This window comes from Eleutherodactylus coqui, chromosome 1 (genome assembly GCF_035609145.1).
Source record: "Eleutherodactylus coqui strain aEleCoq1 chromosome 1, aEleCoq1.hap1, whole genome shotgun sequence".
Classification (NCBI taxonomy): domain Eukaryota; kingdom Metazoa; phylum Chordata; class Amphibia; order Anura; family Eleutherodactylidae; genus Eleutherodactylus; species Eleutherodactylus coqui.
The window spans coordinates 452,522,871-452,594,959 of record NC_089837.1 but is presented as its reverse complement, the minus strand read 5'-3'; the positions used below and the strand labels follow the sequence as shown (position 1 = coordinate 452,594,959).

At 41.9% G+C, this 72,089-nt stretch overlaps 2 protein-coding genes across 2 annotated transcripts in view; one reads left to right on the top strand and one right to left on the bottom strand.

Moving 5' to 3' along the window:
• RNASEH2B (ribonuclease H2 subunit B) overlaps positions 1 to 13,308 on the top strand; it is an 18,753-nt gene extending 5,445 nt beyond the window's left edge. Inside the window, exons 3-11 of the mRNA XM_066583754.1 lie at positions 1,324 to 1,431; positions 3,011 to 3,087; positions 3,614 to 3,731; positions 5,849 to 5,913; positions 6,734 to 6,839; positions 9,148 to 9,229; positions 9,768 to 9,810; positions 10,971 to 11,048; positions 12,914 to 13,308. Coding sequence (XP_066439851.1) covers positions 1,324 to 1,431; positions 3,011 to 3,087; positions 3,614 to 3,731; positions 5,849 to 5,913; positions 6,734 to 6,839; positions 9,148 to 9,229; positions 9,768 to 9,810; positions 10,971 to 11,048; positions 12,914 to 13,021 — 785 coding nt within the window. The 3' untranslated portion in view covers positions 13,022 to 13,308. The remainder of the gene's footprint in view (positions 1 to 1,323; positions 1,432 to 3,010; positions 3,088 to 3,613; positions 3,732 to 5,848; positions 5,914 to 6,733; positions 6,840 to 9,147; positions 9,230 to 9,767; positions 9,811 to 10,970; positions 11,049 to 12,913) is intronic.
• A 6,036-nt stretch (positions 13,309 to 19,344) lies between these two features.
• On the bottom strand, positions 19,345 to 68,342 carry C1H13orf42 (chromosome 1 C13orf42 homolog). The gene is made up of 17 exons (XM_066588984.1): positions 67,881 to 68,342; positions 54,537 to 54,684; positions 53,542 to 53,558; positions 44,711 to 44,784; positions 44,264 to 44,358; positions 40,291 to 40,451; positions 37,211 to 37,310; positions 35,924 to 36,120; positions 34,861 to 34,957; positions 33,677 to 33,780; positions 31,661 to 31,877; positions 29,072 to 29,392; positions 23,237 to 23,385; positions 22,727 to 22,873; positions 22,477 to 22,631; positions 20,346 to 20,512; positions 19,345 to 19,466 (listed from the first exon to the last, which is right to left on the bottom strand). Exons 1-17 carry the CDS (start codon positions 68,340 to 68,342, stop codon positions 19,345 to 19,347), a joined length of 2,733 nt encoding a protein of 910 aa, XP_066445081.1.
• Between the last annotated feature and the right edge of the window lie 3,747 nt (positions 68,343 to 72,089).

The following is a 72,089-nucleotide window of genomic DNA, read 5'->3' as shown; positions in this document are numbered from 1 at the left end:
TAGCGCCAACTTATTCCGCAGCGCTTTCAGGCATGGATAAATGCAAAACAATACAACAATTACAATGTGAGGTACATTGGGTTAGACACAAATGGGTTGGGGAACACAGGCAATAGGAAATTTCATGTACAGATCATTTATTAAAAAGCAAACGGGGTGGAGCACCATAGGAAGGGGCGAGGGACTAGGTCAGGAGATTTGGTATGCTTCCCTGAAGAGGTGCGTTTTTAAGGCACGTCCGAAATTTCGTGCATCAGGAATTGTCCGGATGCCTTGGGGTAGAGCGTTCCAGAGGATGGGTGCTGCTCTGGTGAAGTCCTGTAGGCGAGCATGAGAGGTTCGTATTACAGGGGTGTTTAGTCTGAGGGTGTTAGCCGATCGGAGTGAGCGGGCTGGGTGGTGTACTGACAATAGGGAGGCGATGTATGGTGGCGCAGCGCCATGCAGAGCTTTGTGAGTGAGGTAGAGGAGTGTAAATTTAGTTCTGCAGTGGATGGGCAGCCAATGCAGCGACTGGCATAATGCAGAGGCGTCTGAATAACGACTGGATAGAAAAATGAGTCTAGCTGCTGCATTTAGTATGGATTGGAGTGGAGCGAGTCTAGTGCGGGGGAGGCCGATGAGTAGCGAGTTGATTATCGGCTGTACATCCCCCGTTCACACAATGGACATGTGCTGCTGACAGCAATACGTTTTTGTAACTGAACAAGTGTTTGTTCGTTGATTGGGTGATCGGCAGCACCTTCAGGCCGCATGATGATCAAGCAGCACGTTCTTACTCAATCATCAGACCATGTAAAAGACCCTTAAAGAGAACCTGTACAGCAACCTAACTTAGTTTATGGGACTGTAGGGACGTGACAAGGTGATGTATTTTTTATACTTCCCTGTGATCCAGTGCTGTCACCCAGTGAAGGTTGCATGACACGTGAAAATTGGGCTCTCTTCAGGTTCTCATGCGTGCGCTCTCCAGTAGATTTGTATGGGAGCGGGCGTGGGAATCTGAAAAGAATCAGATTTTTATTTGCGGCACGATCCTCACTAGCTGACAGCGCTGGATTGTGGATGATTATAAAAAATACGTCACCCGCCTCCCTGTCACGTCCCCCAATAGCATCGTTACTTAGTTTATGACGCTGTGGGGATGGGACAGGTCCCCTTTAGCCCATGTGGATGAGCTATACATTGAGGAAAGAGAACGTGGGTCATTCAGCGACCATCTTATGTCTATTATATTGTTTCAATATTCGCAGGCTTTGCTTGTACTGTCTTTGTAATCATGTAAAGAGGGGTAATTAAATATCATTTGTTATGTATTCATAGGTGAAGGAGCCATGTTTTTATTTATCAACTCTGGACAGCAGGTCTGCGAGGTGAAAGCTTTCCAGGAAGAATTTCGATCGTGGTTCATTGGTGAGACCGTCCAGGAAGGTGAGAAAAGAGAAAAATAACTTTTTCTTAGAACTTTGCATTGTGCCATTCTTCTACTATATCTCCGGGAAATGTAAGAATAAAATGACAAAAGGGTTTTACTCTTCTTCTTGATAATAGGGAGTGTCCCTATGTAATCTGACCTTGTAAGCACTGATGGTGATACTTTCAGAATATGTAGGGTCACACCCTACGACAAGGGGGATGTTAACACCCTGTTGTCAATCTAATCAGACATTTCCAGAATCAATAACTGAGGAATAGAACAATGCTTTGTCATGATGGAAGCTCCAGAAGTGTTTTTATCATGGAAAATACAAGTAGTTACTAAATCGGACCTATCGGGAGATCTGAGGGGCCTTCTTTGATACTGGAGTAAGAGAGCTGTCCTTTCAGTGCCATAAACAACCATCCATGTAGTTTACTACAGGAACTTCTCTCAGCCGCCACTATCGAAGCTGTACAGAATGGAAAAATCAACAAAGCAACAAGACCTCTGTATGTGATTGAGGTTGTGTTCACACTAGTGGAATTTCTGTTGTTTGCTTGCCTCCTCAGTGCCTCCAGAAGTGCCAGATCAAGCATATGCTAGACGTTGATGGCTACATCGAAAACCCATTGACCATAATGGGGTCCATATGCCATGTGGGCAGACATTATACCACATGAGATATTGCAGACTGCTGCGCTATTTTGTCCAGGATTTCATGCTGGATCTAAGCTGAAGGCTGCAAATGGAGCCTCCAACACAGATATGAACATGACCCAAGGATGCTTTCACACTGCATTTTGCAGTGTCTGTATAGATATACTGGCTTCTATCACCCTTAGGCTACCTGCACACGGGCCACTGAAAGTTTGCATAGGAGTGCATTACAATACGCACTCCTATGCAGACGGCCGCGGTTTGGCCGCGCGAAATCTCGCGTGGCAAACAAACCACGGCATGTCCTATTTTTGTGCGGGGCACGCACTCACCCGGCTGCCGGCTCCGGTCTGCGCATGCGCCGGCTGTGCGGCAGCCGGCACATGAAAGAGCCGGGGCCGCTAGGCGCGGGTGAGTACGCGCTCGTCCCTGCAGGCTCTCGGGTCGGGTCCCGCGGCGAGAATTCTCGCGTTCCCGGATCCCACCCGCTCGTCTGCAGGCGGCCTTAGGCTTCCATGTTTAAAAAAAAAACTGTATACTGTACACTATACATTTTTTACGGTATACCTCTGTGTGGAATAGTGCAGCCAAAAAAATGGTATGCCAGCCGTTCATATGAGTGGACTATGTTGTCAGCAGCCACCCCTCCCCTTATCTTGGGTTTAGCTCAGTGGCTGCACATTAGTCTGCACTGAACATTTAGCTCCCTAATATTGCAATCTGGCTCTCTGCATGCTACTAGGGTACATGTTGATTGAGTCTGCCCTGCAATATCAGGTGATGCATATTAGGCTCCTTTTTCTGTGAGTTTTGTTTCATATTCTGATGTGTAGAAAATAAAACTGTTTAGATTAGTGTAATTTTTCTGTGCATTGTCATATAACCTCGTTCATGATTATTCCAGTGTCAAAAATATCATATGTTCATTTCTAGATGGTAGATTACTGTATGCAACACCGGTGGACCCTCTGTATTTGTTGGTGTACTATCTGATGAAAGCTGACAAAGAGGTACAGTATAGCGCAGCTGTAGGTGAGCACTGGATTTTTTTGGATAAAGTGATGGCTTGATCTCCTTCCACTTGGTGAAGTGGCCACAAATGTGCGCAGTTCTTTTCACTCATGTCTATGGTAGTTAGCCAAGCGAGCCCACTGGACTGTTTCCATGACTCTTGGTGATAGATGCTGAAGCACCTCTTTCCTCCCTGTCTCCCTGCCACATACAGGACTTCTGGCACATCCAAAGCCTTTGGAATTGTCACCCCCAAGGCCTCCAGTCATGTTTAATCTAGTTGAACTGACGAAGGGGTTCGACCCCCAGCACCTCCATCATTCCAAACCCTTTTTACTCAGAATCATTTCACCGCTCTCACTGGGTCTTGCTCCACCCTCCTTTTTATCTTTGTTACTCACAAGGTCTTGCTGTGTCCTCCAATGACACAGATGAGAAAACCTCTTTAACTGGTGGAAGGTCCTTTATGTATTGATTATATTTCTCATTACCATTATTTCAGTTCATTTTTCTTTTTTTTTTAAGCAAGGGAAATTTCAGCCAGTGGAACAGATTGTAGTAGATGAAGAGTTTCCATCATGTAACTTGTTACTGCAGTGCACACAAGTAGCACAATCGCTCCATCATGTCACAGAAGAAAAAGGTAATAATACTCTTACTGAGAAACTAAAACTAGTTCATAAAGTCATTGGTGGTGCTGTAGAAGTATTGTTCTTCCCATGTGCATGTTTCCCAGAGGAGCATGGAGGGCCTTATAAGCCTCCTCACACCTTCTAGGTGTTCTCCCTAAGGAAAAGCTAGACCCTTCACAACCCTGGTCTATGGGCCTCTCACTAGCCAAGCCAGAAACGTACTGCAGACTGATGAGGGGCAATCACTCCGAAACAGCTGTCCATACAAGGTTGGCTCTGGCTTATAATTCCCAGTCATTGTTACAGGGCTTATCAAAAAATCTGACATTTATTTGCAGGAATGCTGCCTTCCAATAGGTGGTCCTGTAGAGGTATTGTTTCATATTTCCCCAGAGGAGCATGGATGACCCTAGTGGCTCATGCAAACGGGCAGATTTTTGCTGTGGAATTCACAGCGGGTGTCTGCCCTTAGATTCTGCAGCAATGTCCATCCATAGCATACAATGGAAAAGGGAATTTCATGCACACGAGTGGAAACCAGTTGTGGTTTCCACTCATGGATGAAAAATCACAGCATGCTCTATTTCAGAGCATTTTCGGCGCGGACAGCTTCCTTCAAAGTAAGTGGAAGCCGTCCGTTTCCCAGCCCTTACGCAATCATCATTGCAGGCTACGGGATCTGTGTCATCGCCTAGCAACGGCATGGGGAAATCCGTATTGCACATGTGCGCCGGCGGTCCATCCGCAGTGCAGAAGAAAAGACAGGTATGCAGGGTTGCCGGCAGGAGGCACGGGCGGATTTTGTGCGGGATTCCCCACGTGGAATCTGTGCATACCCATGTGCAGGTGGCCTAAGAAGAAATCATACCCTTCCTAACCTAAAGACATTAAAATATGCATGCAAATATATTGCCTCCAAAGTTAACTATCAGTAGAATATTGTTTCCTAAACCTGTCTAGGAACCCCATGCGTGTATTTACATGTGCTGGTTTTGTTGCATTATTCTAATCTACTTTTGCAAAAACTTTTTTTGGGTCTTGCAGTTTTACAGGATTCATGACTAAAACATACAATAAAGGGGACTTCTCTTTTATTTAGCATAAAGCCAGCAAACCAGACGCTTCTTGAAGTACAGACCTCTTCGCCAGTAAATACTGGAGGTATCAGTGTAGGAGACTGTGCTTCACATCTGGGTTTCATGCGAAAGCTTTCACCCATATACACATGTTGTCGCGTGGAACTAAGAAGTGAAGCCCCAGAGGGTTCCAAGGAGACAACAGGCAAAGCCATCAACTAGCCTAGATAAATCCCCTATACTGTTCCCTTCTTCATTTACTGAGGAAGAGACCCGTGCCTCAAAAAGCTTCTTGTTTGTTGTTTTTGAATTTTCTATACATGGATGCTTGCGCAGTGCATCGTCTTTTGTCATCTGTCTATCATGCCACTACCCACTACCCATGGCGTAACCATAGTTGGCAGCAGCTTTCATAACGCATTATTCTCAGCCTGTTGACTTTTTGAAGCACTACAAAATAGTGAAAATTGGGTGGCACAAATATCTGCAGGAGTGCGCCACCCATTTTCTCTCTACACCCCCTAATGAATGGGACTGCCAGAGATGACCAAGCCCTGGAACTCTGCTATTTCTGGCAGTCACATTGAAATTAATGCAGTTGTGGTGTCTATTCATTTGGGGAATATTGGAGCAGATGGAGCACCCACTGATCAGTTAACTAACTGCTACACAAGGGACTACTTTAAATCGCCCTCACCACTTCAGCAGCGATGCTTTTATGGTGCCCTGTCAGTCTTTGTTTACATCCCAGCTCCAGTGATATGTTGTACTTGGTGGTAAGTCAAGGTTTGCTAAATTTTGTAAATTTTTTCCCCCAAAGCCAATATGTTTTACCGCAGTTTTAATTAACAACAGTATATTTATGGAAGAAATGCACAATAAAAATGTAAATACACCCTTTGGTTTCCATAAAGACTAGTTTGGGAAGCACTGGGATTACACTTCTATTGTGTACAATTTCTAATTTATATGTACTTCATTACCCCACTCTCCAAATTAAAAAATAAACTTTTGTAGCTCTGTTTCATCCACATTTTCTTTGTTTTTACCAGAAATTGGCAGCAAGAAATTTTACAAGTACAGCAAAGAAAAGACACTTGCATGGTTAAAGAAAAAAGTGAGTCTTTATTTCTTAAAAAGATAGAATACTGACTTAGGGTGCCTGCACACGAGCGGATTTGCATTTGCATAGTGGGATCCGGAGCGGGCGTCTGCCTCTGGATTCTGCGGCAAATACTACCCATAGCACGCTATGGAAAAGGGATTCTTCATGCAAACAAGCGGAAACCAATTGCGTTTTCCGTTCACAGATGAAAAATCGTAGCTTGCTTCCCATTATTAATGGAAGCTGTCTGATCCGCGGCCCTCCCGCAGTTGACATTGCGGAAAGGTCGCGGATTCAAATGACGTGGGAAAAGTAGTAGTTTAAAAAAGGATTCGTTTTTAAAAATAAAAAAGCTGGACTGTGCATGTCTGACGGCTCACTGTGCGGACCATCCGCAGTACAGAGAAAAAGAAAGCAGGTATGCACGGACGCAGCTGCTGCCAGGGCCGGATTCCACATGGGGAATCCGACCTGCCTGTGTGCATGCGCAGAAGACCTGTGCGGCGCGAGCACGCCGGAACAGCCCCTTCAATGGGACAGAAGAGGCAGACTGCGCAAGCGCGTCTAATCGAGGCAGAAGAAAGCTTCGGTCAGCGCCATGGAGACGGGGACGCCAACACCGGGGGGGGGAAGTATATAACTTTTGTATGGCCAATATTTAATGCACAATGTATATTACAAAGTGCATTTATATGGCCATACAGAAGTGTTTAACTTCACTTGCTTTTGCGGGACAACCCCTTTAAGAGAAGACCGGGGAATTCAATTGTAACTCTACGCGGAGAAGTGAGCAGTTTTTGTGTATTAATGCTTTCTATAATTGTTTCCATAGGTTGATCAGACTATTAAAGTACTGAAGGACAGTGACGTATGTGTGGGGGGAACTATGCAGTCTGCCAGCTTTATTCGGCTTAAACAAGAATCTGACGTAAAAGAAGGTAAATTACAGTTACTAGAGTATCGTTATTCAGCTTCTTATTGAGGTCTGGACAAATCTGGTCTGTTTTCTTGATGCTTCTGATTGATTGAGAGCTCCAAAAGTGATGGAATACAATATTTTCCTGAGCGATGTTCATAGATTTCAGCCCCGTACTTGATAGTTTTTGGATTCTTTATCTCCAAGCATCATATAAATGTCTTGGTTTACGCATATATGTCTTAACATCTATGCCATATCCTCTGGATAGTTTTCCGAATCACAGCTGTCAGTCCCTATAGAGTTCAATGGAGAAATGTTATGAGCGAAGGCAGCATGCAGCCTCCTCTCTTGCATTCTGTGAGCTATAATGGATTAGCACAGGGGATTACTGGACAAATGAGAGCTCTAGAGGCAGGATTCGTATTGAACAAATCCTTCATGGGGTTGGCCCAAGATTGAAATTTAGCTCTTGGGCATAGGAGCATGAGAAGAGGGCTCCCCAAGAAGCCCATTTGAATGGATTGGTGGTTGAGCATGCATGCTGCCAAAGAGCAGCTGACTACAGTGCTTGATTATCTATTGAATGAATTGGCTTTGTGCATGCTTGACTGCCTTTTAAAAGCCCATTTACACGTAACTATTATCGTTCAAAAGTCATTCAAGCGAATGAATTTGAGTAATAATCGTTCGGTGTGAATGCAAAAAAAAAATCACTCTCGTTTGCGGTTTTTAAGGTGACCTTTCCTTAAAACCCTTGTTGGCTCCCTGGCTTCTTATCCTCTGTAAATGCTTCCTGCTCAGTGCTTCCCATAGGAGGTGAAACGCAGAGGAGAAGCCCTCGAGCCGTTGAGAAGCCTTTCAGTTTGAATGTCTCGCACTAGCACCGACAACCTTAGCGGTGACGTCCACGCTCGTGTAGTCATTTGAAAGACTGTCAGACCGTGTAAAAACGCCTTAAGGCCACTCTTGTGCACTCACAAAACGTCATGATTTCGCTGATCTTCTACCTTAGTTTTTGGACGCAGGTCCCTGCGTCCCATCATTGTGATGGTTGATGAAGTGCATTGAACGCAATAATATAGAGCAGGCGGCGCTGAAAAGTGCTGCAATTGAGCGCATGTCTGCGAGGCCCCAGTGAAATCAATGGGAGTTTTATATTGCATATGTGAGAGAGCCTTTAGTCGTCTTCATGCGTGTCTATCTTTTTTTTTTTTTGTGCAGCTTTTTTTAAACCTTGCATGAATTTCAAGCGTTTTTCATGGCTTTTTTTTTTTTTTTTCATTTAATGTCATTTTGTGTTTATTATACAAGTTCCTTCAGTGGTCTTCTCTTTTTTATACAGTAGTTTGCAGATAACTTTAAAAAAGGATCAGCTGCAATATATGAACTATTAGACATTTAGAAGTGATAATTAAGTGTTGTGTAAAACTGTTCTCTCTGACATGAAATTCCCCAAAGGTTCATGAATTGGATTAGGTTATATTTGCACAGCTTTCTAATACACCCTCTGTAAGAACGCTGCTAGGTCATGCTCTGGTTGAAGAGATTCCCATTTCTTCTAACCTGAGTATAATACTTGATGTGAAAAAATAAATAACCGTGTACAGAAGCCCTTCAGTTCTTTGTAAATGGAATGTATTAAATGGGAAATTTGCATAAAATTTAAATTTAAATTTTAGTATTTCTGTATTTTACTTTAATGTGACTATCCACATAGAGAAATACATAATCAAACTAGAGCGGACATGATGCTGACGCATTTCTGTCTTCTGCTTTGTTTTGTAGAAGCAGAATTGTTAAGAGTTAAAGCTAACTAAAGAAAGATTGCAACACTATACCCACAGGTTCTACATACACCAATGCATTGTGATATAAGCAGTTGGGATGAGGGAGGGGAAGGTGCATTATATTAATGGTGCAAACGCTTACTTTTTGTACTTGCACCAGACTGCACATCTGAATAAACAAGCAGATGCGGCCTCTTACGTGTCCCAGATGTTTATGAATGAAGAATTGCTCTTTCTTTAAAAGGGTTGAACCAGGATAATGGATAACTTGCTGATTGGTGGGGGTCTCGCCGCTGAGATCCCTACTGATCCTGAGAACAAGGGTCCCATGTCTCTCATCCTCCTCACTGAGGGCTTACTGCACCCCCTGCAGTGAGGAGGAGACTGAAGGGTTAGTTGTGCAAGCTCACTGCAGCTCCACTCACTTTCATTCTCCTGTGGATAGGGAATAACCAGTACAGTCCCTTTAAGTATATCACATATAGAAACTGTGCATCATTTTAGCTTGCCTATTTTAATATTTCTTTTCCATTTGAGCAGAGGACTATGTGCGCTACGCTCACGGACTGATTTCAGAATACATTCCTGAAGATCTTCGCAATCAGCTATCTGCATATTTAAAGTAAGGGTAGAATTTTGCTTCCAGCATCAGTTACAATGCAACAGTATGTATGAATCCTCTTTACCAGGATTGGGGTCTTGTATGAAATCTTCAAAAAAGTTTGCTTACATGTTGAGACACCCATATACACCTGATTTGTTGTTCTCAGCCCCCTTTCTTTTTGATAGAAAGCCTTCATTATTTCCCCAGTGCATCTCTTTTTTTAATATGGGAGCCTATGGGTGATGGATTGCAATGTATGCCTATACAATTGCACTCCTCATAGCTATACACTAGGAAATCCTCCTGATGTATGCCTCTGACGGACACTGCAAAACGCAGCCTAGGCGTGCTTCCTGCAGACTGAGCCCACACTATGCAGTGGTGCTACCTTGTATTCCTCTCTGTCATGCCAACATATAGGCCAAGTAGTAGTCACAGCACAATAATAGAATTGGTCATACCATGGGGCACACTATATTTTCATTTTGTCCTTTTATTCTTTTAATACTGCAGCTACTATTTATGACGTTAACAAGATCTTGATCTTTTTCTGCAGTCTTTCAGACGTCTCCAGTCCAACCCCAGAACCACCTACAAAGGTAATCTATGGCTTATCTGCTTCTACACAGCATTGGCTTGCTTTGCTACTGCTATTATTTCCAATTATGACAACTAAGGGTCTGTTTACACCAAACCATTTATCGTTTGAACGAGGTGAATGATGTCGGCGTTCCCTCGGATGGCCTGTGCATACAGCAGATAGGTTGTTGACTCGTTCAAACGAGAAATCGCTCAGTCATTCACATTCGCTGTATAAGTGACTGAGAAGGACTGATCGATCAGTAGTTAAACTGAACATCATTGGCTCGTTCGCTAAGTGATTTTAAATGCCTGTATAAAATGAACGAAAAGCGAACAATGTATTGCTCCTCGTTCGATGCATTTACACTGAATCATTGACCTTCATTTTCACTCATTTGAGCGATTTTTGAACAATAGCTGTTCCGTGTAAAAGGGCCTTAACCCTTTGCTAAGGGTTCTAATAGTATAACACTTAAAATCAGTTTGCACTTTATGTGGTGTGTTTTCATTTCTATAGTAGTGGATGGGGAGGAGATTTAATCTGGCCATAGGCAGGGACATGCTCCATCAGCATCTGTTGTCGGATGACGTTGCAAGCAGCACAATCCTAGTGAGGCTTCTTACATACTTACACAGAGAAACCAACAAGGTGGGAAATCTCTCCGTCATATTAAAGATTATGGACAAATTTCAGGACGTTTCTTTAACCTAAATGAAGGTACTCTTGGCAGAAAAACTTTTGTTATAGGGTTGTATTAAAAATGTTGCATTCTATGACTAAGCTATCTAAGCTTTGTTTTGGTCATAAATCAGTATAGGAGACATTAGGACTGCCGTCAGACAAGCTAATTGACGGATTTGCTAGTGAACAGCATTCTGCGGCTTTCTATATGCAATGATATGTAGAAGCTCCAGAAGCCAAACAATGCAGAGTCGTCCTGCAAAAATGCTTTTCAGCCAAAAATACGTGCATTTGAGTAAAAAAAAACATGCCCCTGAAGTTGTCCTTAGCCTTTAAGTTCTGATTATTAGAAGTGCTCCATAATTCCCCAGATATGGGCTAATTCGTGATCTGATCATATCTGCAACTTAAAATATGGATTCTTCCCCCTACTTGGACCTTTATGTGAAGAAAACTATAGTGTTATTTTACTGAGCACATTCCCCCTATTTGCAGAAGAGGAAGGTTTCCGACAAGCCGGTGGAAGCTGAAGAGGACTACACCAAATATAATTCAAATGACAAAGGCAAAAAGGTGGGCTTCATTTTACCCTAAAACTTGCACTCTATCGTCATTTGACAAAATGATAAAGGAAGGCTTTCAGAATGATAAAGACCTGTGCAGCTGCAATGATTACTTTGTAGTTATGGCTCTTTTCTCCCTGTGATTGTCTTGTGCCTCTTACTGCATATCTTATGCATGTCTAATATGTTTAGTTTTTTTTTATTGTGGATCTAATCAATATGTCCATTTTGTAAGAACATAAAATAACAGCAAAAATGTAATTTTTAAAGTTTCATTAAATTGCTCTTTTGAGATGCAGGTTGGAAAGTAAATAAGAAATCAGCCGGCAGATGTAAATAATTTTATTTAGCTAGTTCGACTGCAAGATAAATAATGGCTGACGGTTCTACTATTAACCCTTTCCAATCCAATTTGTATTCTGGTTTTCCAAGGGGGCTTACTCTTTTTCCGCTGCATGAGGTGACACATTGGATAGGCTCTGGCAGCAGAGAGGCTGGCAATATACAGTAAGAGAACCTCGACAGACGTCTTCCAACATCGGAGCTGTACAGTCTTAAATCATAATGTCTTCAGAGGTCAGACAGTGGATTGGAAAGGGTTAAAGTGAACTGTCATTTATAGAAAACTTCTGAAATGTCAAGAGCCCTCTTAAGTAGGAGACTGGGTGCTAAAATCCCCACTAATAGCTAGAAAAAAGGGAAGATTAGAAGAACATAACAATTTTCTGTTAGAATCATGTTTTCGTTAAGTGTTTGGCCGCAGGTTCTCACTGAATATCTTCATGTATTTTGTGTGTGCATCAGTGTCCTCTTTAGAGGGAACCCGTCGTCTTGAACACGCTGTCCAAACTGCAGGCATCGTGTTATAGAGCAGGAGGAGCTGAGCAGACTGATATACTGATGTGTGGGGATGGATTCTATAGAACTTGTACTTTTTTAATTGAAACCTCTACTCATTCTGCGCTTAATGGTCCAGCAGGCGGTTCAATGAGTGACAGCTATTTTTGTATGCACAGACAGCTGTCGATCACTGATAGCTCCGCCCACTGGACTCCTACGCTCAAAATTAGCAGATATTTAAATGAATAAAATACAAGTTATACTGAATCTTTCCCCATAAAACTATATATCAATCTGCTCTGCTTCTCCTGCTCTATAACATGATGCCTGCAGTGTGGACAGCGTGTTCAGGCCAACAGATTCCCTTTAAACCCTTAACGACACAGGACATGCAGTTACGTCCCATGCGTTCGGGGTTTGTAATGCTGATCGCGGCTGTTAACCCTGTAAGTATCCATGTCGGTTCTGACAGCGGTATTTAAATCCACTAATCCAGTTTTGCGGGGTTCTGAATGAGATCGCAGGCTGTCATGTGGTTGCCATAGCAGCCTGGAGCATGGCTTGCTAGAATGCCTGTCAGATCACAGTATAATGTAATACTGTGGTATTACATTATACTGCAGATATACTGCAATTCCAAGTTCTATATGGGGACTAAAAAAAAAATTTAAAAATGAGTTTAAAAAAGTTTTATTATTAGAAACAATAAATGGTATTAAAAGTTAATGAACGAAATTGAGCGATCGTGCAGTGTAGATGCAAATAATCGTTTACTATTCGTTCACTTTTCATTATCGCTGACTGCTTCCTGTAAACTGTAAAAGCTCCCTGCTTAGTGCTTCACAGAGAATGTGAAGCACTGAGTGAGAAGCCCAGCAGTGTTCTCTTCCTGCCAAACGCTCTGCACAAGCACCAACGACCTTAGTGGTGATATTGACACTTGTGCAGTCATTTAGACGACTCTTGTCACATCTTTATGGGACTTTACCCTGGAGTATTTAAACTAATTGTATTTGCTGTGTCTTCCATTTACAGGCTAATAGCAAGATGAGCGCCGCTCAGAAATCCCTGGCGAAAGTGGACAAAAGCGGAATGAAAAACATATCCTCTTTCTTTAGTCCGAAATCCAAAGTCAGGAAGTAATTTAGATGAGAACGCCGTATGGAAGTCCAACTGTTGTATTGTATTAAGATATTTTGTTACATGTAGTTTATTTGGATGAGGACAGAATGTTGTTTTATATGTTCTAGTTGTTTCATTTACAGCGAGGCTCTGTTCACACCTCTGCTATGTCTTCCGATTATAATGGAGCTATGTTAAACTTTCGACCAGATCCTGGCTGGACCCCCGTGTGTTCTGGTATTTTTGGAGGCAAGAATAGCTTGCCTACATTTTTCTCTGTTGTCAATAAAGAATGAAAACGGACAGGATTTATTGCTGTTTCCAAAAAATAGCCTGATTTTTACACCATGTTTATAATAACCTGAAATGTCAAATTCTGATGATACATTCCCTTTTAGCTCTTAGTACTGGATCTATGTATTGGATTCTACCCAGTTTATCTTGGATAAGGCTACATTCACACCGGCAAGAGTGATATCCGGTTAAAACACTCCACCTGATATCGCGCATGTCAATGTGCGTTTTACTTAAGAATGCAAGGCGTTTTTCATGCAAAAACGCCTTGCATCGTTTCTGTGAAATTCTGATCCACACGCTATAGAGGATCGCAAGTGTTTCAGGTTGATTTTAATGGGAAACCTCGCAACGCACTTGTGTACACATCACGTGACATGCGATGCGTTTCGCTGCCCCATTGAAAACAATGGGCCATGTGTTTTGAGGAATGCGAAAAAAAATAGGACACGCAGCGAGTTTTTACATCGTGGCATAGCTGTGAGGGAAAAACCAACGCTCGTGTGTATGACTCCATTTAAAAGAATGTAGTTCATATTCGCGCAAGTTTTGTGCATCTCGCAACGCACAAAACTAGGCAAGATACACGCCCATGTGAATGTAGCCTAAGGGGGAGAAATTAGGATGCTGAAGTTTTTAATAATATAAACCTACTGTCTATCTGTGGTAACTTATGTGGACAGTGCTCAAAGGAATTCAATAATAGTAAATTCTTGGGGGGTGCTATGTCAGTGGTTCTGCTGATGAAGTGAATCTTTACCACCCGAAGGCTGGATTCAGACAACTGTATATCGGCTGGGTTTTCACTCCCAGCCGATATACGTCGTCTCTCTCTGCAGGGGGGGAGGCTGGAAGAGCCAGGAGCAGTGATCTGAGCTCCCGCCCCCTCTCTGCCTCCTCTCCGCCCCTCTGCACTATTTGCAATGAGGAGAGGCAGGATGGGGTGGGGCTAATTCTTGGAACTTAGACCCCCCCCCCTTCCCCCCCCCCCGTCCCACCTCCTTTCATTGCAAATAATGCAGAGGGGGCGGGAGCTCAGTTCCTGCTCCTGGCTCTTCCATCCTCCCTCCCCCCCCCCCTGCAGATAAGGACACCGTATATCGGATCGTCGTGAAAACTGAGCCAATATACGGTCGTCTGAATCCACCCTTAAGGGTGCATTCACACAGGCGACAGCACGTCACCCTGACATTCTTGGGCACGGTTTGCATTCGGCAGCACACTGACTCCCTGGCTGTGTGCTATGTGATGTGCAGGAGACCACTTATCTGCATGTTCTATTCTGTGTGCTGCAATTTTTCCATCTCGCAGCATGGCTGTAAGAGAAAAGTTGGCCATGCAAGTACACCCATTGCAAATAATGGGTTGTATTTTTGTGCAAGTTTTGTTCTTCTTGCAATGCACAAAACTTACATGATTTTCTCACCTGTAACTGCACCCTTAGCAAGATTTACAACTAGGAGCATTCAAAGCTCTGTTCTGTTTTTAACCATGTGTGAATCATCAGGGATCTGCCATAGGGATTATTGTATTTCCCTCACTTAACCAATTATCACCTTGCTCACTGATGGGACAGAGGTGATCAGTCAGTTACAGATTACTCTTAATTGCTAAAATGCAACGAGACACTAGAGGGCACGTCTAATCCGTAGAGCTATTCCCAAATAGATGTGAGCCTTCAGAGCCACCATCACAAGATAAGAAATGTTAGACTTTGCTGCATTAGAAACTTGGGTTTGTATTCTTGAGTTTCAAGTTGGGAACTATAAATCAGTCCAGTTAAATTAATTTTAATGAACAGATGTAGTCAATATGGTATTTTTGAAGGAAAAGAAGCTTCAAATAGATGAAATCATTAAGGTCTAAGCACTGTAAATTTATGGCGCTTGGTCCTGGGCTTTAATCCCAGGCAAGTGTAAAAATACAGTGTGGGATTAAAGCCTCTGATTCTGCAATCAATCAGAAGCAGGTGAGTTTGTCAGCAGTTAGTCACAGCTGAGAACCTGAAAGAGAAGGCAGGAGCGCTATATACTAAAAAGGAAAGGTGGACGTGTTTCTTCCACTGTGGGAGCCGGCGGTCACGTGACTGGGTTATCCTGGCACAGCAGAGCTACAGGCTCCCAGCAGATGCGGATCAGCTCTGCCAGTGACTATTGTCACTAGAGAGGAAGTTTTCTCCTGTAACTGGGACATCTATGGATGCCTCAGCTACAGTGGGACTCCTATGGATGCCTCAGCTACAGTGGGAAAGTGTCAAATAAAAAAACGTGATTGTCCCCCCAGACATCATGGGGAACATAGATAGTAAAAAAAATAATTACATAAACAAGTAAAACAAAATTACAGAATAAAAATATATACATAAAAAAGAAAATAACCCAAAACCGTCGCCAATGCGCCCTGTAATCCAAAACAATACATATATATCTAAATGTCCGAAACAAAATGAGGACTCCACTCCCATACTCTGTTTAAGCGTAAATATATTAATTTAAAAAAGAACTATAAATGTTTTTAAAAAATCATTTTTTATTTAACTGTTTACCCCCCCCCCCCCCCATAAAGCAAAAAATGGGGGAAAATGTCAGTGAAAAAGCTGTTACCTGTGACGTATAGGACTATTTTTAAAAAATCTTTTTCACTGACTTTCTTCAGTTGTTTTTTTTAGTTTTATTGGGGGTAAAAAGCTAAAAAAATTTTTTAACATCTATAGTTATTTTTTTGTATATTTACACTAAATAAAGTATAGGAACGGGTTCTTCATTTTGTTTCGGACGGTTTAATACAATATGTATGCTTTTGGATTACAGGGCGCATACAGTGACTGTTTTAGTTGGCATCGGCTTTGGGTTATTTTCTTTTTTTCTATGTATATTTTTATTTTATTCTGTAATGGTTTTACTTAGGTATTAAAAAAAATAATTACATATGTCCCCCATGACGTTATATAAGACCTAAGGGGGACATTCACGTTTGTTTTTATTTTTTTTATTTGACACTTTACCACTGCAGCTGGGACATCCATAGGAGCCCCATTTACAGGGAAAAAAACATCCCCTGTAGTGACAATAGTCACTAGCAGAGCTGATCAGGGTCTGCTGGGACCCTGCATCTCTGCTGTGACAGGGGATCCCGGCAGCCGGCTTGGGTAGTGGAGGAATGAGTTTGACACCCCTGATCTAATTAGTCTATATTTAAGGCTCGTTCACACAAGGGAACTAATAATGTAAAATTTCTGTGTGCAAAAAAATTGCAGCTAACTCCAATAAAAATCACGTGAATGGATGATTTCCCTCGAACGAGTCCCAACCTTCTTTAGCATTTAAATCGCCCATACACACGATCTAGAGCGGCGTCTTGCAGAAAAAACGCGCAGCTGTTCAGAATTCCCTCGGTCGGTAGTGTAGTGGCCCAGAACATTCAATTCTGGCCCCTCCATAAGTGTATTCTATGTAGTATCTTGTATGAATGCACTGTGCAGAAATTGTCTGGTCATCTGTTATGTGTATTGCACAGCTGCAAAAGGTGAGTGGTTAATGTTTGCATGAGACTGGGAGATGTCTGCAAATGTATCTTATTGTAGCTTATGTTCTGTCACGTGGTATGCTAGAGTCTATAAGTATGAGTGATTTGGATGTAGTGGGAGAGTTCATCACAGTGAGAGTAGTAGTTGTTTTGGAGAGTGAGTGAGAGAGTCCCTGATCTTCAATGGTAGTGGAAGGAGTGAGCGCCGGCCACATGGGGGTACCTTCAACCCTCTTGTGGTGAAGTGATGGAGGAAGAATAGAGGTTTCCTGAGTGTCCTAATGCCAGGAGCCAATAACGAGTGAGGAGAAAGAGAGAGAGTGAGCGTGTAGAGTCTGATCATCTTGCAGAGGTACTGTTCTCAGTTTTTAATCTGTGGAGAGTCAATCCCTTCCCCCTTCCAGGAGCGGTCCCGAACAGATAATTAGGACTGTTGGGCTGGTGTCATCCTGAGTCTTCCCTTCCACCAGTGGTTCCGTTCAAATCTCAAGATTGCAAGGCCAGCTTCATCCTGAGTTTCTCCCAGATCTTCTTGTTTATGTGTGACCTGTATCGATGTATCGTTATACCTGTGTACCCTGTTTTCAGTTAACTACAGTAAAGTTTGCCAGGCCCTGACCATTCCCAGGGACTGAGATACTTAAAGGGGTTGTCCCGCGCCGAAACGTGTTTTTTTTTTTTGCATAGCCCCCCCCCGTTCAGCGCAGGACAAACCCAAGGGATGTGTTGAAATTAAAAATTTTTTTTTACCCGAATCCCCTCTCTGCAACTTCTTCCTTCTTTTCCTCCAAGATGGCCGCCAGGATCTTCACCCACGATGCACTGCGGGTCTTCTCCCATGGTGCACCGTGGGCTCTGTGCAGTCCATTGCCGATTCCAGCCTCCTGATTGGCTGGAATCGGCACACGTGACAGGGCGGAGCTACGCGATGATGCGTAGAAGGGGGCGGAGCTAGAACGCTGCTCGTGCCCGGACCGACCAGAAGGGAGAAGACCCTTCTGCGCAAGCGCGTCTAATCGGGCGATTAGACGCTGAAATTAGACGGCACCATGGAGACGGGGACGCCAGCGCAGGGAAGGTGAGTATATAACTTCTGTATGGCTCATATTTAATGCACGATGTATATTACAAAGTGCATTAATATGGCCATACAGAAGTGCTTACCCCCACTTGCTTTCGCGGGACAACCCCTTTAATCATTACTTAGTGTGGGGACTATTCTTTACCGCCGACGGCTCATACCGGTGGAAAAGGAACGGGGGTGTCACGAGTGACAACCTTGCTATCTGTTTAAATGTTTATTGGCCATCCCTATCCTAGGGGTGTCTGGAACAGGCCTACTGGTACTCAAGCCAAGGTCGCTGTAGCCCTCTGGGAAATAGCCTAGTAAGTGCCACCGTGACAAGTGACTGCTCCTCTTCATAGGCCTCGTGCCCAAAGTGGACCCTCCAGGTCGCCACAGTAGCTAATAATTATTTCTAATGTCCTCTTTTCCAAGCGTTGGATGCTGCTAAACTCCCTCCTCCTTTTTTCCAGCTCCCATAGGAGTCTATAGACAAGACCTATATTTTTGCGCAGCAGGGAATTTCAGTTGCTAATGTCCTATTATTTTAATTGTTTTATTTTTTTTTTGCGCGGCTAAAATTCCTTCGTCTGAATGTTTCCATAAGAAACTCTTAATTCTAATAATCGTGATTTTTTTTTTTTTGCGTGTGTAGGTTAGCTGTACAAATTCCCTTGTGTGAATGAGCCCTTACTTGCGGAAATGCTGTAGAATTTCTGCAGCATATCAATCATGTGTGAAGACGGCCTGTGGGTGAATTCACACACTGTGGAATTGTTGCAGAATGCTGGCTATGGAATGTGTGACCAAAGTCTGCAGTAATGTACAGTACAACGTAAGTGATGGATTTTCACCACAGTTAGGCCTCCTTCACACAGACGTTTTTTACCGCGATTAGCTAAGACAGCCCCTCGATCGCAGCGCTTTTCAGCGCCGCAATTTTCAAGCCGTCTCTATTCTATTTTTGATCTGTTAGCGTTCCTCATCAATGATGAGGAGTGCTTAATGCCGGCGTCGGCCACAGCTTAGCTACGGCCGAAGATGAAAGTAAAACGCAACAAAGCGCTGCGATTTAAATCGCGACGCTTACTGCAACACCTGTGTGAGGGAGGCCTTATGAGTGAATTCCACAGTGAAAATATGCACACAGATTTTTCCATGATGTGTAATTGTACCGATTTAGTGTCTATCTGGAACACAGTAATGAGAGTTACAACCAGGGACAGACAACTTTTAGCAGTAGTTTGCTGAGTTTTCTAAGTTTTTGCCGCCTACTGGTTCACAGCTGAGGTGCTGTTATTGCCAGATGTTTCCACAGTTACTGTAGTTTTGCACACTTTTAGCTTGACTCTTGATGGTGCCATGATTTCAGCAGCTCCTACTGAGATTGTAACGCTGTGTGTTTGATTTTCTAATATCCCCATCCTTTTGGCCATAGTGTTTGTAAAATTTCTTGTGCCATCTACAGCAGGTGGCAAGTGCTGGACATGGGGACAGGTTTACCCAGATCACCGCTCTTCTCTTCTGTTTCTTCTTTTACTGCTGGTTCCATTTCTGCAGAAGATTTCCTTAATTCATTTGAGTCTGAAAGAATGTGACCTAATAAATTACATTATTATTACATATCATGCGTATTCTGGTCAAATAGGTTAGCAATAGCTGATCCACGCTGCTAGGTGCACGCGAGTGCGATGCAAGGTTTCCCATTTTTTCCGATGAGAAACACTCTGCGATCCTCTGCGCAGCTATCAGCTTTACTGATGTGATGCGTGACGTTTTTCATACAAAAACACGCCTTGCATCAGTGTGGAAATTTCATCTTGAAGAGTGCGATATCGGAACTAGTTTTACGAACCAATGTCACACTTGCCTGTGTGAAATTAGCCTAACCCCAATTTTTTTTTTAGTCCAACTAAGGCCACATTCACATGAACACAAATCCCGCGTGAGTCCTCTGTGTTGCGAGACGTACAAAACTCGCGCAAATATCATCTCCAATCTTTTGAATAGAGTCATGCACATAAGCAATGTTTTTCGTCATAGCAATGCTGTGAGGTTAAAAAAATCACCGCGTGTCCTATTTTTTTCACGTTCCTCAGAAACGCACTCAAAATAAATGTCTGAGGATTGGTATTTCAGAGAAGTGATATGAGGAGTTTTCGCATTAAAAAATGCCTTGCATCCGCAGGTAAAACGCACATTGACAAGTGCGCTATCAGGCCGTGTTTCTCTGGCCCGATATCACGCTCGCCTATGTGATTGTAGCCTAAGGAATATAACTGCCATTTTCTAATTGTTCATATAATACACTGCAATACTCCTTTATTGCAGTACCTAATAGTCAAATACACCTGGATGTTCTGACAACTCATCAACTTGTGTGACAGTCTCCTCCCTGGAAATTTTCAATTACAGAAGTTGCTATAAAATGTAACAAAGTTTTAGATCAAAATTTCCGCCTACCTGCAGGGCAGCCCGGATGGGACTCTGGGTTTTGATCTTGTCTTCCCATTATTTCTTCGTCTGATAAGAGCAAATTCTTTAACAAGAAATATGTCCTCATTTTCCCTTTGCCTTTTACTTCAGTCACTCCTCTTTCCAGTATTTCAAATTCTTGATCTTTCAGGGCGCTGCAAAAGTATGAACTCATTAACATTAAGTAATGTACTAACCCTGTTGGATATTCACCTACACTTCTAACAGAACAACCCTGGAAAATGCAGAAATAGAGCCAGTTATTTAAGAGTTTCTGATCATCTAAAATAACCGAGTATATGCTATTTATTAATTATGTAATCAATTGTCCTGTACTATGTAGTAATATAGATAGATGGTTCCAGCACGGTCCTTGGTAGAGCCAGCTCATGTATAATCTGTAACCACCTACCATGTGCAATTCATAAAACTGCTCACCTCTTCCATGGCGCCCCTCTCCCTCTGCAACCCTTTAACTACGCCCCTGTGTATATTCCCCCTTTACACCACATTTAGATGGCCATATGAGAGTGGTAGCCAAGACAGTCAGGTGCATCTTGCATCAGATGGCACACAGACACACGTCTATGCGCTGTCTGATCTCCACATTGCAGAATAGGACATGAAGTGATTTTTCACATATGAATATTCTTATAGGCCATAATGGGTCTGTGTGCTGTCTGCAAATTAGACAGTACACATCTGAATGCAGCCTTATGTAGCCTTCATACTTCAAGGATTTTGGTGCAAATATTGATGCAGATCTACAGCAAATTTCATCCCTTCAATAGAATCGGTGAATTCTACTGTGGATCTGCTTTAAAAATTCACATCAAATGGTACAGGTTTTAGTTTGGACATTTCCATTGCAGAACATATGCACTAAATCTGTTACATATGAATGCATTCGTACCACTGGTGTAACTATAGGGGATGTGGTTGCACCCGGGCTCAGGAGCCTTAGGGGGGCCCATAAGGCCTCTCTTCTCCATATAGGGAGCCCAGTACTATGAATAAAGCATTATAGTTGGGTCCCTGTTACAGGTTTTACATTGGGGCCCAGGAGCTTCAAGTTATGCCTCTGACTCATACAGAATAGCTGTGAACTGGAGGGAAAGCATATTCATAAAAAAAACCCACTCTTTTGGGCGACTTCACGATTGTACTTTTTGCGCATGCAGGGCCAGTTCACATGTGTGCGACATACTCCTCCAATGGTTAAAAAGGCTATTTGGCCTAATGAGATCCAGATGTCTTCTTTTCCTTGTGGTTTTGCGCAGTGTTTCACGCGTCCCCTTGCGTATTTGCACACCTTCCATAGATTTACATTTAGCCTTAATTCCACACAAAAATAGAGCATGCTGTGTTTTTTTTCCACGTGCACGAAAAAGAATAATGAGAGCGAACCCAATGAGATCAATGAAAATGCCAACCAGAAACCAGCTCCTCTGCAGTCGCTCCTACGCAAGGACTGGCTGGAAACCACAGCAGATGCAGAGGGAAAGGGAGTAGGTCCAACGTAGGGTAAAAACTCGTTCTCTTTATTGAAAAATCCAGACAGACATAGAGGAACAAGAAGCATGAGCCGTCTTACATGTTTCAGGCAAGCATGTTGGCCTTAATCATAGACTGATCATAGAGAGTTGGCAGAAACAGTTGGGTTGATGTTCAGCCAAAATCTACTTCAGGGCTTAAACAGACGAATGTGTTACACCGCATAATGCAGAGAATAGAATCCACTGATTTCAATGGCTTCATTCTCACTTTTTTTTTGTGCCTGTGAAAACAATAGGATCTGCTCTATCCAGTGCCCGAGCGTGTATGCGCTAAACGCAGCACAAACCCGCGATCAGCGGCACAGCATTAGGGTAATTCTTCTGCCCGCATGAATGAGTGGTGCACAGGCAAGAGCAAATTGGGCAGGAGCGAGGCTATTGCATAACACGCTTGTCTGTCAAAGCCCTTATGTGTATGGCTGGCTTTGCTGCTACCTATGGCGCTGAACTGAAGGCACAGTGGAAGGGTAAGTAATATCTATTTTATTTATGCCATTTTCTACCCTGGGGCAAGTTTTTTCTTAATGGCTGGAAAACTCCTTTAACCACTTTATGATTCTTACTTGTAACTTGTTGGACTCAGGTGAATTTTATCTGGAACCCCGTGACTTTCCATCCTAGAAGCTGTATTCACAGTGTCTCCAAACAAGCAGTACCTTGGCATCTTATCTCCAACAACTCCAGCTAACACTGGTCCAGTGTGAATGCCAACTCTGATCTAAGTGAGTAGATATTATATTATGACTATGGTAATGGGCATAATGAATATAAATGGAAAGTAACTGGGTGATTTGGCCACTTGCATCTACCTACCTCAATAGGGTTTCCAGATACAGGGTTAATAACTTCCTTTGCTGACATTCTCATGCCCAAAGCAAAGTTTGCCACTCTTTGCGCATGAGTTTCGACAGGAACTGGTACTCCTCCAACCACCATGTAAGCATCTCCAATGGTCTCAACCTAGGGGAGAAAATATGATTATCATTTGTCTGTGAAAAACTCAAGGCCTCATTCCTGTATGCAGTGTATGGAGGTGTATAGCTCCCTAGTAGGTAGCCCTACGGCCTCTGTGTTCTGCAGTACAGGCTCAGTGGGGCCATATATATATATAGAGAGAGAGAGTTATTCTCCTGAGCAGCACTGCTTCTTGGGATAAATACCTCTATCCTACAATGTAGCTGTCATATAAAACCTCTGAATGTCTCTGTATGGAATCAGAGGTACAGTAAAGGCGCCATACAACTCTGTGGAAGCCCTATTACAAGTCTGTACAACTATACATTTGCTGCACTTATTGATATTAGCACTAAATTGTACCTTTACCTTGTACACATCATGCACACTGGTCAAACGATCAAATCTTGAATACATTGCATTAAGCATGTTGACTATTTGAATGGGCTCGCAAGCACTACATATGTTAGTGAACGTCACTACATCACTGAAGAGTATTGTGCACGTCGGAAACTCGCCTGTAAGGAGACAAATGATTTGTTAGTATGTGTTATACGTAATAAGTATAATATTACTGCATGTGCATTACATGGAATAAAACTGCAACTACCAGAGCAAGAGAAGTGCCTTGGGTATTCTGGGACTTTAATTACTGATGACTTATCCTCAGGATTGGTATTCAATAGTTGAGCCACAGGGACCCGTCACTTGGGATCCCTGCCAATCTGCTGAACATTGCAGCGGGCTGGATGTCATCTCTGCTGGTCAGTGCCAGATGTGTGATAGCCAGCTTTACTCCCACTGAAATTAATGAGAGCGCCGCCTGCTATTACGCTTCCAGCGCCTATGGGTGGCCAGGACTGGACCTTCAACACTGACCGCAATATGGAGCCAGAAGTGTAATAGGAGGCAGCACTGTCATAGATTTCAATGGAAAGGAATCCAGCCATTGCACTTCTTCCCCTGACCACATATGACGACGTCCAACCCACTGCACTGACAGAGAACCAAACGATCAACAGGGATCCCAAGCAGCGAGTCCACGTCGATCAACTATTGATGACCTATCCTAGGTTATCAGTAGTGAAAGTCCGAGAATACCCCTTTAGGCAGCAGTAAACAATATCATACAGCAATTGCAAAAGCAAGTAAGATTTTAGGGTGTATTAAATAGAAACAAAACTGTGAAGACTATGGGATTTACTCCACAATGTAAAAATGTTATAGGACTACTAAAGAGGGTTCAAAGGCAGCCAACTAGATTATTAAATAGGATAGAGAGGCTCTCTGAGTCTAGATAAATCAGGCTTGTTCAGCTTGGAATAAAGATATTTTAGAGGAGATCTTATTTATACCGCTGGATAATCAACTGTGTGAAGGAACGGTGGCGTCACAAGTGACAACTTCTTCAGTCCACTACACCCATATACAGGTAACCGCTGTCCCAGCATTGCCTGGAACAGGCCTAGCGGTGACTTGGCTCATGCTGTACGCATCCCTCTGGGGAGGAGTTTGGTAGAGCCATTGTGACAAGTGTCATCTTTACCCCCACCAGCTCCTCAGTGTTGGCCTGGTGTCTTGGTTGCTGCGGAACATTACAGTAACCCTATACTTTTGGCATCACGAACAGGATAAAATGCCTCTGTGCCACATCCACGTGCTTGCGTTACCGCAAGAAGTCAATTTTTCTTCTGGCGTGTTGAGAAAGAAGTCAAATCTCTGTGTCAAGTTTCTGCCATGTCTGTATTCAGTACCCAAGAGTACTCGGACTGAGTTTCAAAGTCAAAGTCAACTATTCTACTAGAAAATTCCTCTCAAGCTGCAGTGACCAAAGTGTATTATGCTAGGGGAGATGATGTCATTATGCTGTTGAACCGTGTGCAATTGATGGACTTTGTTACAGAGCCCCACATGAGTTTCAACATGGACACCCAAGATGGCACCTGGCCACCTTGTTTTTCTTCTTCACAAGGTATTCCCGCCGCAGAGTTACAGCCAAAAATTCTCCGCCAAGACGTTACTGCCTTTCCTACTGAAAAAGTAGGGGGAAGACTACCCCCACTGAGGAACCATGGCGCGAAAATCAGGATCGCCACCAAGAGGTGGAGACCTATGCCGTTGAGGAGTCACTGGACCTCACCGTACAGAGCTTCTCCAGCTATTCAAGTGAGAAGATGAGAAGATACTTCCTCCCCAGCAAGAGACCCAGGGTGCCAGGAAAATACAGGGTGTGGCTGTGGGATACCCTCCACCGCAGCCGCAGTACTACTAGGGAGATGAGCCAGAGCTCCTTGGGTTGGCATACCCTTTATCTACTCCTTTTTCTCCGCTACCAGAGAGAAGTTCTAATAGAGCTTCAGGGAAGAAATTTATTTGGCCTGGGACTCTGAAACCTGCCAGGCCTAGAAAAGGAATACGGCCTGCTCGTACCGAGAAAACCCCCGCACTGGCAACCACCCGCCAGATCGGCCCTTATCGGGAAGGATCAATGGTATTACCTTAGATTATCATCCACTGAGGGAATCGGGTAGCCAGGGTGGTCATACCTCCAGGATTGCATTCCTTTGTCAGGGACTTTGAGGACCCTGGAGTGAACATTCTGTTCCACTCCCGTGAGCACCTGCATTTATGTAGGGAGTTGCGGCAACCCCTAGCAGGACCCTCTAGACAAGGAACTGAATCCGAACAAGTTTCTCATGGGAAAATACTGGAACAATTGACGGCACATTGTTCGCGCAACTTGGCGTCGCCTCAACGGGCTGCAGTGAGGTGAATTTGGCATCCTAAGAGTCCCTCATCTGTAGCTTCAATGGGGATCCGCACATGGTCGAGTCTGCCCACTCCCACTGGCTGGTCTACGGACTATGAGTCTGAAAAGCCAATTCCTGCTCACAGAGTATTACATCCTAGGAACTGCTTTAGATATTGATCTCAAAAGACTATTTGCATAAGAGACATTTTCGTGTTCTGTTGCTAAGCCCCTTAAAATTTAAGGACTATAAAGTTATATATTTTTCCCCATGCATAGCCCAGTGCTGCTAATTGCCTATGCTATGTTTATACTATTTTGTATTAACATGTTTATGCAATGTTATAGTTTAAGATATTGTGCAGGTGGAGAACAAAGTCTTAAGTAAAGTAATGTCTAGTTCTAAAAGCTACTATTTGAATGTGACCGCGCGAATGGCATGAATGATAAATGTATGCTTGGAGGTTTTGTTTCCCACCGTGCATCTTTTGTGCCAGTGTCTGTCCACCATCCTAGCTGTCCCAGTAGGTGGGGCATCCTTTTCACTTCATCCTCTTAGTCTCGGATATGGGAGTATTGACTTAAGCTACCACCCGTCACTGAGTCTTTTCCTTTTCAGAGAAAGTGATGGTCATTCCACTTGTCTCTTGTTTTTCCTACCAGTCACCTTGCTCTGTTCTCTAGTACCGCATCAGTGTTGTATTCTCTTTTTCAGAGGAAGTGATGTTCATTCCACTTGCCTCATATCATTTGTCTTTGGGAGAAGAGTGATACATGCTGTCATTATGTAGTGCCTTAATAAGAAAGTGATATTCTTCAGGTGTCTCAGAACACTAGAATGGGTTAATTTTCTGTATAAATAACTGAAGGGTGGGAGCTGTGTTTATAGGTTTAGCCTTGCACACTCCGAGACTGTGCAGTGTTCCTAGAGGTGAACTGGATTAGTACACTGAGATATCCCTTCTCCAGATATTACACTCTGTTTTGGACGCGCTGGGGTCTGCTTATTTTAATTAGGGGGGAATTACAGTGGCCCGAAGTCTATATATCTGGCCCCTTGATAATAGGCATACATGTCATGTCTTCGGTGTGGATGCACTGTGTAAATTGTTGTGTCTTGAGTTATGTGTATTGCACAGCTGTATAAAAGGTTAATGTCTGAAAGTGGCTGGGATATATCTGGAAAATGTAACAAATTGTCTTGTCACGTGATGTTGCCCTATATATGTGTTTGCAAGAGATGTGCAAAGGGCTTCTGTTCTGGTTGTCTGTTCTTCAGGGGTTTTCTTCAGTCCATTTTCTTCTGAGAGAGAGTGCCAGTCACATGGGGGTACCTTCAACCCTCATGTTGTGAAGAGGATGGAAGCTGAGGAGAGGTATCCTGATGTCCCCATCCCAAGACCCCTACCCTGAGTGAGTGGAAGAAAGAAGTCCACTGTGCAGTGTTCACGCTACAAAGTACAAGTGAGTGTCAGTGGAGTGTTCCCTTTCCAGGAGTAGAACCTTACAGATAACTTAGCCTGTAGTTTTGGTGTCATCCTGTGTTCTCCTCCCTGACCTTGCCTAACTGTCATTCTTGCACTGGCGTGTGAAGTTTTGTATTACCAGAAGTAAAGTTCCAGTCACTGCCTGTTCCCAATGATTGAGGTATTCAAGCATAACAGTGTGTGGACTCTATTATTTCTACCACTGGATAATCAACGGTGTGAAGGAACGGTGTCATTACGAGTGATAACTTCTTCAGTCCACTACGCTCAGATACAGGTAACCGCTGTTTTAGCATTGCTTGGAAGGGGCCTAGTGGTGCCTTGGCCCAGGCTGTACATGTCCCTATGGGTAGAGTTTGGTAGAGCGATCGCGAAAAGTGTCATCTCTACCCCTGCCAGCTCCTCAGCATGGGCCTTGTGTCTTGATTGCTGCGGGACGTTACAGGAAAACTATTGGCGAAATAATTGCTTGAAAGAGCCAATGCAAATGATAGTCATTCCATCTAAACACAGTCACTAACTGGGTAACAGTCATTAGTTGTTTAGTTTCAGCTCACCAAAAACTGGTTAATCAAAAGTTGTCTTGTGTAAAGTCACATTGGTTCATTTTTGAACGATTTGCGAATGAATTTGCATGGAGATTCCCTCTGGAAAGAATATGTCTGCAAACAACTAATGAAAATTCATCACTCTGTGTAAAAGCAAACAAATGCTTAATTTGTATATTTCCAGTGTCTTTTCTCCGCGACTATCTCAACAATAGTTGCACAGTGTATGTTCAATGTTATCTGAGACTTCAGACTCAGACTCAAAATAAGTCCAGAGTGAAGTTAAACAGCAAAGAAAGTAAGTAGGATGCTCAGCTGCATAGCTAGAGGTATAACCAGTAGAAAGAGGGAGATTGTGGTCCCACTGTTCTGCAATTAAAAGTGGGGCAAAATCCACACCATTTAGGTGCAGATTTGGCCACCACAGAATTCTTTTGGAATTGATGTGGGTATTCTACATGGATTCCACCATGTGAGAAGGCAGCCTAAAAATATGGGGGACATGATGGAAACCTTTATATGTGTTACAGGAGGAGAGAAGGGAGAGGAAAGACATGATGGAAACCTTTATATATGTTACAGGAGGAGAGAAGAGAGAGGAAGACATGATGGAAACCTTTATATATGTTACAGGACGAAGAAGGGAGATGGGGGATAGAATGGAAACCTTTATTAATGTTACAGGAGGACTAAGAGAGGAGGGACATGATTGAAAAACCCTTATATATGTTATAGGAGGAGAAAAGCGAGATGAGGTCATGATGGAAACCTTTATATATGTTACAGGAGGAAAGAAGGGAGTGGGGGGACATGATGAAACCTTTATATATGTTACAGAAGGAGAGATGGGAGAGGGGGACATGATGGAAACCTTTATATATGTTACAGAAAGAGAGAAGGGAGAGGAGGGATATGGAAACCTTTATATATGTTACAGGAGGAAAGAAGGGAGAGGGGAGACATGATGAAACTTTTATGTATGTTAGAGGAGGAGAGAAGAGAGAGAAGGATATTATGGAAACCTTTTATATAAGTTACAGAAGGAGAGAAGGGAGAGGGGGACATGATGGAATCATTTATGTATGTTGCAGAAGGAAAGAAGGGAGAGGAGGACATGATGGAAACATTTATGTATGTTGCAGAAGGAAAGAAGGGAGATGGGGACATTATAGAAACCTTTATGTATGTTACAGGAAGAGAGAAAAGAGAGGAGGGATATGATGGAAACCTTTATATATGTTACTGGAGGAGAGAAGGGAGGGGGGGGCGTGATGGAAACTTATAGGCCAGAATAAAGTTCCATATTGCTTATTGTGTCGTGGTCTCAAAATACAAACTAGTACTTCTGTGCATGAGGCCTGAGACATGTCAGGAGATGGATTTCACCTTCTACATTGTTTGACATAGTCTGATATGTTACCTGCTTGGACTTTTTTGCCCTCCTTTAACTGATTGGCCACATGCTGAGGAAGCATAGCGTACAGCAACGTCTCAGTTTTTTTCTTCTCAATCTCCAGGTTTTTAGACAAAATACGCAGCTCTTCCTTCTTCCGCTCCAACTGGTTGGACAGCTCAATTTCAGCCAGTCTTTGATGGTTCAAAAGAATCAGATCTCTCGTCACATCATGTTTGGCGATATCAGAAATATGCATGTTTTTCTCTTCTAGTTCCTGCAAACTGCGCAGCTTTGGAGAACACATATAGATCATGCATTGTATGGAATCCATCCATATCATATGTCCTGTAAAGAATGATTTAGTAGATAAAGATACATTAACACATTATAATGACAGGATCCATAGTAGCTGCAAAAAAAGTACATCTAAGAGACTATTTTAATAGCCTTAAAATATCCAACAAGATACTATGCAGACTTATGTGACTTCATAGTTATACAAACACGGGAAAATTTACTAAAACCGGCATTTCTAATGTCGGTCTTAATATAATTTCCTCTGGCGCACGATGCCCTAATACATGCCTCTTCATGTATTCGATGATTCTTGGCATCTCTGTGTGCCTAAATGGTAATGTATGCCAGGTGCGACCTAAGGTACATTTCTGGTATAATTTATGCCAGTTTCTGGCTTTAATTATATATAAATGTGTTGGTCCTCAGTGGTCACACCCCATCCACACAAGCCGAGCCCACTTTTAACTTGTACCAAAATGTGTGACTTTTCTGGCGAAAAGCATTTAATAAATGTCCCCTTCTGTCTAATGTGATCCTGCAGTTGTACTCCTTTTTATCTGTCCACTACTTCTTGCTAATTCACCAAATGTTAGGGAAAAAATGAAAGTGACTGAAGACCGGTTGCTTCATTTGTTTATGTCAGATGTACTGGAGCAATAAAATATTCGGTTGCCAAGCTGGCCATCATCTCTAACAATGTTTATGTAGATATAACAATGGGTGACAAAGTGAGGAGAGGCCTACTATACATCTGTAGCTCAACAACTAGACCTTGTTTCTTTAGAAAAGCAGCTGTTCTACCAGTACAAAGCTTTTAAAAAGGGTCAAACTAGCTTAAAAAATAAAAGAAATCCTACTCATCGGTCCAATTCCCCACTTCCCTGTTCCCTGCCGGTCTATGCTTCCTGTACCTCTTCACACAGGAAATGTGACCATTAAGCCAATCACTGGCTGTATTGGTGACCAGCCCCAGCCTGTGATTAGCTGAGTGATAACATTATCTGTGTCTAGTGGGACGACAAGTAAAGACCAGTAGGGGATCTAGGAAGTGTCAGAACACGAGTAACGGGATTGGTGATCCTTAAGAAAATTAGGGGCCAGACAACACCTTTAATAGCAATTTTGATAGCAATGGTACTTTTATCAACAACCCACAAGGAGTCTCCATGGTTCTAGAAGGGGACAAATGAAAGGGAAACTACAAAGTCTTTTTAAGGGAAGAGTACTGTCATGGTCTGTTGGCTGCGACGGGTCATGGCATGGTGGTCTTGCGCATAGACGGACTAGTTGCACTGTTCCGGTCCGTCCAACAGGTTGATGTTTATGTTTTTGTTGTTTGTCATTTCTCATGGTGTTACTTTGATCGTTTGTTTGTATTCCCTCAGTGCTTCACCTGTCCCAGATTTTGTTCTCTTGTTTCATATAATGATTTTACCGTGCTGTATGTGGAACTCTGTCTGTCCACTTGCATTGCCTTGATCATTGTTTAAATCTGCTTATTTCTGATTATTTTCTCAGTTCTTGTGGATAGAGGACGTGTTCGTAGTGGTGAGTGTTTAGCTGTAAAGCTAAGTGGTGATTTAGTTTGTTTATTAGTGTTTTCCTTCTTTTACTTACTAGAGTTAGTAGCCAAGGCACGAGATGTGGGGTCGCCTTTATCGAGGCAATAACCTCTCTTTTAGGCAGGACGGTTCTTGTCCTAGTAGTCAGGGTGAGGTTGTTCCTTTCTCCTTTTGCTTAGATTATATGATATTTTACGCCATTCCACAGTCTGCCCCCTGTGTGAACGCATCATTACGTTCGTCCTGGGCATAGTGCCTATTACGCTCAGGGCGAACCTGACTAATGCCTTGATAATACAGCATGCTATGGGACTTGCTATCATTTATTTTATGATATTGTTCTCAGTAAGAGAAACAAAATAATATTGTGAATATGATACCTTTTAACAGCTAGCAAAAAAAAAAAAGATGTTACAACAAGCTTTTGAGACTACTTAAGTCTCTTCATCAGGCCGCTCTCACATGGGTGTATTGTCATTTACCATACTTTCTTTTCTTATTGATGTCATATAACTCAATGAGAAAAAACCTCTGTATGCCTCCACAAAAGAATCCTTCTCCAATAAGATAACATTAGGCTGATTTTTATGTGAATGGCCTGAATTATACCAACTGCAAACACATCCTATTCAGTAACAGACACAGTGACAAGTGCTGGCTGTATGTATCGTGTCTGATACCAATGATTATCAAATAAGCGTCAAATATAGAGAACAACAGAAATCCATACAACTATGAACAGAGATCTGGTCACCTCTGAGCTTCAGCATGGGGTGCTTCTTCCAGGATTCCGGCATCATTTCTCGCTTTGTCTTCAGCACAAACTGACTATTAGTGAACATCTGAATGTTTGAAATTGTGAAAGTAACTTGAGGATGGACAATAGTGAAGTAGTCATCTAATCTGATTTCCATAGTTTGGATCCCAGGGACATATTTCTGTATGTTTACTCCAGCCTGCTTCACTTTCAGCTGTTTACAGGGGAAAATAAAGAAAGCTATAAGAATATGGGTCACACTGCTTACAATTCAATCAGAAATACGTAATAATTGCAATGTCATTTCTTGAAGGGCCACTAAATTTAAAGGGATTTTCAGGGCAAAAATTATTGATGACCTATCCTCAGGATACGTCATCAATAGTTAATCGCTTGAGACCCACCGCACAGTATCCCCATTGATCAGCTGATTGATCGTCTCACTGTCAGTGCTGTGGGCTAGATGTCATCATAGGGGTCAGGAGCGGAAATGCAATAGCCGGTTTTACTCCCATTGAAATCAATGGAAGCTGAAACCTCTTATTACACTTCCAATACTTGTGTTAGAGGTAGAAGAACAATAAGTCATCAATATTGCCCAGAAACCTCTTTCAGGGGTAGGCCATCAATATCTGTTCAGTGGTGGTCAGTCACTCAGGATCCCCACTGATCAGCTGATTGAAAGGGTTGTGGTGCTTGCGGGAGTGCCATAACCGCTTCAGAGTTTATATACTGTATAAGCATGATTGTGTTTGCACCTTGAGGCCTTAGTCACACGGGCGTTTTTTCACGCGATTTGCGGATCGCATGACGGATGCGCATCCGCAAATCGCGTGACCGGTGCGCGCAAGTCGCCCGCAAATCGCCTGAAAATCTGCTCCTAGCCGCGTTTCATTAGAAACGGGCCGGAGCTGTCCAGCGCATTGCATTCAATGGAGACGGCAATAGAGCCGGCTCCATTTAAAGCAATGCGCTGCGGGCGAGCCCGGGATGAATTGTCGGGCAGGGCTTAAATATATAAGCCCTTACCTGCAATTCATCCTAAAATGTGTAAAAATAAAAAATATATATTTACTCACCTTCTCCCGGCAGCCGGAGCTCCGCGCGGCCGTCCTGCAGTGGGTGTGAAGGGGGTGTGAGTCAGACCTGCCCCCTGATTGGCTCAGCGCTGAGCCAATCAGAGGCATGTCTCACTCACACCCATTCATGAATTCATGAATGGATGTGAGTCAGACCTGCCCCTGATTGGCTCAGCGCTGAGAGGCAGCAGTCACTCACCCATTCATGAATTCATGAATGGGTGTGTGAGTGAAACCTGCCTCTGATTGGTCAGGGCTGTGACCAATCAGAGGCAGATCATTCAGCAGGCGGGGATTTTAAAGCCCCGCCGGCTGAATAGTGCCGAGAAGCAGTTCAGGAGAACTGACAGCGGCCGCGGCTGGACTCCGGCTGCAGCGGAAAGGTGAGTATACAATTTTTTTTTATTTTAACACATTTTAGGATGAATTGCAGGGAAGGGCTTATATATTTAAGCCCTTCCCGACAATTCACCCCGCGCACGCCGGCAGCCCATTGCTTTCAATGGAGCGGCTGTATTGCCGGCTCCATTGAATTCAATGGGCAAACATCGTTCTTCTCTGTCACAGCTGTTACAGCTGTGGCAGAGAAGAATGATTTGTCTTCTATATGTTCTCAATGGGGTCGGCGCTGCTGCTGCCGGCCCCATTGAGCGCATATAGAGAAGAGAACAGGAATCGCAGATCGCACATAGGTGCGATCTGCGATTTCTGTTCTATAATTTATCGGACGAGCGCATAAAAAGCGCTCATGTGTCCGATACCATTGCAAAGCAATGGTTTTATAAAATCGCCGGACGCATGCGCATGCGCAAATCGCGGCTAAAAACGCCCGTCTGACTAAGGCCTGAGAATACATAAACATAAAAGCTCAGTTCGCATCTCCTGGAGATCCCATGTTCTACGGTGTTATCAAAGATAAAGGCAGCTTCCTTACTTGTTTGTCGAACACAATATGGAAGGGGAACTCATTGCAGAATGCCTTTTCATCCATCCACAGTCTGCTGGGATAAACTGGCTGAAAGGTATTTAGCAAACTTCCTGCAACATAGATAGTATGATAGCAACATCTTTGAGCTCCCGGTCATTATCACATTTGCTTTCAAAAGGTAGAACAAATGTGATCTGATCAGCTGCTATGGTAACTCCTCCACTTTTTGTCTGTGCTGGTTGTTACTTGAATCTTGCATCTGGAGCCCATTGCAACATTTACAATATAACAGACTCTTATAACGCATTCACACTTTGCGCTTCTTGGTGCGTTTCTGAAACTGAGCAAAATACCGTATCAAAAAACACATGCATTTTATTTTTTTTAAACACATGCACTGTTAAAAGCTGCAATTTTTTTTTAGAAACCGCATGAAGTTTTTAAAAAGGCAGAAGCGCACAAAAAATGCAAAGTATGAACGCAGGTTCCTCGTGGTCCTGTGGTCTGCAGCTGGGAGTTATAGTTCCCTAAGGAGGAGAAAGGGGTGACAGGAACCTGAAAATGAATGCCTTTTAATTACCTAGTAGGAGAGGGCGCACATACTTTTCCTGCTTCTGTCTTGGGGGCCCTCAATAGCCTGCTGCCTGGCTCGTGCTTTGGAATAGTAGTCCTCTGATTTCTGTGAGTTGGTGGCATGTACTCAACACAATTCCAAGCCACAGACAGTAGCAAGAAGATGGAAGATGTTTGATGGTGGGGGTCCCCGGAGTGATTTTAAGACGACGGGACCCAAGAGGTAGAAAGGGAGGATAATGGCGCAATGATGTCATCTAAACTAGCCAAAGTATATTACCAGCATACAGTATCTAAGCCAATCTGCATGTACTATAGGTGGGTGTGGGCTGGGGGCCCACTCTTGCTCAGGGTCCACAGAGAGATTCACCTGTTCCCCTCTGGGCCAGTCCGATTCTGCTTAACACTCTTGATAGCTACACTCCTGCATAAGGTTCTCTACCGTAATTAGCTATTTCTTCACCTGGAGCAAATGTCACTTATGTGCCCTAGTGCTGTGCCTAAATGCCCTTGATAAGGCTTACTGGCCCTGCCAGCTCCATCTCCGCTCTCTGTAGCTGCACTACTAATCATGATTTCTTACGCTATTACAATTGTTGTGCGACTAGTTCAATCACCTTTTCCGAACTTGACAACATTCCTGATGATGTCCCAGTGAGATTTCTTTGACAGTCCCTTATTTACAACATTTGATTGCTTTCCTTCTCTGTCGTTCTGCTTTAGTACATGTAAAAAAAAACATATTAAAGATTAAAACTCTGACAGCTGCAACAAAAGCAAAAATATCCAACTCACCATTAAGATGCTCCATCACTCAGCATCACAGCTCCGGTGCTCCACTAATGGTCTGAGCTTACCTTGCTAGAGTGATGATGCGTTGTACCAGCATGTGACTGCTCCCACCAATCACTAGCGGCAGTGGTCATGTGCTGAGGGGTTCATCCGTTTTACATTGTACAGATAGCTATAATCTACATGTTAAGTTCAATAACTTTCTAAATACATGACATTACTTATCTTGTATTTATTCTGACCAAGGGTGGCTTTACGTGGGACAACTATTAGTTGGAAAATTGCTCAAACGAGTAATTTTCAGCAATAGTTGTCCTGGTACCGAGCGAGAAATTGCCCAGTAGTCGCTAGTCACTTTGTTTCAGCTCAATAATAGTTCCTGGTTACAAAGGTTAGATGTGGAATTGGTCAATACATAGAAAAATTTAGAGGTGATGGATATTATAACCATCTGTAAGCTTTGGTTCACATCTGCGTTGTGGCTTTCATTTAAAATCGGTCATATGGACATCACCACCATTGACCTACAATGAGGTCCTTTGTAGATGTGTTGTTTTTATAGTAACATCAGTGCTGCTTGATGCATTATTATCTATGTCAGATGTGTCAAAACCTGCAATGGAGATGATAACACAAATATGAATAAAGCCTAATATCATGGATGGTAGAAGAGGTTGCCCAAGAAGTAACCTTATCGTGAACAACCTTGTAAATGCATCATTAGATTAGAGCATAAACTATAGTGAATGCTTCCAGGAAGAAAGTCTTTCCACTTGTGTCCATCCATTCGGACTTTCCTGCTTCAAGCACATAGCAAGGATGCTGCACCCCGAGTCTCTGTGTGGTCCAATTATGTAGAATTGTTGTACGACTCTGAATTGGCTCTACCTGATCTTGGTGGGATGGATTTTCCTCCTCCAAATTCTCCTTTGGGTTTATTGTTTTCTTTTGGCCATCCATCTTCTGGAGAACTTCAAATATGACATGTTCTCTCTTCCCAGTGCGCTCCCTCTCCTCAGTTTGATAGATGATTCTCATGGTTACGTCACTATTAAAGAAATCTTTTGCCACAGACTCTATAATCCCTGTAAATCCAAGTGAACAATTAATAGAAGCGAATATTAATTTGCCATTTAATCTACCTTAATTAAATAAACAAATTATACCATTTCCAGCTGTTATTTCACCCATAGGGAAAGTTTAAGGTATTGTTACAAGAAACCTTTCGATTTACTTTTTTTTTTATAGTCAACCTACACTGAATGGCCACTTTACTAGAGGCACCCATCTAGGAGGGACTCCTTTGGCCTTCATTCTGCTGGAATTATTCTGCAGGAGAGCTTATGGTAGTTGCTGCAAATTAGCTGGAGGTGCTCTGAACAGCTGACCAGAAGGGTCCAGGCTGTTTGTGGCAAATACTGACCTCCCATCAGCATGGTGCAACAGAAATCCGGATTCTTCTGACCAGGCCATATTTTTCCACTGCTCGGTGATCCAATTTGCACTCTTTTGCCCCCTGGAGACTCGCCTTTCTGTTTGTCTTAGATATCAACGGCACTCAAACTAGTCATTTGTTGCTATAGCCCATCCATGTTAAGGGACAAGTTTTGCATTCACATACAGTAGTTGGAGCATCAGTATTGTACTCAGCTATACTTTGCTTGACTGTGCACCGCCTATTCAACAGAACGATTCTTGACATCCTCCATTTACCCCTTTTGCTGAAGAGTTGTTTGTGTCCACAGGATGCCTTTCTCTGAATGATTTTCCTTGATTCATTGATCACACCATTCTCTATATTCCCAATGCCATTGCACAAGAAAACCCCACAAGACGGCCAATTTTTTAAATCCTGGCCTTGGCCATTCTAGCACTGATGACCAGACATTGTTCAAAGTCACTCAGATCGCTCAATTTTGTGGATTCTTACTGAATTTGATTAATGGAAAACTTGCTCACTTGAGTTTATGCTGCACTCCGGGGTCACATGTCTAATTTCCTTACAGGGAAGCTCCAATCAAGAAAGGGCCAATGTCTCCATAAAAAAGGCCATTCAGTTGAGTACCGCTATACTCCGTGCTTAAATCTGGAAAAACTGCTCAAATAATGCAAATTCTTTCTCCTTGTATGTATTTCTCCATATTCAAATCCAATCTGGTAATTATGAAATCCTACCTGGAACTATGTGGCAAAGGCCTATTCTGTCAGAGTAGTAATGAAGGAGCATGGTCCCATCACTTGTCTTTTCCACTCGAAAAGAAGGCGCATTCATTTCCTGAAGACAATACAATCATAGAGATAAGAAGGAAGAACGAAGAGTCAGTCAGTCCTATCCAGTCAGTGAGGCAAAACGTGCAGAATGTTACAGGAGAGCTGAAGTGATGAAGGCCATGCTGGAGCATCCGTGCACCTGGGAAATATCTGCGCAGACCTGTGCTGCGCCGATGAAGAAGCAGCCGGAGACAATGAAGGTGCAGCTAGACCACCAGGGCTGAGGACCCCACAACATGTGAAAGAAGAGGGAATCTCCTAACCCATCATTAATTGGAAGCAGAGACAGAGTGTGCAAAATAAAGGTGTGTGCAGCAGACACTATGCAGACAAAGAATAGGAAGTGCCACAAAGAGTCCAAGTGCTATAGAGAGGTCTATATCCAGTGAACTGGATGTCAGAAACAGTAGTGTGTGCATTCTACTTATCAGGTTCTGTGGGGTACAAAATACCTGGCTGCAGTGGGAGTCTTGGATTCTGTGGGACTTCTTGAAAGGGTTTATGTATCATATGGTGTAAATGGTGCCACCATTTTAGTGCAAGGCCTTGCAGAGATAAAGAAGGTTAGGTGAAGTAAATTACTGACATAGTTGTTTAATGGGATGATGTGATGCTATATGTTCTTTATGGCGCAGCAAGGCACAAATTAAATAATGGAAGTTGGTGCATATGGTCTGGATGCCAGCTGCCCCAGGGTAAGCTATTGATACCCCAGTGAAGCACTGGGGGAAGATGTTGTTTCGTCGTGACGCCAGTCCATGTACAGGTAGGGACCCATTCCGAACAAAAAAAAAATTTAAAGAAAGAGGAGAACTAAGCATAAATGGAGGTAGTAGTCCTCGCCTCTGGAGCATGTAGTGCGGTACCTCAGTACAGATGGTGTAGATGGTGGGAAGTTACTCCAGAAAGTAGGATTTAGCTGGTAAAATACTTTAACGCTTTATTGGCAGGGAGAGAGAGAGTTCTTTACTTGGCAGCAGTAACACAACTTGAATTACAATTACTTAAAGAGGATTAAGACACTTTGACAGTAGAAAAAAAAACTTTGATTAGATTCAGGAGGTGAGGGTTAAACTACTACTTTCTTGACCTCCTGACTTTACACTCCAGCTTTACTTCTCTGCTGGGATTACAAAGAACTGACTGTTTCTGACTCGCTTGCCTGTACTAGCTTCTTGCTGCAGTTCTCTCCTGGCCAAGCTCTTTTCCTTTTTTCTCTCTATCTTTTGCTGATGCTAACTCTTCAGAAAAACTTGCCCTTGGTTACTTACACTTTGACGTTCCACTTCCCACCGCACTAACTTTTCTCCTTGTTCCTCCCCGGTCTCTTTCTAGCTTGGCCTTAGCTCTGCATTTGGAAGATTTAAGTAAAGATGTTCCCCTGATTCCTCCCTGGGTTCTATCTGGGTTATATGGGCTGATTGGTTAAATAGAAGTAAGGCCTCCTGTCCGCGAGCCTAGCAATATCACGCGGCAGATCTCTGCCACAGGAGCCGCTGCCGGGGAGCAGGGGAGAGCTGCGATTTGAATCCTGTGAGCAGAGAATCGCTATGATTTTCCGCTCGTGGACAGGGAGCTGTGCTTTCCATAGTGACGCTATAGAAAGCATTCACTGCGTTACCTGCGGCCGATTATCGCCCCAGATAAGGCCGCCTGCAGACGGGCGGAAATTCCGCCCTTGGAAGCTGCCATAGGATTGCGTTAGCAAACGCAATCCTAGGCAAACGGCCGAAGTTTGTCTGCGCGAAATTTCGCGCGGCAAACAAACCGCGGCATGCTCTATTTCTGTGCGAGGCTCGCAGAGCCCCGCACAGAAACGTCACTGCCCGGCCGCCGGCTCCGGTCTGCGCATGCTCCGGCTGCCCGGCAAGCCGGCACATCAAACAGCCATAGCCACGGGTGAGTACGCGCCGCTCTCTGCAGGCAGTCGGGTCCCGCGGCGAGAATCCTCGCAGCCGGATCCGACCGCCCGTCTGCAGGCGGCCTTACGCAGTGAACAATTGCCCATGGACAGGTAGCATTAGTTGCAAGAACCATATATTTTGGTGAAGGCTTCCATGCATTAATTGTGTGCTAAAATGCTGTCAGGAATGTGTCAGACCCCTGCATGTGGTATATGTTATATGCTAAGTGTGTGTAGCTAAGGAACTTCCACATGACCAGGGCAGAAGGAAGCTTGATGTAGAATCTCAGCAGCTACAATTCGGAAATTATCAGAACCATTTAGGAGAGAGTTGTCAAAATTTTGCATAAATCAGGCATATATGAGAAAGGCCCAAGTTACGTGTGACTTGCTGCTGCCACTTCGGAGAATCGAGAGAAGATGTATAGGCTGGTATGTTATGCCAAATATTGTGAACAATATTTTGAATTTCAGTAGGTGCTTGAGTGCTATTATTTTAAGAAGATTGTTCTATTTTGATGAGTGTTGTAGCGTTGAAGTACATTGAACCCTCCTATGGAGTGATATGCTGTAAATATTGTTTTTGGTATAGTAAAATTTATTTAGCTGCTATAACGAACTTTCCCCACCGAGGTCACCACTGAGCCAACACATACAATAACCTGTTGCAGTTGATAAGGTTGAAAACAGACACAGTTCCACAAAAAAACAAAATAATCTTATGTTGACCCAGAAAAAGTCAAAGACCTTTCTGAAGTGGATGGCAACTACCTCATATTAGGAGAAGAATTCCTTCCTGGCTCTGTTAATGGTAATTGGAATAAATCCCTGAGTCAATGTCCCAGCTCCATAAAGTCTAATACCCATCACTGTGATGTTATATCTTTCAAGTAAGGCATTGAGGTTCCTGAATAATTAATCAACCATCACACCGTCATGTGGCAGATAGTAAAAGTCAGCAGTCAATATAGTGTTATACTTGGCAGTAAGGAAAAAATTCTAAAAAGTTTATAAGGAGATAAACAGCTAACAGTCTATAACACAGACATTTCAGATAGAAGAATGTTATATAAGGAATTACCTTATATGAAAGTGTCAGGTAGCTATGAAGTGCATCTAGATTTTCTATAAACTCCGTTAGATTCCCTCCCAAAGTTCGTAACATTCGATCATATCCAGACTGCTTACAGAAGGAGAAGAAATAAGCTCCAAATAGCTTCAGGACTTCTTCCTGAGATACACCTGTATACCAAATTATAGCATTACATGTATATACCTGGAAAGAGCACATAGGTAGAGATGAAATACAGAATGTCCACCCATTAACATAATTTTTTAACCTTAAGGCCTCCTTTACACGGGCAACAAAGTCGCACGATTTTCAAGCGTTGCGACAATGCTACAAATCACATGTATGTGAAGCCCATGCTTTCCTATGGGTTCCTTCACATTTGTGATGTTTTGTAGCCTGCGACACTGGCAGTCAAAAACCTCACGGGTTTCGCATTATGCATACGACTCGTGAGGTTTCGTAGCCCATGTTTCCCAATGGAGCCTTCCTCTCTGTTGCATCGTATCGCATGAAAACGCGATTTTCGTGTGGTGCGATGTAACTTTGACTGTAGGAAATCCTACTGTCAATGCTGTAACTAAGCCCTGGCTGCTGGAAAAAAATTAAAAAAAGAGAACATCATCCTAGAAGTGCTGTCTGGCTCTGCTGCATCTTCTTCCCGATCCCCGGCACTGTTCTTCATCATCACTTCTGGCCGGGGATTGAAAAATCCCTGCCTCTGGGAAGTGCTGCCTCTGATTGGCTTAGCGCTGTGATGGCCAGCGCTCAATGAATGGCTGTGATTGATTCATCAAGTGCCTAAGGCCACTTTCATATGGGCTACAAAATCTTGCTGTAAAATCATCGCTACAAAACGCATGTATGTGAGGCCTCATCTACACGGGCTACAAAATATCTCTACAAAATCATGGTTCCCAATGGGTTCTTTCACATGAGAGATGTTTTATAGCCCATGCGGATGCAGCCTGAAGCTCATGGTTTCCAATGGGTTCTTTCAGGCTAGAAAACATCTCTCATGTAAAAGAACCCATTGGAAACCATGAGCTTCACATTGTAGCGATGATTTTGTAGTGGATTTTGTAGCCCATGTACATTTTTTTGTAGCCCATGTTTCCCTATGGAGAGTGCGATTTTCTAGCATTGCATAGCAGCCACTAGTGACACGCATGCTATGCTATGCGAGAAAACTCTGCCTGCTATGGAGATCTATGCAAATTCTCCAGGGCGGGGTTTTTTGAGCCTCTCAGAAGCGAGGGGTGATTTCCTAGCAGCATGGGGGAAGGTTCTGGAGAGCAAAGCAAGAACTGTGAGGAGTTACAGCAGCCCTCTTGAGGAAATGTCAAGCAGCCAATGGGCCAACACTTCCCACACGAGTCAATGTGCCACGCTGAAAGATTCCGCACTGACACACCCAAAGGTAAAAGTTACACAGGTGTGCGACTTAAATGAGAATTGCAAGTGTGCGGGGTCAGAGACCGTTCACTTCACACCTGCCTGATAATTAATTCTCTCGCACTATAAAATCGCACGAGAAAATGTTGTGTTAGAATTTTTGCGAGAAAATCGTATCTCTGACGTGAGAAAATCTCAAGCGCATAGCAGCTACAGCAATGCGATTTTCTCGTATCCAAATCGCTATCGCCCATGTGGAAGAGGCCTAATGGTATTATCGAGCCCATCCTGAAGTGATCTGGGTTAGCAGACGCTATGCTTGCCAAACCCATAGTGAAGTACAGCAGGGAAACCCCTTCACCTAAGGACACACCAGCTGCCAGTAGGGGGTCCCACAATCAGACCCATAATGACACTGGATGTGAAAAAGTTGAATAAAAAGTAAATTGACCTTAAAGATGTCGTTCCTTCCTAAACTTCTCTATTTTTTAGAGCTCTTCCAGTTCTGGTTCCTGGGCATTTTTTGAAAACACTTCAACAGATGACCCTCCGCTTTATTTGGAATAACTCTATCCCCAGAGTATCACGTTCCACTTTGTATAGGCATAGGCAGCAAGGAGGTCTGGGAACCCCTAATATAACAAAATATTATCAGGCAGCCCAGGTAGCCCAGTTAGCCTCCCTACATTCCACCATAAATGCCCCTCTTTGGCTCTCTATAGAGGCCATGGAAATTCACCCCCTCACAGTTGATTCACTATTGTGGATCCCTCAGACCCACAGGCCTATCATATCTAGCCCAATTATAAAACATTCTCTTAGAGTATGGGACTCCATAAAATACTCAGGGAATCTGCTCTCCCCCCACCTTACCCCTTTTGCCACTTTTAAGTAACACACTCTTTCTGCCAGGCCATGACTCCCCTCTCACTTTTCAAAATTGGACAAATAGGGGCATCACCTACTCTCTCTGGAGGGTGTGACTATGTTTCCTATCTTACAGAAAAACAAGGATGTACCACCCTCAGAAATATTCCGTTATTTACAGTTAAAGAACTGGTCGTCCTCCTCCTTGAAAAATATGAAACCTCCATATACCCTTACCCCCTTCGAATCCTTCTGCCTTAAACATCCGCAGGCAAAAGGTCTCATCTCTCAAATATACTCGAATCTTGTTCATACAACATACCGTACACAATTATCGTATGTAACTAGATGGGAGTGGGATCTGGGGGACGCTCTGAGTGAGAAGGAGTGGTCTCAGATTTGGAGATCCATCAACCGTGGTGTCCGTAGCATATTAATGTTGGAAACCTCATACAAAATCCTTCTTCGCTGGTATTTGGTCCTCACCCGAATCGCACATGCGGTCCCTTGCTATTCTAAAAATTGTTTCAGAGGTTGTTCGTCCCCTGGAGACAAGCTCCACATATGGTGGTCCTGCCCTAGAGTTAAAAGATTTTGGATTAGAACATACTCCCTAATCTATTCAGCAACATATCATAATGGGAGGCCCTGTTGAATAATAAGATTCAAAATATAACCCCAAATTCCAGGAGGTTGATTTCTTTCCTCTTCTTAGCTGCAAAACAAACTATTGCCCATTCCTGGCGTAAAGCTTCTCTGGACTTTTCTGGAGTTAAACGCCGCATGAATTGGTACCTGATAAATGAAAAGCTAACCTCGATAACAGAAGATAAAGGTGATACATTTCTTAGTATATGGACCCCATGGATAAACTACGCCTTTCCTGCAGCGGGGTTAAGCTTACTAACCTAAATTTGGTTTCCTGGGACCTTTGCCCTTTGGGGCGGCAGCCCTGAGATAGAGGAAATACTCCCCCACCCCACCCCTTTTACCCTTCCCTGTTCCCTTCAGGAAATGATTTGGCCCTGGCTAGGCCTTTGTTCCTTATTGTATAATTTTCTTTCCAAAAATAGCAACACAAGATGTGAATTAAGATAACAATTGATTGCTATTTTCTTGTTACATATTTTCATTCAGAAGATATAAGGTGCGTAGCTATATTATTGTGTTATCACTGGAAATCTTTTCATACTTCTATGCCTCTGTATGTGTAATTGAAAATTCAATAAAAACTATTGTTATTAAAAAAAAAGTAAATTGACCTCTTGAGGACCAGAATGTTTCGGCCCTAAAGGACCAGATGCTTTTTAGGGATTTTATGCATGTGCTGGTTTTATAACCAAATTTGTTCTTGGGCTGCCAAAAATATTTTTGCCATGGCGTTTGTTCATGACATATGGGACTATTTTTAACACCTTTTTCAACTGAATTATTTTCCCTTTTTTTTTGTTTTATTAGCGGCAATGTATACAAAAATTACGAAAACATATTTTCCTAAATTTATAGTTCTTTATTTTTAAAATAACCGTAGTATATTCACACTAAACCCATGGCAGGGGGTTGCTGGTGATCATGGAGTCCCTTAGAGGAAACGGCACTGCTGCTTCCTCTATTCTTTACATAGCTGTCATTGAGCACTATGTAGCCTGCAAAAGAGAAGGCGGAAGCAGTTAAGAACTGCTTGTCTGGTGTTTGCATTGTGGATCAAATGATTGGCACTTACTAAGCATTCTGCAAGTTTCTTCGATCATTTTCAGTGTAATAACATCATCATAAACTTCATACGTCATAAAGGTATCCTGGACCCCAGCAAGGTTTCTGCAAAGTAAATGTAACCTGTTATGCAGCAGATCATGAAGTGCTTCAGATAGGGCCATACACATATTTCTCCATATTGGTAACTCTTGTATGATATCATGGGGTTTATTTGACCCCAACCTTGTTCTTTGCAGTCCTTTACTTTGAAACTGGTACCACATGAGGGTTAAGGCTTTTTAATGACTAGAAGACAACTAGACAGACAGGCAGGCAGACAGAAAGAGTAATTCCACATGTACATAAAAACATTGGGTACAACAGCTCTTATCTGCAATAGTTAACTTAATATATACATATCTAAAAAATCATACCCCATCCTAACATGTGCCTAAGAAATATCTTTGGAACTTACTTTAATTTTTGCCAGGTGTCATCCCCAAATTTTTCTATCACAAGTGATTTTAAACAGGTATTAATGAATCCATACTAAAAAAAAGGATTAAAAATATGAACAGATTATAAAGTTATGTTAAATGGGTACATAGGTTGTGAAAACCTATAACAAAGTTACATTGGTTTTATAAGCAAATTAATAATATATAATTATCATTACAGCATTAGAAACTATTTAATGACAAAAAGAAATATAATATTTATAGTTACTGATCGTAATAAACAGAGGAATATAATACTGCAACAAAGATAGATATCTAGATAGATCAATATGTTACAGATAGATCTATATAAGATAGACAGATAGATATTAGATAGATAGGATGGATAGATAGATATGAGACAGATGGATAGATAGGGATTAGATAGATAGGTATGATATGGATGCATAGATATGAGATAGATAGATATGAAATAAATTTAGATAGATATTAGATAGATAGATAGAGAAATTATATAGATAGGTATGATATGGATGCATAGATAGATGAGATAAATATATAGCTATTAGATAGATATGAATTAGATGGATAGATAGATATATAGACAGATATGAAATAGATATTAGATGGATAGATAAATATTAGATAGATGGATAGATAGATATCAGGTAGATAGATAGATAGATATTATATATATATTTATTATATACATATGATATAGATGGATGAATAGATAGGATAGACAGATTTGAAATACGTAGATAATTAGATAGATATGAGATAGATAGATAGACAGACGAGATGTGTAGATAGATAGATGTTAGATAGATGGACAGATATATAGATATTAGGTAGATAGGTATGAGATAGATGGATAGATAAAGATTAGATATATATGTATGATATGGATGTATAGATATGAGATAGATAGATATTAGATAGATGGATAGATATATATGAAATAGGTAGATAGATTATTAGATAGATATGAGATAGATGAATAGATAGGATTGACAGATCTGAAATAGATAGATAGATAAACATGAGATGTGTAGATAGATAGATATTAGCTAGATGGACATATAGATAGAAGATAGATAGGTATATATTAGGTAGATAGATATGAGATAGATGGATAGATAAAGATTAGATAGATATGTATGATATAGCTGCATATGTATGAGATAGATAGATATTAGATAGATGGATAGATAGATATGAAATAAGTAGATTTTTCCATAGATATGAGATAGTTAGATATTAGGTGAATTAATAGATAGATATGAGATGGATAGATAGAGATTAGATAGATAAGTATGCTATGGATGCATAGATATGAGATAGATAGATATAGATAAACATATATATGTTAGATGAGTAGATAAATGAATAGGTAGATACATTAATAGATAGATATTAGGTAGATAGATATATAGATATGAAATAGATGGATAGATAGCTAAATGGATGGATGGATAGATATTAAATAGATAGCCAAATAGATAGGTAGATAGATTAATAGGTAGATATGAAATAGATTGATAGATATTAGATTGAGATATATGAGATGGATGAATAGATAGATAGGATTGAGAGATATGAGATACATGGATAGATAAAGATTATATAGATAGGTATGATATGATGCATATATATCAGATAGATATGAGATGGATAAATATTATTTAGATAGATATGAAATAGATAAATAAATAGATATTAGATTGATAGATGGATGAGATAGATAGATATGAAATAGATGGATAGATAGGTAGATATGAAATAGGTATATCGATTATTAGATCGATCTGAGATAGATAGATACGAAATAGATAGATATGAGATAGAGAGATATGAAATAGATAAATAAATAGATATTACATGGATAGATAGATATTGGATAGATATGAGATAGATAGATATGAAATAGATGCATAGATAGATATGAAATACATTGATAGAGAGGGAGATAGATAGATATGAAATAAATAGGTATGAAATGGATGGATAGATATGAGATAGATATGAAATAGATAAATAAATAGATATTAGATGGATAGATAGATATAAGATAGATAGATATGAGATAGATGGACAGATAGGTAGATATTAAATAGGTAGATAATTAGATAGATCTGAGATACATAGATAGATATGAGATAGATATGAGACAAATAGATAGATATGAAATAGATGGATAGATATAAGATAGATTTGAAATAAATAAATAAATAGATATTAGATGAATAGATATAAGATAGATAGATATGAGATAGATGGATAGATAGATAGATAGATATGAGATAGATGGATAGATAGGTAGATAGATTATTAAATAGATCTGAGATACATAGATAGATATGAGATAGATAGATATGAGACAAATAGATAGATATGAGATAGATAGATAGATTCTGCATTGAATGATTTTGAAGCCTACCATGGTACTTGGTATATTGTTGTAGTGAGTGCTCTCTCTGTGGATAACTGGTTAGAGGGTTCTGGTAATAGTCGTCTCTCTGTTGCCAGTGGGATTAAAGCATGCCAAGAACACAGGTTATCTGCAGACACCTGGCATGTGAACACACCTGTTTGTAGGAGGGAGGATGTAGACATGGCAATAGCTGAAAATGTTTGTCAGAAGAAGATAATTCCAGGTAGTGTCACAGTTCATTGGAGTCGGATCGATTGCAGCTTTTAGATAGGCGTTGGATCGCAGGAATCCGAACAGTAATTATAATCTTCCTGTGTAAAAGCAGTTTAAGATCGCCTTGACGGGGCATATGGGATCATATATTTTGATTAAGATGAGAACCATGCATTTTTATGTGCTTAGTATATGGAACAGATATATGATTTTGTTCTGATATTACATTTTGTGGAATATTTTTGCACTGCATTGTCACAGCCGTGGTGTATGCGCATCCGTGCATTCCATTTATTTGTAGGAAGTGCGGACTAAATTTAGTTTTTGCTGCATTAAAAAAAACTGAACATAATTGGTGTTGCCGTAATCATAAGAATTCAGGTTATTAAAACATCACATTATTTAAACAGTACTACGGACATTGTAATAAGAAAAATACACAGGCAATGCACTATTAAAAAATGTAGCGAAAAGGATGTGAAAAGAACTGGTATGGAGGCGCAACACTCTAAGCTACTAGAAGATGTAGATCAAAGTCCAATGTGTGATGGTGAAAGCACTTCTTTTTTATTATTTTTTCAGAAATTAAAAACCAGCAATGGAATACGCGTTTCGGGGAAGAACCCCTTCGTCAGTTCGGCTGGATAGGACAACAGGATGCCTAGGGGTGACACGATTCCAAAGATGTATAGGATGTGTCGGAGGTCCTGTGTGCAGGAGGACAGGGGAGAAGCACTTTTTTCTCCCCTGTCCTCCTGCACACAGGACCTCCGACACATCCTATACATCTTTGGAATCGTGTCACCCCTAGGCATCCTGTTGTCCTATCCAGCTGAACTGACGAAGGGGTTCTTCCCCGAAACGCGTATTCCATTGCTGGTTTTTAATTTCTGAAAAAATAATAAAAAAGAAGTGCTTTCACCATCACACATTGGACTTTGATCTACATCTTCTAGTAGCTTAGAGTGTTGCGCCTCCATACCAGTTCTTTTCACATCCTTTTCGCTACACTTACGCCCACACTGGTGGAGCGTCATCTGGTTGGCAGCACCTCCACCATTCAAAATACTCAATCATTGGAAACTCTTTGTACTCCATAAATATTCCACTACCCTCACTGGGTCTTGCTCCGCCCTCCTTTTTCATTTCTTTTACTCCCTATTAAAAAATGTGACTATAAAGTGATCAATACGTAAAAAAAAAATACACATAAATTTAGTATTGCAGTAAACTTACTGCCCAAAGAAGAAAGAAAACAAGTAATTTTTTACCACACCATAGTAACATAGTATGCAAGGCTGAAAAAGACATATGTTCATCCAGTTCAGCCTATTATACGGCAATGTTGATCCAGAAGAAGGGAAAATGACCCATTGAGATAGAAGCCAATTTTCCTCATTTTAGAATTAGAATAATTGATGAATACCATAAAAACTAAACTTCAATAACAGTATAATTGCATTCTTTCCATTGCAGTACATTATATTGTAGCTTAAATGATACAATGAAAAAAATACAACTTGCCTCATAAAAAAAACAAGGACTAGTTCCGGCTGTATCAACAGAGAAACAAAAAAGTTACACTTTTGGAAGGAGGGTTGAAAAAATGGAAATGAAAAAAAAAATAGCTTGAAAGTGAATAGGTCAATGATTTAACGCAATGTTGTTTTTACGTACCCAAGGATTTCTGAACATCTGATGACAGCTATACATGTCATGTTTCAGAAAGGCATCCTATAGTCAAATGCACATCTCTGAGTGATGCTAGTTGTGTGGAGCAATAAAGCAAATTCAAGGATTGTGGCATTATACTGACATCTGCTGGACAATAGACATCATCACATGCTCTGTTAATTTGAAGCACATGAAAATTAAACCGCCTCTTATCCTGATGAATGAGGCCATTTTAATAAGAACTCACATTTAAAAGGCAATTAAGGCTCCACCTTTGACTAACATTCCCTATAAAGATGGTTCCTCAGATTGTCCCTAATAATCCACTGTTGCATGGCCCCACCATTTCTCACCAGTCCTCAATTAGAAGCGGCCACTGCTACCTCCATATAGGGAAAACAATGTGATGTTGGTTGGGGTGGTCACAGCAGCATGCTGCCTCCAATCAGGAATCGGCATATAGTGACTTGCATTGGGAAATGAATAAACCCGAGGACCAGTCCCTGCTTTCCTTTGCTACTCATTTCTCCAACACAGCACTGTAGAGGAAGAGAGGTGGAGATGGATGGAGACAAGTGTATCTATATTGTAAGCTTGATTCTGGACCTGTACACTGTAGTAAGCTCAGGTCTGGTACCATATCTATACAGTAAGCTTGGTTCTGGTACTGTATCTATGTAGTGTCAGATTATTTTCAATCTTCAGACTAGTGAGAGTTTATAGTAGACTTAGACCTCCCCTCTTGTCACTGACTGATTTGATTTTGAGTTAATCATGAAGGCAGCTCCAAAAGGTCCCAGTCTCCCTTTAAACCCGGTTTTAGAGGGATCTGTTCCTCACTGCCGGGAACCTCCTGGATGTTACCTCAAGGAGTAATTTCAGTTTAGTTTTAGCTGACCAGATGGATCAAAGGGCATCGGCGCGTGGTACCAAAAGATCAAGCTAGAACTGAGTCAGATAACTGGCCAAGGTCAAGACAGGTGGAGTCCATGTCATGTTAACCCCTAAAAATAGACAGAAACTATACTTTCAGTTAAAAAAAAATTCTTATTTTATTAACTCATTTCAAGAATGCTTTTTGGAAGACCAAACACATTTTAAAGAATCCAACATGGTGAATATGATAGTTTCATTTACTTCTCTGACTTACTAGCATAGAGTAATTCAAAGATGTATAAATGCTGACATCAATCATGTCCTTACATTAACGTGGCACATTGAAGTTTGGTGCTCAAATGCAATTTATTTACCCAAACCAAGTATGTTATTGCTATAGTGACTGGTATGGGGCTTCTGGGTGCCCGGACCATTCTGAGACCATCCTTGCATTCACAATACAATGAAATGAAGTAAAGGGACTAACACTATTTCATTATTATCACAGACTACCATAAATGGGGAAAATCAAGCTTGGCGTGGACCTCTGTAGAAAGGTTTATTGTACTTGTATTATGTCAGAAGCGGTTGTGTGAGAAATGGATGTGACTTTTCTTTCTGCATAGAGTATTGTTGCACCAGGACTTTTATGTTCCATTTTCGGTTTCAGGATTTTGGCTCCTTCGTATCCTAACTTGTAGATTTTTATATTTTAAGGATCATTTAGAAAATAAATACATGCAATGCAGACCATTGCGTCCATAGAATGGGGTGGAAACTGGATAAAAGTTTTACCATTGCCCCCACAGTTGTTTTTTTTTGCACTGACTAGAACCAATAGGCCCTATATGAGGAGCCCAATCTCATATACATAAGCCATTAGCACCAAGATACGTAGTCCTCAGCTAGTGGTGGACTTTCATTACTTTACTTTTGGCCGAGGCTTAAATTTCAATGTGTTGAATGCTCCTTCTACAGCTTTGGGCAGGTAGATTGGATATCGCTCTATCCTCTTAATGCTTCTGTTTTCTACACTGCTTCTCCAAGACTGGCAGTATATGGATGTTCTTAAGACTTCCTCTGTGCTTCTTCTTGGTGCTCGTAGAATCCAGTTTGAGTGTAAACTGTGTTCTCTGCTACTGGTGGCCACTAAGGAGAAGAAGAAGAACATGAATAAAGCGAGGGAAGCAATGATTAAACCACTCATTAAACTCGAATAGGCTACATAGTCCAGATCTGTATCTGTTGATGAGCTACAAGTAGGGTAAGGTAAGGTTAATGATCAATAATGACATGATGATCCCAATAACCAAGTAGAATTACACATTGATCGTACTGTGGTAGGTGCTGCTCTCTGTTTTACGACCATGTCAGCTCATAATTACAGTCTGTATGTGTATCTACATCGATTGAAGAAGCAAGTTCTAGAGATCAATCGTTAAATGACCCCAAATGTCCAATAACCTAGAAAATTATAGTGATAAATGTATTATCAAATTGTCTCTTTATTACAGAAGTCGCAACTGACAAATGGGTGAATGTCTAAATTACGCAGGTCATGCTAGGACTTTTATGTTATTTTACTCCAGTGCATCGAAAATAGAAAATGAAGCAACTTAATAATACCTTACTGTTTTGTGCAAACAGCTCCTATAAAAAGCTATGTCAGACTATAACAGTGGGTTCAGATATGGCAGCAAATCTGCAGTGATTCTGCGCAAAATCCTATGCTACACATTTTCCTGCAGATTTGCTGTGGATTTGCATCCAAAACTATGCAAAAAATCTGTAACACTCGAACATAGACTACACAAACCTTGCAGTCATGTGATACTGCATTCCATCTCTTTCATCTTCATGCTAACCTACAAACAGAAGTAGAGGGGGCAATGAAGTGTAATAACATATTGACTGCAGGATCTGACTACACACACTGCTTGTAATCAGTAACTCCAGAGACACATAGGTGTACATAGGAGCTGCATGCACAAAATAGAAGGATATATTTCTTATCAAGAGCATGTGAGGTAGTGGAATGGCTCACCTCCTCCATAAGAATATATGCTATGTTGTGTCCCAAGCGCTGCCCATGAAGCCATGCCTCTTTTTGCTGAACACCATCAGTTTTGATTATGTGATTTGCGCCACAACTGCTAATGGCAGGGAAATATACTAATGTTAGGATAATAAACAGTTGGTAAATGTTGAATAACTTTAACCTTTCGTTCCAAAGACCCGACTAATGCTTGCTAATTTACTGTGCAATTTACAGTGAATCAGCACAGTTACAGTAATATTCTGTGTGCAACCAGGTTTATCACCTTTCTTTTCAAGAAAAACTAACTCAGAGGTGGCAGTGTGCCATACACAGTCTTTATTTAACAAAGAAATTATACGAGGACTTTGTCTGCAGAAGGCAAACAGATGTGTTTTTGGTATTAAGTTCCAGCAAAACTCCGTCTTACGTCCAGCAAGGTATAATAGCCAGCAAATGTGCTTGTTTCCAACTGTATAGTGTGATATATCTCTATCTAGCAGGCCTGCTTACTATCTCACGCTGTTTACTTATATGCATACACTTGGTTTTTATTGAGGACTGCTCTCAATTATGTCTATCAGGCAAAGAATTTCTAAAAATATTTCTTGGTTTTGGTTCAACACTGCTGAAGCATACTGCAGCACTCTCTTGATGCTCTGGTTGTGACTCCATTGTAAAACTCTGGAATATTGCAGCAGCTCAGGCAGAAAGAAACAGCACCCACAGTTGCTGAGATATCCCTTGTTTCATGCAGCTGCGCAATGTCCTTTGTTGCTCATCTGGCCTCTCTGTCAGTTCTCAGCAACAATTCTCTGGCAGTGGCTTCCTTCTGCTACATCCCAGCTCTCCACGCTGGCTCACTATCTGTGGCACAGCGCACTCGGAATCTGGGCTAACTCTTCTCTTCCTATTTTCTCTCCCAGGACACATGACCTGCCCTGCCAATGATTAAATTAATTAAGATTACATTCATATAAACCATGCATTTGTTATATTACTCTGTTTGGTTTTATTGCTGCATGACGATTCCTGTGGAATTCATAAAGTGCAAATAACCGCAAAATGCTCATAACACTCTGCTACCCCTAGCACAGGTTCAGGTGATGTTGATGCTTGTGGATAAGTCCCAGCAGAACAGAGGGCCCAAGTGAGAGCAGTAGGGACTATCACACTTGAGTCCCTGACTATGGAAGACTGAGGTGATCACTGCACCTGAAGACCAAGTCAGGTGTCTAGTGAGATGACTGATATGTGGTAGCTTGAGAGATGCTGCAGCAGATCAGGAGACACAGCTTTAGTCTGGAGGCATTCTGGAACACACAGCTGAAGAGTGTTAGTCCATGAGGCTGACAGCAGTATCTGGCGTTCCGGCCAGTGAAGTATACTTTGTGAATGGAGTTACAAGAACCAGATTGTAGTTGTAGGAAGAATTGAAAAGGTTACCATCATCCTTTTTATCCAGAACATTGCCCCTGTATTAGGTAGGTCGTCCTAGGGACTCAAGACGAGTAAGAGACTGTTTGTACATACAGTAGCTAACCCTAGAGGCTGGTAGGTCTGCATTATAGAGACTATGTACCATAGTGGGCGGTAAGCTCATCAGTCGTTGAGACTATGTTTGCAACAATTCAGATATATGTGCCCTGATATGGACCAGAAGAGTGTAAATAGCATTTACAGTATTTTTTTAGTTTCTGCTACTCAAACTGTCTCACCTCCATCTGTCCCTTGCGGCACCATTCGTAATATATAACCTGCATGCCAAGTACATGCATAGTTGCTTCATTTTTATTTTAAATGGTTTTTGAGCAATGAAATTTATTGTATAGCAGTTTATCCCTATCAACCAATCCTTCTCAAATGTTGATTGGCCCTGTCCTTACAACAAAAGGACGATACACAGAGACATTTTCCATCTTAGGGTGTCTACTAGTGATGAGCGAGCATACTCGCTAAGGGCAATTGGTCGAGCAAGCATTGCCCTTAGCGAGTACCTGCCCGCTCGAGAGACAAGGTTCGGGTGTCGGCGGCGGGCAGGGAGCTGCGGGGGAGAGCGGGGAGGAACGGAGGGGAGATCTCTCTCTCCCTCTCTCCCCCCTGCTCCTCCCTGCTGACTGCCGCAACTCACCGCTCCCCCGCGCCGGCACCCGAACCTTCTCTCTTGAGCGGGCAGGTACTCGCTAAGGGCAATGCTCGCTCGAGCAATTGCCCTTAGCGAGTATGCCCGCTCATCTCTAGTTACTACCCTTTACAGTTTTTTTTCACAGCGAAATTCGCAGCATTTTTTTTCCTGCAGGGGTCTATGGGACTTGTAATGTTAAAATCGCAATCGCGCAAAATCACAATTTACCGCGCGATTTTAACATTACAAGCCCCATAGAGCCCTGCAGGAAAAAAAACGCTGCGAATTTCGCAGTGAAAAAAAACTGTACTGGGTAGTCACCCTCAGACTGCATTATTAATGAGATTTTTTTTTAATTTTGCCAATTTTTAAATTTAGGTGGTCAATCTCCTAAACCTGGGGCAGCGGGACGATTCTTTTTAAGGCTTTTAATCTACAAATATTTAATGTTAATTGAATTAGTATTAATGCCGTTTAAACACCAACCATCAAAGTCAACATCTGCATGCTTGGAATCACTTGGCGCCGTCCTTATTCTCCTCTCCGTGTCCAGTTCTGCAATTACTGAATCAAAATAAGCTATAGCGTCCATGATATCTGATTTGGGATTCTGCTTTTCATTATCCTTCGAAACCTGTGTAAACACAATGAACACTTAGTCAGAAAAGCTTCTAAATGAGCTTTCCAGGTAGCAACAACCAGCCAGAAGTCTCTACAGTCACTTCATACTTCCTTTCAGCTGTATAATGTTTCTATAACTGGTGAGTCTGGAAATATGGAATGTATTTCACTTATCCTATGTTTCAACTGTATAGAGTAGGTTTTTCAAGGTTTACATGTAAGTGGAAAAGAGCATATGATCGCAAAAACACATGTGCAACATTACCTATAGTAATGCAACACCATACAGGCACGCCATATGGCTGCTATGGGGCCCCTAGAGAAAGGGGCCCAGACTAGTTGGACTGCATCCCTTCCTTTAATGGGTGATGAGGAACTGCACTGGGATCCACTTTCCACAGATCTTACAAGAAAGTGTATGAATTATGGAAAGGAGAAGGTGCAAACAAGCATGAAATCCTACTGTAACAGGTGATTAGGGGTAAGGTAGTGTTCATCTGCTCCATAAGGTGGCTCCGTTTTAATCATTCCCTCCCCTGCTTGTACAGATTGACTGTCAGGATCCACAGCAGGAGGACTAACTGGTCAAGTTTTACAGAAAGTCATATCACCATTTACAAATCTAAACTGATACATGCTAATCCACCTACTCTTAAGACTAGCCACACACGACCATATTATGGGTGCATTTATGCACCTGTCATACGGATGAGTGTTCTGGAACAACCTTTGGTCTACTGACCTGAACTCAGAACATCATAGGGATCTAATATGCGCTTGTGGACTTGGCCAAAAAAATGTAAAGTAACCATGGTTTGATGCGTTCATTCCAGTGGTGTAATTATAGGGGCTGCAGGGGCCCCACTTGCGATAGGGCCACTAAGCCAGGGGAGCCCACAGGCCTTCTCACCATAATGACCTTTCCTACACTGGTAATCTTTTACAAATGAGTTAAGGCCTATTTACATGTCAATATTATCGCTCAAAATTCGTTTAAATGACCGAAAATAAGCAATAATTGTTACATGTAAACGTGCAGTTTTCATTTGAACAATGATTTTAAGGTGAACTTAAAATCCATCATTCAGCTACTAAGAAGCAAAGCAAACACATTTATCTGTCAGTAGACCACAAGCTGTTATCTCGACAGGAGTCGGCAGATAATGTAATCTGCTGTCAACCAGGATCAGAACAATGCAGCTGTGTGCACAGCTGGGTGTAGGATTAATCACATGCTGGGCTCTGCAAACAAATGCTGGGCTCTGCAAAAGCTATGACGCCAAAATACCACCAAAAAGTTCTAACATCTCGGTCACCACAAATTTTGTTCCCCAGTCTAAGCAAACAAACTTGTCGTTTATTCTTCAGTCATTGGCCATGTTTACAATGGTGACTAAACCTTCTTAAGGCCCATTTAGACACAATGATTATCGCTTAAAAAAGACGACGATGACCGACGGGGTAACGAAAACTGCACGATGTAAGTGCAATTATACGATTATCGCTCATAAGATGGCTTTTGAGCGATAATCATGTAATTGCACTTACATCGTGCAGTTTTCGTTACCCCTTCGGTCATCGTCGTCTTTCAGCATGCTGAAAGACGACGATGAGCCTTATCAGGGATTTACAGCAAGATACAGCTGATACTATTGTTTCAGCTGTATCCTGCTCCCTGATAACAGGCTGGGTATGAAGAACAGAGCGGTCCAGCTCTTTTCTCCATACCCGGCACGGAGCGCTCGGCTGTATAACAGCCAGGCGCTCCGTGCAGAAAACATCTGGATGCAGAAGACAAGCAGGGACTACCCGCTTGTCTTCTGCATCCTCCACTCCGAAAACTCGGCTGTATAAGAACCGGGCGCTCGGAGCGGGGGAACAGCTGTATGCAGAAAACAAGTTGGGACACCCCGCTTGTCTTCTGCATCCTCCGCTGGCAGTGCGAGGTGATTGCTTTTCTTGCGCTGTAAATGACACAACGATGATCGCTCAAAAGTCGCTTAAGTGACATCCTTTGAGCGATTATTGTTGTGTCTAAATCGGCCTTAAGCTGTATGGTGACTATTGCCAGAAGCCTGACTAATGCTAGAAGGTTGATGAACTGGAAGTAATAATGTCTTTGACATATGTCACATCTCGATAAGCAGACCCGATGGAGAAAAACTAATACCATTTTCAGAATCTATTACACCAAAATATCCCCCAAAAGTTCTAACATATCAGTCACCAAAAATTGTGTTCCCCAGTGTAAGCAAACAACTTATTGTTCATTGTTCAGTCATTGGTCATGTTTACAATGGTGACTGTATGGTGACTAACGTGACAACTGAAACCTGGTTGGATGAAAGCTGTGACTGGGCGGTGAACTTACAGAGTTACAGAAGGGAGCGTAAAAAACAGAAAGGTGTAGGGTAAAATCCTATTTAAAGTCCACACTACGGGAGGATATTTATGAGGGAGATGAACATGTGGAGTCTCTATGGGTAGAGATACATGGAGGAAAAAACAACAATAAAATCCTCATAGGGGTTTTCTATAGGCCACCAAATATAACAGAAGCTACCGAAAATCTATTACTGAAGCAAATAAATGAAGCAGGAAATCACAATGAGGTAGTTATTATGAGGGACTTTAAAGGAGATGTCCCGAGGCAGCAAGTGGGTCTATACACTTCTGTATGGCCATAATAATGCACTTTGTAATATACATTGTGCATTAATTATGAGCCATACAGAAGTTATAAAAAGTTTTATACTTACCTGCTCCGTTGCTAGCGTCCTCGTCTCCATGGTGCCGACTAATTTTCGGCCTCCGATGGCCAAATTAGCCGCGCTTGCGCAGTCCGGGTCTTCTCCTCTTCTCTATGGGGCTCCGTGCAGCTCCGTGTAGCTCCGCCCCGTCACGTGCCGATTCCAGCCAATCAGGAGGCTGGAATCGGCAATGGACCGCAGAGAAGCCCTGCGGTCCATGAAGACAGAGGATCCCGGCGGCCATCTTCAGCAGGTGAGTATGAAGACGCCGGACCGCCGGGATTCAGGTAAGCGCTGTGCGGGTGGGTTTTTTAACCCCTGCATCGGGGTTGTCTCGCGCCGAACGGGGGGGGGTTTAAAAAAAAAAAAACCCGTTTCGGCGCGGGACATCTCCTTTAAGTATCCAGATATAAACTGGGAAGCTGAAACCTGTGGATGTCATAAAAGTAACAACTTTCTGTAAATAGCTAAAGACAATTACCATACTCAACTTATACAGCACCCAACTAGAGGGACAGCCATTTTCGACTTAATATTAACCAAATGACCTGACAGAATAACAGGGGTGAAAGTTGGGGGCACCTGGTAAATAGTGACCATAATATGATACATTTCCACTTGTCTTTCAAGAAAGAGTTTTATAGGGAAGTTATGAATATACTAAACTTTAGGAAGGCAAAGTTCGATCAGCTCAAAGATGCTCTTAACCTTATTGGCTGGGACAATGTCCTCAAACATAAGAGTACGAACAATAAATAGGAAATGTTTAAAAAGATTTTAAATATTTAGTGGACGTACCCTTATGTCATGTGGATAGCGCAAGATCATAAGAGATCTCGTGCTATCCGGAAACGGGAGCCGGCTGTCACTAATAGCCGGCCTACCGCTACAACAGCAGGGGTGCATCGGAGATGCGCCCCCCCCCCCCCCACTGTTAACCCCTTTCCTGCCGCGATCTATGTAGATTGTGGCATGGGAAGGGTTCACAGAGGGAGTGCGCTCCCTCTGTGATGTTATCGGGCTCTCGTGATATACTCGCAGAGTGCCCGTCTGGTTGCCCTGGTAACAGGACGCCACCTACAGGCATCCTGTATTACCATCGCCTATGATCGCTGTAATAAGCGATGAGGCATTGCAGGAGAGAAGTCCTGCAATGCCTTATCATAGCGATCATCAGTGCTATGCTGCAAGTCTCCCAAAGGGACATAGATGGTGTAAAAAAAGATCAAAATAATGTACAAAAAATAAAAATGTAAAAAAAATGTAAAAAAAAACAAACTTTTGGGGGCTTTTTCTCATATTAGCATAAAAAAATAAAAAATCCCACATATTTGGTATTGTAGTGTCCAGAAAACCACGTACAATAAGTTAAACACACTTTTTATCCTGCATGGCAAAAAGTGTAAAAAAAAAATCCTCTAAAGAACTGAGGCAAAATGCTAATTTTTAACATTTGGCCTCCCAAAAAACACAATAAAAGTGATCAAAAAAGCTGTTTGGTTCTCAAAATGGTAGTAATATAAGCTACAGCTTCTAAATAAAAAAGTTATAGGACTTTGAATGCAGTGATTTAGAAAAAAATAGATTTCCAAAGAAAGCGTTTTTATTGCAGAAAAGTGGAAAAACCTCGAAAAAATAAAAGAATTTTGGTATCATTGTAACTGTACCAGCCAGCAGAAAAAAATGTATTGTGTCATTTATGCTGCATAATTAACGCTTTAAAAGAAACCCAAAAAAATCTATGGCAGAATTGATGCATTTTCTCTCCCTGCTATCATAAAAAAATAATAAAAGTTTTACAATATAGTCTATGTACCCCAAAATGGCACTGATAAAAACTACAGTTCGCCACGTAAAAAACAAGCCCTTACACGGCTGCGTCGACGGAAAAATAAAAAAAGTTATGGCTTTTGAAAAATGGAGATTAAAATCCACCAAAAATTGTTGTATCCTTAGGGTGGGTTCATACGAGCAAAAACACGCGTGAAGACAGCTGCGTGCTTGTTGTCAATGGAGGCGTGGCTGCTGCCAGCGGCTCCATTGAAAACAATGCTCTGACGGCCCCCTGCATTCTTTTTCAAGGAAGGGCTTTACATAAAAGCCCTTCCCTGAAAAAGAAACATTTTAGTGCAAAACAAAAACAAAAAAAAACTTACCCCTCCGCCACTGCTGTGACCCCCGCGGGCATGAAGAATGGCAGATGTTTCCGTCACCCCCGCATGCGGCAGATGTTTCCGTCACCCCCGCTAGTTAAAAGTATTCCCTGCTGCTACATCTGCCACATCTGTGGCAGATGCAGCAAAGGGAATTCTACAATTCTCCACCGCAGCTGTCAGACATGACAGCACGCACCAAAACACACTAGTGTGAACCCACCCTAAAGCCCAAAATAGGCCATGTCCTTAAATGGTTAAAGCAGAAGAGATATAGATAGAGAGATCTATTGCCAGAGAGACTAAAACTAACCCTGAACTATTCTTCAATTATAAAAATAGTAAAGATTAATACTGAAAGTGTTGACCCTTAACCCCTTCCCGCTCCATGACGCACCGGTATGTCATGGAGCGGCGGGGTATATATGAAAAGAGGTTGCGCGGCAACCTCTCTTCATACAGTGCGGGCGTCAGCTGTTTATAACATTTAAATGCCGCTATTAACCATTTAAATGCCGCTCTCAATTCTGACAGTGGAATTTAAATCCCACGAACGATGTTTGGGGATCCCGCAAGCCCCCCCCCCCTCCCGTGGTGAGATCGGGGGAGCCGTGCAGGTGCCATGGCAGCCGGGGGCCTAATGAAAGGCCCAAGGGCTGCCTTACCAGACTGCCTATCAAGCCATCCCCGTGGGGTGGCTTGATAGACTGCCTGTTAAATAGCATTACGTCATACTGCAGGAGCGATCAAAGCGTCGCATGTTAAAGTCCCCCAGGGGGACTTCAAAGTAAAGTAAAAAAAAAATCAATAAAGTTTTTTTAATTGTAAAAAAAAAAAAGTTATAAAAGTTTAAATCACCTCCCTTTTGCCATATCTATTATTAAAAAATCTAAATTATAAAATAAAAAATATGTGTTTGATATCGCCGCATCCGTAAAAGTCCAATCTATCAAAATAGCACATTATTTTTTCTGCACGGTGAACGTTGTCCGGAAAAAAAAAAAGAACGCCAGAAATGCACTTTTTTAGTTACCCTGTCTCCCAGAAAAAATGCAATAAAAATCAATCAAAAAGTCGTATGTACTCCAAATTGATACTATCAGAAACTACAGGACATCCCGCAAAAAATGAGCCCTTGCTCAACTACGTCGACGGAAAAATAAAAAAGTTATTGCGTGCACAAAATGACTGCAGAAAATAATTGAAAAAAAAAGAGTAGTATAGTAAGAAAAAAACCTATACAAGTTTGGTATCGTAGTAATCGTACCGACCCATAGAATAAAGTTATCATGTTGCTTTTGTTGCCGTTTGTGCGCCGTAGAAACAAGACGCACTAAAAGATGGCGAAATGTCTTCTTTTTTTTTCATTTTACCCCACTTAGAATTTTTTAAAAGTTTTCCAATACATTATATGGTACTTTAAATAGCACCATTGAAAAATACAACTCGTCCCGCAAAAAACAAGCCCTCATACAGCGACGTCGATGGATAAATAAAGGAGTCACGATTTTTTTTGAAGGGGGGGAGGAAAAAACGAAAATGGAAAAAGAAAAAGAGGCATGAAGGAGTTAAATAAATAATGTATGAAAAATTGTAGTGTGATGGGAAGAAAGCAAATCTATTAAATAGTTTTTTTCTCCAGTGTATTTGCAGAGGAAAACAAAATGTCAGATGAGATGCAGAGTGATAAAGTAAACTCTGCACTAAATGTCACCAGTCTAACCCAGGAAGAAGTGCAGAGCCACCTTAAAAAGATGAAAATAAGGGAATTAAATAATGTGATACACAGATCCTTGTTTTTTATATTTAAGGACTCTATAGTGATGGGGTCTGTTCCACTAGATTGGCGCATAGCCAATGTCGTGCCAATATTCAAAAAAGAATCGAGAAGTGAACCTCGAAAAAAAGGCTGGTTGGTCTTACTTCTATTTTGGGTAAAATGTTTCAAGAGTTTCTATCCTGGAGTACCTGAAGGAACATTGCTGTATAACGGTGTATCAGCATGGGTTTATGAGAAGTCGCTCCTGTCAAACCAATCTGATCAGCTTCTACGAGGTGGTAAGTTCTAGACTGGACTGGGGAGTCACTGGATCTTGTGTATTTCGACATTTCCAAAGTGTTTGATACTGTGCCACATGAAAGGTTGGCATATAAAATGTGAACGCTTGGTCTGGGCGAGAATGTGTGTAAGGGGGTAAGTAACTGGTCAGTGATAGAAAGCAGAGGGGGGTTATAAATGGTATGTACTCTCATTGGGTCACCGTTACTACTGGGGTACCACAAGGGTCAGTTTTGGGCCCTATTTTTTTCAATATATTTATTAATGGCCTGGTAGAAGGATTGTGCAATAAAATATCAATATTTACAGATGATATAAAACTATATAAAGTAATTCAGAAGAGCAGACGCAAGACAGTGCAAATGGATCTGGTTAAGTTGGCGGCTTGGGTAGAAAAGTGGCAAATGAGGTTTAACACTGATAAATGTAAGGCTATGCACATGGGCAAGGAAATTCATGTCAGCATTACACCCTAAATGGGAAACTACTGGGTAACACTGACATGGAAAAGGACTTGGGATTTTAGTTAACTGTAAGCTTAACTGGAGCGTCAGGCAGCTGCTGCCAAGGCAAATAGGATCATGGGGTGCATCAAAAGAGTCCTAGGGGCGCATGATGGGGACATTGTCCTTCCTCCTTACAAGTCACTAGTCAAACCACACACAGAATACGGCGGACAGTTTGGGGCACCAGGAATGAAGAAGGACATATCAGAATTTGAGTGGGTTCAAAGATGGGCAACTAAAATAATAAAGAGAATGGGCGGACTACAATACCCAAAGAGGTTACAAAATTGTGATTATTTAGTTTAGAAAAATAAAATAAAATACAAAAACTATGTATCAATATATCAGGTGTCAATACAGAGATCTCTCCAGGACTGCTTCTATGACAAGGGGGCATCCTCTAGACATCCTCTAGAGGAAAGACGGTTTTTACACCGACATAGAAGGGGATTCTTTACTGTAAGAGCAAATAGACTATGGAACTCTTTGAGGACGTGGTGATGACGAATTGGATACATAAGGTTAAGTGGGGTCTATGTATAAATAAAACTATGTATAAATATATCAGGTGTCAATACAGAGATCTCTCCAGGACTGTGACTGTGACAAGGGGGCATCCTCTAGACATCCTCTAGAGGAAAGACGGTTTTTACACCGACATAGAAGGGGATTCTTTACTGTAAGAGCAAATTGACTATGAAACTCTTTGAGGACGTGGTGATGGCGAATTGGATACATAAGGTTAAGTGGGGTCTGGACACTTTTCTTGAGCATTACAATATTACATGTTATAGTCACTAATTGCTTCAGAAGGGTTGTTGTCCCAGGGATTATTCTGATTGCCAGATTTGGAGTCAGTGAGGGGTTTTGTCCCTTAAATGAGTAAAATTGGCTTGTCCTTCATTGGTGTTTTTTTCCTTCCTCTAAATAAACATTGGGGGGTGGGGGTGGGAATAGGCTTATTGTTCATTTTTGCAGAACTGAATGATAATTAGAACAATAACTGTTCCGTGTAAAAGGGCCCTACAGAATAAACTAATTGTTAAAATAATTTACTAGTGTGATCAGGTCAGGAACTTGTGGAGGGCAGTAAGGGGACATTTACTACATTGTGGAAACTACAAAGAGGGCACTATTATCTCATAGGAGCACAAAGGGGGCATTAATTGGACTATATTACATCATGGAGACACTATTCCACATGGGGGCACTAAGGGTGTCTTATTATGCTGTAGAAGGCATTTGGGCATTTTTACCTTGTGGGTGGCACCTAGACACTAATACCTTGTGAGGGCACAAATATGGCATTATTACTTTATGGAGGACACAAAGAGGTACATTACTTTGTGAGTCACAAAGAAAGGCACTGTAACTGTGAGGCATTAAGGGGTTATTATTTTGTAGTGCACACAATGGAAAAGTTATTAGTGTGTGGGGGCACTAGTACTCTGTGAAGAGCAAAAGAGAATACTGAGAAGAACATTAGGAGTGGGGCAGGATGAAGACAGTGTGCAGGGATGAGTCATGGCTGGAAGAAGGCTTCGTGGCAATCTGGGCCCAGATAGAGAAGTAAAATAAAAGCAGACTAACACCAGTCAGAGAATATTTCACCTGTGATTACTGAAGGTAACTGCACTTGGTACTGTTGTTTCTTGTCTCCACCACAAGTCAGGTGACGCCCCCAGTTCCTGATTGGCTACAAGCTGCACAACGCCTACTCCTCACACACCCCTTCGCCACTTTGCCTTGTACTTGCCGGCTGTCACTTGTCCCCACCGGCTGTGCTCAGTAACCCTGTTGCTGTTGCTTGTCCTCAGGTCTTCCTCTCAACCCTCATGCCTTGAGTCATGTTGGGACTCCTGGCCCTCCCGCCTCCTGTCAGTCACCCCGCAGCTGCTCTCCCTTGTCCTGCAGTTCTACAGTCTCCCGTCACAGCTCCTGTCACTTTTTGCCTCCCAGGTCCTGCCACTCATTAACCACCCCCTTCCCCCCTCCGGTCTCTGGTCATGACTCCTGCGGTCATAGCTGCTCCTATCATTCTCCTGAAGTGGGGGCCACTCTTTCCATGGCTGGATGGAGGGCTGCGGGCCTAGTAACAGCTTGAGGGGTGGGGTTTGGGTGCCATTCGATATAGGCTGAAGGGGAGATGAGGTGACACAGACACCATGGTCATGGCAGTGTGGACAATTACTTCTGGCTGGGATGGAGGGTAAGAGTTAGGGTTACTTTAAGTGTTAGACTTACATGATTAGCTGTAAATGCTTTCATGTTAATGCAGTTCACTCTCACATGGAAGCATTTACACCTAATAATCTAAGCCTAACACTGAAATGAACCTTAACCTTTACCCTCTATCCCAGCCAAAAGTATTTGCCCATGCTGCTAGGACCTTGCTCCAGGCAGCCAATCACTAGCTTGTGGGCGTACTGTCGGCGGGTACAGACCATCACTAGGTCTACACCCATACTTGTGGTGGAGACAAGGTACAATAGTAATACTGCACTTTGACCACTATCACCATGTAGGGCTGGTACCTATTATATTGTGACTGTTATTTAGAGGTGTATTAGAGTTGAGCCGCTGTATCTAAACCCACTATATTATAAAAGTTGTCTTACACAGTCTCTGATGTACAATATATATATATATATATATATATATATATATATATACATGCACACTTTTGTGGGGGGTGGGGGGGAGACAAATGTCTTGAGGTTTGTATCCCTGAACCTTTAAGATTACAGCAATGCCTGCAGCTGCTAGTACTGTATTGACATATCACCTGTAATGGACAGGTCAGTTAAGAGACTCAGCATTACAGCTGAAAGTTATGGATGAGTCGGAACAACGGCCTGAAGGGAATTGAGGGCACCAAGCTGAACTTTCACAGGCCCATGAGCCTTTAGCTACACCCCTGATTCAGTCTATTTAATTAACAAGATTTTATGGCTGTTAGTATCTAACAAGAACATTTTGCTCTTAACCAATATACACTGTTGGAAAATGTAATCTCCTGAGAACAGATTTTTCAATTTATAGAGGCAGAGGAAGGATGCTGGGATGATTCTATCTATGAATAGGATGTGTAAATTGCACAACTGGGACGAATCTCAAATCACTTGTCCACAGAGCACCCTGTATGAGCAAGCTGCATGGAAACAACCAATATCCTGTATCCCCAACAGCTGCAGTCCTTTGAATCAGAGCTCAGGTACCAAGTTTTAACATACTCCATACTGGGATTCTACTATATTATACATGCTTAGTTACTTTTGCTATTTTTCTAGAATGCCTAAACATATTTGATTTCTTTTCATAGTATATAGTTATTGGTTTTGACACTCCCAGTATTTACAGTGATACCGTAGTGCATCTATCAGGCCAGTGGCACACAAACAAATTTGCATTGCAGAATTCGCAATCGGCATCTGCACCACGGATCCGCAGCAAGTACCATTCGGAACATGCTATGCAAAAATCGCTTTTCCCTACACATTCGCAGAAACGAATTGCAATTTCCACAAGTGGAGGAAAAATCACAGCATGTTCCATTTTCATGCGGTTTCCGCATGGACAGCTTCCATTGAGGTCAATGGAAGCCGTCCGACCCGTGGCCCATCTGCAATTGACATTGTGGATAGGCCGCAGGTACCTGCGTCATTGCCTAGCGATGGTGCGTGAAAAACAGAGATTTAAAAAAAAAATAAAATCTGTACTGCTCATGCCCGCCAGCGAGCCTTCAGAGCCATCTACAATACAGATATTCAAAGGTACACGTGGACGCCGGCCAGACACAGGGCCGGATTCCCCTCTTATGCTCTAACAGACTTGGAGAAACAAACTGCAGAAGCATCTCCCTCCTCCCTCTCTCCTATTAACAGATATATACTATATATATTTTTAATGACTGAGGTTTCTGAACATTTTCAAAGAGACTGACAAAGGAACTGTACAAGGTGTTATATAGTGACCTGGACTACTGATTTTTCATCCCTATTTTGCTCTACATTGTCATTTTCAGGAGGGAAGTGTTTTTAATAAGAAACTAAACACTAGACTGAAGGACACAACCTGAGATTAGTTGGAGGAAGAGCAGAAGCACCATCAAAAAATATTACTAAAAGAGTAGTAGATGCTTGGAACAAACTTCCAGCAGATGTGGTTGGAAAATCAACATTAAATGAATTCAAGCTGCCTGGGATAAGTATATACAGTATCTATCCTAAGAGAACTAATATAAGGGCAGACTACATGGACCAGGGGGTCCTTTTCTGCTGTCAGTCTTCTATGTTTCTGTGATTTATGAAAATAATGTTAGATAAGCTTTAAAATAATGTTGTTCACATGGGCAGTGCTATGGATATTTATCACTACATAAGGAAGTAGATTTATTCAGAAATCTGGGAAGCTGGCAGACCACCCCTGCAAAAAAACTGCAATGGAGTTGCAATATAGTCCTAGGAAGCAATTTATCAGTTAGAAAACTCGTATAAAAAAGTAGAAGATTTGGTGCAAGTTTGTAACTTTTAAAAACGTACGCCACTTACACGAGTTTTCTGAAAGGGGGGTATTATTTGTCCCATGAGGGCATGGCTGCCCCAGGCTGTAAATTCTAATAGACATCTATTCCAGCTCATAGCTTTGGTAGGTTTCTGTTTTCTTAGGAAGAGATGCAAAGCATTCTTGTATCCATGCAAGTATTCATGGAGACACAAACATCCAGGTGTGACTTGTAAATGCATAAGAAGAAAAGTATTAATGAGGCGTTTGGTTGGTGCCAAACATATCAGCCCCATAAGGCCTTTCTCGACTGACCAGATGATACCCTGTACTCCATCTGGTGGCTGAGGGAATCATATTAAAACCGGCACATGAAATACCAGTCTTAATCTATTAAGTCCTGGGCTTTAATCATGCCCGATAGCAAAAGTATGGCACAAGATTAAAGCTCCTGTTACTCCAATGTAGGAGGAGCAGTTTGGGTCCTCAGCTGTTAGTTACAGCCCATGACCCGGAGGTGAAGACAGAAGCGGTTTTTAACTCCTTCTGCCTTCTCTCTTGCAGGCTACATAACGCTCAATGAGCGCTATGTTGTGGAGGGAGTAAGCTGCAGTGGAAAACTGTGAAATAATGAAATAAAAGACAATGTGAATGACTCCTGGAGGTTTTATATGATGTTATGGGGGGACATAAATATTTAAAAAAATAGTTACAAAAATAAGTAAAAAAAATTGCAGAATAAAATAAAATAAAAAAATATTTATATATAAATATATATATATAATATAAATAAATCAGAAAATGACCCAATGCTGACGCCAACCAAAACCAATCCAAAACTATACAAATTATATATCAGATTGTCCAAAACAAAATGAGGAGCCCATTCCTGTGCTTTTTTATTAGCGTAATATACTAATTTTAATATAGATTTTTTTTTTTAGCTTTTTCTCTAAATTGAAAAGTGGGGGGAAAAGGTCAGTGAAAAAAGATATATAAAAATAGCCCAATATGTCGCTGAAAAAAACACAGCAAAAATAATTTTTGTAGCTTAAAAAAATAGGGCAGTAAAATCACCACATGGGTAAAATCCCTAAAAAGTGTCTGGTCCTTTAGGAGTTAAATTAATAAAGCTACCAGATAGTATTTGTCCTAGAAAAGGGTGTAATTACAAAAGACTGAATGGAATTGTTAATCACTTGAGGACATCTTGAGGACTCATCTTGGCTTCCTCTTACCTTTACATCGCCTGTTTCACGTGGGGGTGACTTTTTTTCAGCTTTCGACGACTTGGTTGATTTTGGTGAATATTCAGATGTTCCAGTCATGCACCTCAAATTATGAAGACTAGCCAGATATTTTTTCCTGAGAGCTAGCAGATCCTGGAGGTACTGGAGGAAATCCTGTGTCTTGGCAAACAACCATGCAGAGTCCTCGTCTTTGTAGCAGCTGGATCCCGACATCTCAATATTTGTGGTGCTTTTATACTTTTTTAAGGACTCACCAATTGTTTCTTTCCTTTCTCTGGCTACATACATTGAAGTGCTGCGGACCAGGCGAACTGGGGAAAGTGTGCCACTGTATATGGGGCTATCTTCTGTCAGGTCGTGACTACAAGAATTTGGCTGGAAAGCCGACTGAATTTTTCTCAGCATGATTTGTTGTGATGCAGAAATATGTGGACCAATTTCAATATACATGTGATCCCAGGTGAGCCAGTTTTAGGTAAGACCAAAAGCCTTGTAGATTGAAATTTGCAAGTTGGAGTTGGTTTGTGGCTTTCGTAGGTGGCGTTGTCTGTAGACCATGGATGTTTTGTCCTCTCGCATAGAATTTTTTAAAACCCAACCCTGTGAATCTTTCAATGTAACAATATGTTACAACAAGGTTTCTTCATTCTTCATCCTCGATACATGGTGTTCCAGTCAAGCAACTTAGCCTCATCACTGATGCAGCTGGAACAGAGGATCTCATGTGTTTTCTCCATGGTAACAGAACAGCACATGGGTATCCGGTGTCCGGTTATTGTGGAGAAAATGGAAGAGTCAGATAACCAGATGCAATGTATACTGAATGGAAGAGTCCGGACAGGAAGTGGCCTGCAACAGTTAATGTATTATGTATACAGATATTGGAGCCACTTGTAAGAAATGCATAAAAATAGTCTTCAAATTGCACTTGTAACAAGTAGTTTTCTTTACATTTGCCAGTTATTTCAGCAAGGTCGAATTCACAAGAGCGTATATAGACTTGTCCATGTTGAATATGTTTTTGCATCAGAGAGCTGTTTTGTATGCCAATCCATATGTCCTTTTTTATCAACTTCTGTATGTTATATCCGCTTTCGCACGCCCACAAAAAAAAACTAAAACAGGCAAAAATATATTCTTTGCTGCATCTCTTAGCAACAATCTGTGAGATACGGCATCTATGTGCTGTGAGTTTTTCTTACGTTTCTATTAACTTGAGTCGTCGAGTCTTGTCTGCAAATCAGATCAGAATAGTAGATGCTACCGTGTTTCCCCGAAAATAAGACAGTGTCTTATATTAATTTTTGTTCAAAAAGGTTTAACTTTTTTACATGTATAGCTGCCTGGACACTATTTAAATTGACTTTTTTAATTAACTGTTAGCAGGGCTTAATTTTGGAGTAGGGCTTATATTTCAAGCATCCTCAAAAAGCCTGAAAAATCATTTTGCATCCTCAAAAATTCTGGAAAATCATGCTATGTCTTATTTTCAGGGCATGTCTTATTTTCAGGGAAACAGGGTACATCTTTTTTTCATGTGATCTATGTGTACATGCGAAAACACATATGTGGGAATTTGCATATTGACTTCTACTGTCGGAGTCAGTTATAGACTCAAAGAGCACATGGACTGAGAATACGGTCACATGAATTAACCCTAAAAAATATTGATAAGGACCTAATTGCAAAGTGCATGTAAGATCACTGAGATCTGCCATAGGCTGCAGCAGCTGTGACGTCCCGTAAATGTAAGGTCAAAGGGGAAACCCTGAGTGGTGGGACTCAGCGGGAGGGGGGAGAGGTGAGTATAAGCCGATTTGTTATTTTATGGCAGGGTGAGCTGTATCGTATGTGAAAACTGATGTTGAAAAACTCTTTAAAGGGACCGTCCAGACCTGGAGAAACAAAGATGGCCGCAGTGCTTCTCTGACTACCTGTTGCACACTGTGCATTAGTATGCATCATTAGTTCATTGCACTACACCTGCTTTGTTTAACCAGTCCTGTCCACATGATCAGTGCTGACCAGTCAGAGCAGCATGTAGTGTCTTAGACTACCAATATGCACAGCATACATCAGGTTTCTCTTGCTGGGAACAATCACATATTTCTGCATGTAATAAATGATACATTTCTGAACTTCATATAGATATCCACTAGATGGTGATATAATCTACATGATACTGATCAAAAAGGGCTTTTCGGGACATAAAAAAAAAAGGTTAAACTGCTTTAAAATAAAATAAAAATTAAATACTTACAGATCCCGGCCGCTTCCCTACAGCGATGCAGCGTCGGGGCCTGCCTCATGGAATCAGGAAGTAGCAGCTGTTAAGCCGCTTTCACACGGCCAAGAAACTCGTGCGAGATTTGTGAGTTGCAAGAAGCACAAATCTCGCATGAATATGAATAGAGTCATATACATGAGCGATGTCCTATCTTTTCACGTTCCTCAGAACGCATTACCCATTTCCAATAGGACAGTAAAACACAGTGCACGGCGTGCAATGCGAAGTTTCCCATTAAAAAGGATCGCAACTTTACCGAAGTGATGGGAGGCATTTTTAACAGAATAATGCCTTGCAACAGCGTGAAACGCACGCTGGCGAGCGCGATATCGGAGGAGTTTCTTAGCCCGATATCGCGCTCACCTTTGTGTAGGTAGCCTAAGTTATGAGCCATACATTCTGCAAGGGAACTCTCAGCCACTCATAGGCTTCAGCTGAAGTCTTTGAGTGGCTGAGTAGCCACAGTGCACCTTTTCTTCTGAGTTCCATGCGGCGGGCACTGGGGCTGCAGTGCTGGATGGGGAGCGGACAGGATGGATGAGTATTCAATTTTTTTATTTATTTTAAGTACATTTAGCCTTTTTTTTTAAATTTCGAAAAACCCCTTTCATCCCAACACAATCCAAAGGTGATGATTAGAGATGTTTGAAGCTTTTAGGATATGGTCTGATAGCAGTAAATCTGCAGCAGAATTTAGTGCAGACTTAGGGCTCAGTCACATGGGCGCATCCGCACCCGTACACCGGCGCCGATGCGCCCGTGTGACTGACAATTAGAAGACGGCCGTACCTGAAGACGGACGTCTCTCTGCAGCGCTGATGAAAGAACACATGACCGGCAATGAAGCCGGTCACATGTTATTTCCTCCGGCGCTGCAGAGAGACGCGCCGATGCGCCCGTGTCCATGGTGAAACCCGCAGCAAACTTTTCACGTGTTCTGGATTTAAAATTCGCAGTGTATGTTAATTCCACTGCGGATTGCGCATGCATTTTTTTCTGTACCATGTGGATGAGATTTGTGAAATTCTCATCCTCACAGCTTGTACTATGTGTCAACATACCCTTACATTGCACTTTGCTGTTAATTCACTGAAACCGGTCCCCAGTCTCACATCACACTGAAAAGTTGTCAGTGGAACAGCAAGTTATTCACATGGACTTTGATGTCACAGCAGATGCTTATAGTACTGAATGGCTAGAAATAGTCCGGGTTTAAAGATACTGATGACAGCAGATGCTTAGGCCTCGTTCACACGACCGTGTCAGAACTGAGTCAAGGTTTTTCTAATGCAGATCTGACACTGAGGGCGGTTTCAGCGAGCATAGGCTCAAATACGTTCGCTGCTATGGATTGCACTTGCGCATGAACTGGGTTGGAAGATGGCAAGAAACAGGCTGATACGTACGTGGCAGCATAATAGTACTTATTACTGTTATTTTTGCACCTGAGATGCCAGTTCACACGCTCGCGTGTTACACCCTTCCTGTGGGATAGTATGGCAATTAAATGCCAAATTAGGGCCAGCTGTCTTCTCTCTTTTTTTCTCCGTTGTATACAGGGTAACTCCCTCCTCGTCCCTTTTTTAAGCTGCCATAGACTTCTCTCGCAGCTTTCTATGTAAGACAGACAGAGATAGAGCAGGCCTTATCTTTTCTCGTATGCCAATTTTACATGGCAGAAAAACATTCACCTGAACGAAGCTGCTGAAATCAATGGCGTTACTTCATCACTTTATTACATCAAGATTTTCACGTACAGAAATTCCTCCTCAAATACGTTCATCTGTTTAAGCCATTCATTTCAATAGTTTTGTTTTCACTTGTTAATAGTATGGGCGAAAACATTTAGGACTCGCCCATACTAGTCGTAGGACCTATCTTCCCGCTTTTTTTCAACTGTATTCATGAGC

What these genes read in the sequence shown, in the direction of transcription:
- C1H13orf42 (XM_066588984.1), bottom strand. Translation starts at nt 68,342, where the DNA reads ATGTATATTGAAATTGGTCCACATATTTCTGCATCACAACAAATCATG. An exon ending in GTGAAACAGGCGATGTAAAG is followed by an intron (nt 54,685 to 67,880) that starts GTAAGAGGAAGC and finishes GTGTTTACACAG; the next exon opens with GTTTCGAAGGATAATGAAAA. An exon ending in CCATCCGGGCTGCCCTGCAG is followed by an intron (nt 19,467 to 20,345) that starts GTAGGCGGAAAT and finishes ACATTCTTTCAG; the next exon opens with ACTCAAATGAATTAAGGAAA.